This window comes from Octopus bimaculoides, chromosome 5 (assembly GCF_046866305.1).
Source record: "Octopus bimaculoides isolate indiv1 chromosome 5, ASM4686630v1, whole genome shotgun sequence".
Lineage (NCBI taxonomy): Eukaryota > Metazoa > Mollusca > Cephalopoda > Octopoda > Octopodidae > Octopus > Octopus bimaculoides.
This window is the reverse complement of record NC_142932.1, coordinates 96301422-96373510: the sequence shown is the minus strand read 5'-3', so window position 1 is coordinate 96373510 and position 72089 is coordinate 96301422.

The following is a 72089-nucleotide window of genomic DNA, read 5'->3' as shown; positions in this document are numbered from 1 at the left end:
GAGACCAGCCTGGTTTTGGGATATTTCTGCCTCCCTTCTATACCAGACACCTCATCTGCTAGAGATGGCAGTAGCTCACTTCTGCTCACAATATATATAAATTCAAGCAACAGACAGTTGCTGATCTTGCAACAAGGAGAGAGGCAGAAATAGCCTGAAATCAGGCTGATCTGCTAGTCCTGTACTGGAAGGTGGTAGGAGTTCACTCCCCTGCTTGCAATATATATGCAGCTGTGCATTGTTAACCAGCTAGAGGAGATTTCCTCTTAGGGTTAAAAAAATCACAGTAAAGTCTGTTCGAATGGAACAGCCATGTTAAAGTGGCTACGAACATTACTTGCTAGTACAACTACTGCATTCATCTCTTAGAGAGATTTTAAAACTAGCTTTTTTGCTTGTTGCAAGATCAGTGACTGTGTGTCACTTGAATTTATATACAGGATGTGGTGAATAAATTGTCATCTAAATTACACAAAAATCTCGTTTTAATAGATATATTTACCAAAATTACATAAAAATATCTTGAAATACTAAAGAGTAAATTTATTTAATAAAATCACCACTAGCTTCAATCATAGCTTCCAGACGACTTCGGAATCTCCTCCAGCTCATCTGGACGGTCTCCTTGTTTAAGTTGGTGAATGCTGTCATAATCCTTGCCTTCAGTTCATCTTTGGTGTTACAAGGAGTTTTGTTAGTCTCTCACTCAACCGTGCTCCATATATAATAATCAAGGGGATTGCGGTCTGGGGAGTTAGGTGGCCGAACATTAAGGGCGACATGGTCACAGAAATTATCTGACAGTCATGATTGGATTCTCCTGCTGGTGTGGCATGGTGCAGAGACCTGTTGCCAGACATAGTGTCTTCTAGCAACCACCCTCTTAACCCAGAGCAGCACTATCTCCTCCCGGCACTTGATGTAGGCCTCCATGTTGAGTCTGAGGCTGTGTGGGAAGATGAATGGAGGTATAACATCACCATCACTAGTGATCACGCCAAACATCATGATGTTGACTGGATGTTTGAATTTTATCACTCTCAGTACACGTTTTGAGAACATGGCAAATCAATGGTTGTCCTGTGTGTTCACCATCTGATCTTGGCAGAAATTTTTCACGTCTGAGAAAAAACAAAGCATGTTCAGTTGGAGGGGTTGCTTGAGTTTGCTCAAAAGCTTCATAGTGCAGTCCTTGACTTGGGATAAAAATTGGCTCTTTTTCATCAAATCCACTCACAAAGCTTTGATTGGCCCAGGACTATAGTAGAAAACTATGTACCCAAGGTGCCACACAGTGGCACTGAATCCAGAACCATGTGGTTGGGAAGCAAACTTCTTTCCACACAGTCGTGCCTATGAATGAATGTATGAAAAAAATGCAATGTATATATATATATATATATATATATATATGAGTGGTATGCGTAAAAAATTGGTTCCTAGTTTGATTGTACTATGCATAACTTTTTGCAAGTATTTTGTAATGTTATCTCAAGTTCACTAATATTTTATGAGTGGAAGATGACAGAAATTTACAGAAACATGGTTTTATGTGTGTACATTGATCAGAGAATAGAGTTATTGTTGCTCTTCAGATAAAGTTGTTTGTGATATTTTTTCTGTACCAAACTACTGGAAACCCAAAATCAACAATGCTAGTGTTCACTGACTGCAGTATGAAATTAAATATATTGAGTAGAGGGAAATCTAGACCTGGTAGATAAATTTCCGGTGTAAGTAGGATGTTAAAAATGCAGCTAATCCACACTAGGATTGTAGCTGCCAATATGAAAGGCATCCAGCCATAAAATATAAAATAACTTTGACATACACAACATTATTATGTGAGGGCAAAGTATTGAGATATTGCACTGAAGCTGACCAGTCCACTCTATGCTAGCACAGAAAAATAGATGGAGTATGGTTCAATTACAATTTCACTTGCCTCAACAGGTCTTCGCAAGCAGAGTTTAGTGTCCAATGAAGGAGAGGTTGGCATGGGTGCCAGTCATCGGATTCGTTTCGATTTCAATTTCAGATTTCAAATTCCAAATTCCAAATTCATTTGCCTCAACAGGTCTTCGCAAGCAGGGTTTTTAGTGTCCAATGAAGTAAAGATATGGATTAGTGAGCTGGCTACACTTGTGGCAGAGATCACAGATTATGCTCTCACTTGCCTTGCCGGGTCTTCTCACATACTGCATATTTCCAAAGGTCCATATATATATATATATATATATATATATATATATGTATATAATGGGTAATTCAATGAGTAATGCTGCCTTACATTTGGGACATCTGGTATATAACTTATTACAGCTAATATACACTGAAAATATCAATTATTGAGACTGATAAAAACAAGCTCAGTCCTCATTGTAGATTATTTTCTTAAGGAACTGCTTACTCATCAAAATGCTGGAAATCAACCTGAATGAGAAAAAATTTTACTTCATGTGGCTTATTTTCTTGATATCATTAATCAAAAGCCATCTGTCTTTTTCTTATTCTTTTTTCTTGTTTCAGTCATTAGACTGTGGCCATGCTGGGGCACCACCTTGAAGAGTTTTTAGTCACATGAATCAAACCAAGTGGTTTAAAAAAATTCTTTTCTTAAGCCTGATACATACTCTGTCGGTCTCTTTTACTGAAATGCTAAGTTACAGGGATGAAAACAAACCAACACTGATTGTCAAACAGTGGTGGTGGTGGTGGGATGGGGGACAAACACAGACACATAGACATATGTACATATAGATTTATGTATAATGGGCTTCTTGCAGTTTCTATCTACTAAATCCACTCACGAGGCTTTGGTTGGCTGAAGGCTATAGTTGAAGACACCCAAGGTGCCATGCTGTGGGACTGAACCTGGAGCTGTGTGGTTGGGAAGCAAACTTCTTACCACATAACTTTAGCTGATAAGTTCTACTTGTGTTATTTTGACATGCATCAGTTATCACTTTTTGAGCAATATTTGAAGATACTTTTCTTTTCCTTAAACTTTGACCAGTATTGTATTTTTGATAATATGAGAATATGAATATTTTGTTTTGTTTAAATTTGAAATTTGCAAAAAGTTGACTAGTCAGCTTCATTTTGTGGAAACTTGGGAAAATCAAAAAAGCAGTATGTACAGTAAAGTAGTTGAGGGGTGACATGCACCAAATATATGAAATTATTTCCCTTAGCTCATTTTATTTTATGACAGATATATTTGCCAATTAAGAAATAAATAAACTGAGTGCTAACATCAATTCAATATGACTTTTGCTATTGAAAAGCAAATCTAAATAACTAAAATTGCAACACTAATTGAACATATACCATATACACTTAGTTTGGGTTACTGTAAAACAATACCTGGTCGATTGTATAAAGTCTCCTATCACTCTGAAGCACATAAATAATTTATACTTGAGATCATAATCCTATTGAGAAGAAAGGTCATTAGCATTAATGAAAATTATTCTCAGAAGGGACAAGAGAAAGGACGCTTGAAATATCACCTTGACAAAAATTTAGAGGAGATATGCAGGAAAGAATTACAAGATAGATTCTTTAAGCTGAGCCAACCAGCTTAAGGATAATATCCATAATCTTAGTTGGTCACACTTGGAAATCCAGCCAGAAACTTTAATGACAGTTACCTCTGGTAGGACCCTATGGAGGAATGCCTGTGGATCCTTCCCAATGATCTTCCCAAGAATAGTAGACGGAGAAGATGGATGAATAGATGAATATGCAAAATAGGAAGAGACTTACATTTCTCAGTGTTCAGGCAAAAGTTACACTTATGTACAATGAAAGACTTAATTCAATTTAATTCAATGAACAATCCCCTCAAATATCTCAGACACTCTCAGCTCCTTCCTTCAGTTTTGAAAACATCACATTATTTTAAAAATAAATGAAGTGTTCATTCACTCAATTGCTATGTTTTGATCAAAACTGAGAAATGAATAATAGATAGATAGGTATGAAATTCTGTAATTCACATGTAAATTCTTAATAATTGTTGCTCTCAGTTTACTACATGTGTTCAACTCAGTTTGATTCAGTTGGTTGTATACAAAGACAACAAAACAACACTTAAAATTGTTCTGAGTGTCATAAAAGAAAATTTACTGCTAAATTATTGTTCACAATTGGATCATTGACAGCAAGAAGGTCAACTAATCTCCAGCACAGAGTAAAAGTGAAAACGAATATTTGAGCTAATCAACAATCCTCAAAGTTATATCTAGATTAAGTCTCCTAATTCCTCCAATCAATGAATACACAACTGAAGTAACTCATTAGCCTTTTAACTGTTGTCAAATGTAAAAGTATCTCAGAGGATAAATAAAATTGTGAACTCTCTGTGAATCTATATTTTGTCATTTGTGCTATAATATTTAGAGTAAGATGGTGTTACCAGTTCCTGTTTCTTAATTTACCTAGCAACAGAGCATACTACATAAAAACAGAGAAAAAGAGAACAACTTGACTGAGAAGTGCTCACATAACAGGAAAATTCTGTAAGGTTGAATGATACATGCTCAAAATGACTCACCAACCATTAACACTACAAAGTAAAATGTTTATGTGTGATTAAAAAAAGAAAATTTAAATAACTCCATCACTGCCTTTGTCCCTGTTAATGCTGCAGAAATACCAAGATTGCTGTGTACCTATATAGAATTCTTTTACTTTGTTTATACTTACCACTCTGTAAACATTTGAATTACATTCCAATTACTAATTGTATGACGACTCTCTCCATAAATTAATACTATAATTAATTATCTGAGGAAATTGTTTGCACACAACACAGAGAAGGACTACGATTAAAACTGACATCCTGCTATAACCAAGATTCTGTGCCATACCATTCATTACCTCATTTCAATGTAACTGAAATGGAGAAGACAATACTTTCTATTGATTCTCTTTGCAGCACATTGTTTACAAACTTCTTGGTAGCAGTTTATCAATTTACTGCACTTCTATACAAATATTCCTAATTTTGTTTTCTTTACATTTTTTTTACTGACCTATACAAATAGCTTAGAAGTTGAGGTACTGATGAATTCATATTCCACTATTCTTGAGATTTGTTTTTTAAAACATTTTTTATGGAGTGATTCATACCAACAACATATATTCCATAAACTAACTATACTCCTTGTTTATTTTTGCTTGGTAAGGAGAAATTAGTTTTTTTTAATACTGAAATCAATGAATTTATTTATAGTATTTTTTTTTTTACTTAATCTAGAAATTTAAATTAGTTTTTTGTCACATTCAGGCAGTTCTGAGAGAATCCTAAGAACCTATGCCATAGAAGCAGTTAATTAAACACTTGGGGCTAATTCACATACTCAATACACCAGATATACTGTCGTAAACTATCTTGTGTTATTTTAGGGGTAAAACTTCATTTTGTAGAATTTGTAATCTTTCTATAACCATCCTGTCTTTATTGTGAGCTTACAGTTTATAAAACTTCAAACTTGAAACATAAAGCCCTCATTTTAAAATTAGTAAAGAGGTTTTTTTTTTCACTGCTGCATTGAGGAAGTTGAGTAACTATGTGGAAGCTCTTTTATTATTTCATGTTTTTTTGTGTGTTTTTCTTTATGAAATATAATTAATTTAACAAGTTTATACAACTGCATTTGTTCATAACATAATGTGTTCATTTGATCTGCATTATTCTACTTCCATGCTGTGCAGTATATTATGTTCACACATTATGCATGCTGTTTACTTGCAGTTCTTCTCTCTCTGCAGCTGTTCGTGCACCAGACAATTGTTTATCTTATTTATACAGTTAATCAGCACATTTTCCTGCTACTATATTTGAATATGAAGGCAGGCACTGTATTAAATTGAAACCATTTCACTTCACTTATGTTGGTAATGATATTGAGAAAAATATAAATGCTACTGCACATCATTCACTCTTAATAAACATTTCAGTGTTATAATTAATGTATAAGATTAATATGTTTACATAGTATACTTGTTTACTTTCTCTGTATAGGTGATTGCTCTATCATTCTACAACTTTGTTTGCATACCGTAATGATATTTACTATAAAACTCAGAAACTTACTGCGTCTTTATCTCACACTACACTGTTCAATTATTTAGTTCTCTATGGTATTGATGTTTATCAAAGCCTTTCTATGTGTAGTTAATGTGATTAAAATAATAACTATAATGCACATACATCTATACTATAATGGAGAAAGCTGCTTATTAATTAGGTATGTAACAATTACTAAAAGTACTAAAAGAAAGCAATATTAAAAGCTTGACCATCTGGAAATATTTTTTATAAATTCATGTTCTAAGGAATTACCTACAATTTCGATTGCTGAAGTTTACTGAATTTTTTAAAACTCCAAATTCTCGCAAATTTAAATATTTATTGCATTCATTGCGTCCAATTCTTCGTGAATTTAAATATTCATTGCATTCACTGCAGAGTAGATTTTAATGGTTAATAATAAACACTATTAATTCGTTGCAGGCAAGATTCTATGTTTTTATTTGCAATAGTCTCTCATTCTAGCTCGCCTCTATCTTCATTAATGATAATTAAATATTAGCTGTATAACTTTGATACAGGCACAATTTCAAGAATATCATCATTTTCTGAAGTTTGTTAAATGAATATTTTTGAGAAAATGAAAATTCTTCAATATACCGGTATAATTTTTTTTTTTTAAATGAAGAAGTGATTTTGTTGGTATGGCTACTTGGAACGCTATAAGCCTTACAATAATAACTATGTGATGGCTGCTATTTCTAACATGCTAAACAAGATATTTTTAACAAGCTTTCATTTATATATAATATGTGACTGAAAAAGAAAATTTAGCAGCAAAGGCACAACAGTAGAGAGAAAGATGGGTAACTGAATCAGATGAAACCAAGGCAAAGCAACTGTAACAGATGCCTGAATATGCATGGAGACGTAGACATGATTCTGTTTCCGCTACACATACCGACTGGTATCTCGAGAGGAGAATATTCTACTTCAAATTAATGGTGTCAGATCACAAATTGTTGATGCAACACTAGAGAGATCTTTTCTTTGCGATCATGTGGAAGTAGTGGAGTTGACAACCAATCTAAGACTTCTTACAGAAGGTCATTCTGATGAAAGAGAGTTTGCTAATTACCTTCTTGATGTAGCAAATGATAACATTTTTGCTGAACAAAGCCTACCCAATGACCTTTGCCTTGAAAGTGGTACTCTTTCAGATCTGTGAGATTTTGTACATATGCTGACCTCAAAAATAATTTCACAAACCCTGTGTGACTTGCAAATAGAACCATTGTTACTCCAATAAAAGAAGCAGCGCAATTTGTGGGTGATTTTCTGTTGACCAGGATTCCTGGTGAGCTAAAAATATACAGAAGCTTAGATACAGTTGATAATGAAACTCTGTACCCAACTGAGTTCATCAGCAAACTTACACCATCAGGGTCTCCACCACACATTCTCAAACTGAAGAAAAAATGATGCATAATGCTTCTGAGGTATTTATACCCCGGAAACCTCTAATATCTTAAAAAAACCACTTGTCTAATTTATGCGAAAGTTGTTTTATTCCATTTGTATTAACATTTCAAAGGCATCTTAATTCATAGTATTTTCTCATTATGCGCCAATTTGGCTGTGTAACATTGCAAGCAAGAAAGATTGAACTTCACTTTTATTAGTATATATATATATATATATATATATATATATATATATATATACACTAGACTACTAGTGACCCATTGGGTCACAAGGAAAGTCTGAGTTTCTCAGCAATGGAGTTTTGCTTTGTGTTTTTTTTTCTTTTCCAGGTTATTTTGCATGCTTTCAATGAATGTGACATCAAAATCATGCGTAAGCGGCACGTTTCTCCAGAAAAGGAAAGATTTGGCTGCTATTTCTTGCATGCTGTGATACCACTTAACAGGTATTTTGGATCCTTTATCGCAAATAGCAGTTATGTGGTAACAGGGTGTGCTAGAAATAGCAGCCAAATCTTTGGAAGTGAGATACTTTGAATGTACCCACAAAAAACCTATGGAAAAAAATTATTTCACACTGAGGTACGAACAGGTTTTTTATGAAATATTTATGCCAAAAAAAAAAATTTTGTAATGTTATTCACTTGAAAATAATTTTAAAAAGACATTAAAATATTGTCTGTTTAAAGAAGGCTAGAATATAAATACTTATTTACATTATTTACATTTGATGGATATTTGTCCTCATCTTGTTTGTTGTTAACACAACGTTTTGGCTGATATACCCTCCAGCCTTCTTCAGGTGTTTTGGGGAAATTTCGAACCTGGGTTCTCATTCCTAAGGTATTTTCGATGTTATTATTATTATTATTATTATTGTTGTTGTTCTTATTGTTCAGGTCACTGCTTGGAATCGAACTCGGAATCTTGGGGTTAGTAGCCTGTGCTCTTAACCACTACACCATATGGCCATGAGCATTACTTCCCTTCAGAATTAAGTTAATTTCAGAGACTTTTCCCATTATGCACAGTTTTAGGTATTTATACTCTGAAAACCCATAATATCTTCACAACCACTTATCCAATTTATGAGAAATTTGTTTCATTTTGTTCATATTTACATTTCAGTAGGCTTAAGTCATAGTATTTTCCCATTATATGCCAATTTGGCTGGGTAACATTGCAAGCAAGCAAGATTCAATCTAACTTTTAATGTATTATAGATATATTTATACATACATATATACATACACTGGTCATTTGTTGGGCAATTTAAGTTTTAAATTGTCCGCCATAAATGTCTATCTAAATTGATGAAGGGTCCTTTCCCTGTTTACTTGCCCCGTTTTCCATTTCTTTCTCTCGTTGTTTTCGTATTTCATGCTGTTGGCACAGTTGGTGACGTCCTGTACCCATATATGCATATATGTGTATATGTGTATGTGTGTATATATATATATATATATATATATATATATATATAATACTATTTATTATTATTATTCATTTGAACGTGACACATCTATTCCCGAGTAAGTTTATCTTCACTCTACACTCTATACTGTTTTCTTCCTCCACCCTTCTCTAATTCCATCTTTCTTTTCCTCACATGATCATCTTTCTTTTCCTTCCCTTTTCAAAGAAAATATTTCTCCCAGTGTTCACTATTTTCCTTTCATTCTGGTCTAACAACCTTCCATGTTTGTTTTCATTCCTTTTCCTTGTATGTCTCCACTGTCCTGTTTTTGTTCCCAAATTTGACCCTCCATAAATCCTAAATTTTATTTTAGAATCTATGGGAGCAACTGTCTTTGAAGACTCATTTTATCGTTAAATGCTCAAAATGAGGAGTAGATAGACAGCTGACAACTGATGAAAGGTCCTTTCTCTGTGTTTACTTGTCCTGTTTTTCATTCTTTTCTCTCGTTGTTTATGTATCTCATGTTGTTTTCACGGTTGGTGACGTCCTGCACCCATATATACATATATGTGTATATGTGTGTGTGTGTGTATATATATATATATATATATATATTCAATTTTGGGGGATTAATATGTATTTGAATTTTTCTTGTTATATATCAAATTTAAACACAGACATTTTTGTTCTGATGTTTAATCTTATATCTCACATTCTGTACTTGACATATATTTGATTTTACATGATTGATATATATACTAATTCATATTTATAATGTATAATTTATAAATTTAAGTCTTAATATTACAAAGTATAATTTTTATTCTTAATTTTAATTTTTATTCTTAATTTTTTAATCTTAATTTCTAATTCATAATTTTTAATCTTTAACGCTTAATTGTATTGCTTATTTTTAAAGGGATGTAAAATTAGATATATAATATTTTGAAATAGAACCTGAAGAGATGTTGGAATAATTGTAAATCTGATGTGTTATTTCATGATGTGCAAACTGATACCATGAGTTTACTGTCAGATATATTCATTAGGTTATTTTTGTAATATCTGAAATAGAATACCCGCATATCAATTAATCCCCCAAAATTGAAAATTGACTTTTATCAGATACTTTGTATATTTATAGATAACTATATAAATATATGATAAATAAGACCCCAAAGTACGATATGTAGATGCATATAACACTGTAGGGTTACACCTGATTGATTTGGAAATTTGTTATATATATATATATATATATATATATCATCATCATCGTTGTTTAATGTCTACTTTCCATACTGGCATGGGTTGGATGGTTTGACTTAGGGCTAGCAAGCTAGAAGGCTGCACCAGGCTCCAATCTGATCTGGCAAAGTTTCTACAGCTGGATGCCCTTCCTAATACCAACCACTCTGAGAGTGTAGTGGGTGCTTTTTATGTGCCACCAATATGAGGGCCAGTCAGGTGGTACTGGCATTGACCACGTTTGAATGGTGCTTTTTACGTACCACTGGCATGGGAGCCACTTAGCTGGCACTGGCATCAACCACACTCAAATGATGCCTTTTACGTGCCCATATATATTATATATACTATATATTATTATTACTTATATATGCCCATATATACATATGTGTGTGTGTGTGTGTGCATTTATGTATATACAGATATATGATCCAGATAGGCTTTGCAGCCTTTGATTCAAAGGCTTTCCAGATTATTGATTTTTCTGAACCAGGAGTGGTCACCTTGGTCAACACACTCTAAATTAAATATTAAATAATTAAATGAAATATAGTTACCTATACATTAGTATGAAAGATGCAAGTTTAAGGAAGGTATCAGTTAACAAGTCTGATGGGCACAGGAGTTTGAAGTTCCCACTCGTAAATTAGTGCAGATTATGAGAGGTTCCATATCATCAATGTTCATTAAGTCAGTGTTGTGCCTCTATGTCTATCTATCTATCTATCTATCTATCTGCCAGCCTGCCTGTCTGTCTGCCTGTGTGTCTGTATATATATATATGTGCACACACACATGTGCACTCACACACAGATATTGTTATGGTCAATTGTCCTTAATATGAATAATCACAAAACTATACATTAGTTTCAAGTTAATGAGTTGATGGTTAATTAGATTTCCATTGACTTTGAACATATCACTTACAAGTATCAAAACGAATCAATCAACACTGAACCAAACCTACTTTACTGACATTTGTATCTCTGATTCTCTCTTTCTTCCTCTTTATATATATTTATATATATATATATATATATGGAGAGAGAGAGAGATAGAGAGAGAGAGAGAGAAACAGACAGAAAAGGTGAAAGAAAGAGAGATTTCTATCAGCCTCTCAATCTACAAACAAACATGCACATGCACCAAAGTAGAAGAGGAATCTTAGCATGGAGAAAGAGATGTTTATTTTGCATTAGAGACAAAGAGAGAGAGTGACGATCACTTGCAGCGAGCCATTTCAGTTTTGTAGCAATAGCATGGCAGGAACGAAATTGCAGGCAATATAATGGTTGAACAAGCTCTAATAAGGCTAGAGGAAATAACTAATAAATGTGGGGTGAATTGAACAAAGAGGTACAACAGAGGGCCATAGTGAACTCTAAGCAGGGAGATAGATACAAGTTTATCTAGCATTGAGATAGGGAAATTCCCTCACGTTATTTGCTGAAAGAATGGGGACTACACAGTATTTGTAAATTATATATTATGTGGCGTATCTACATTATTTTGAACATTTTTCCCTAATGCCATTCAGGAGAACGTCATAATTAAATTATGTAGGAAGACTGTGTTGGATGAGAATTATAATGAATTACCATAAAAACCCATGTAATTTGTACACCTGTGTAATTTACGCAGGTGATTTTCAGAATAAAAATTGTTAAAAAAAGCTTCTACTCATGTAAAATTCGCACCCAAAAGTTTTCAGAATTGCCGATATAGCCAGGGGAAAAAGGTTTCCAATTTAGTTGTGTTTAGCATAATTTTACTTACTTATGATTAGATTTTATTAAATTTTCATTAAATAAAAATAATTTCTGTTTAACAGGTATCATATTGAAATCTATTAAATTACAAAGTGTTTGTGTTGTTTATAATAAACTTTATTTTACGTTTCTTGCCAACAAGAGATTATATCCGATCTTTAGCATACTTCTGTATGTCTTCTCAAATCACGATCACAGGAAAAGTTGTTGATAATTCTTATCAACAAAAACAAAGCTGATAAATATGCACAAGTGTTGCGAAATAAGTTTAATCTATATATATAAAAATGAGAATGTGTGTCTTTCTGTCTGTCTGTCTGTCTGTCTGTGTGAATCCCTAAAACTCGAGAACTACGCAACCAATTTCATTCAAATTTTACACATGCCTTACTTAGGGTTCCAGTTGTGTTTTAGTCAAAAAAAATTATTAACTTCTTGCAGAGTTCGAGCACACGGCAACATAATATCTCCTCCACTATTTAAGTATTACGTGTCAAAAGTGAAACAAAAACACTCATGTCAAATACTTTCACTTTAAAAATGAAACTATTCCACTAACTGAAACAATCACATTTCGATACTGTAGTGACAGATACTTTCACAAAGAGAGAAAGAGAGAAAGAGAGAGACAGAAAGAGAGAGAGAGAGAGAGATGTATATGTATACATATACATGTATATGTACACCATTTCGATACTGTAATGACAGATACTTTCAGAGATGTACACGTATATGTATATATATATAGATCTATACATACATGTATATGTATACATATGTGTAGATGTATATATATATATAGATGTACATGTAATATGTACACATATATACATATATACATGCATACAGATATCTATACATATATACACCCATCACACACACATACGCATGCACACAAACACACACATTAGTCATTTGTTTTCTTATCCAAAACTACGTCAAAAGTACTGAATGGATCTTTATGAAATTTGGAAATTATATTCTTTGCATAACGGCCATAACTCCCATGAAAATTCATATATTTTTGATGTTGATGAAATTTTAACCCGAACATAACAGATGAGCATTATTTAGAAAATGATGTCACACGTTATCGAGGCTACCATTCTTTCTGGATGTGCAAAAGGGGATGACGTCTTTATTCCAAGAATTCCTCTTACTCCATCAGGAGCAAACATTCCTTTTACATTCAGAAGACTACAATTCCCCCTTCGTGTGACTTTTGCCATGTCCATAAACAAATATCAGGGTCAAACACTGTCTGTAGCTGGTCTTCTCTTGGAAGAGCCCTGCTTCTCACATGGACAACTGTATGTTGGCTGCTCAAGAGTGGGCAGCAACAAAAAACCTATTTGTATATGCTCCACAAGGGAAAACAAGGAACATAGTTTACAATGAGGTGTTATAATCACAACAGCAAGAAAGTATGTACATGATCACCTTCTTTTACGAAACTTCATTGACTTTCATATATTTATATTGATATACATATATATACGTGTGTTTGGGTGCGTGTGTGTATATACATCTCTATATATAAAGATGATGCGTAGTCTAGACGGCGTTTTTAGATTTCATTATTCTCTTTAACACGGGCAACGCCGGGTATTTCTGCTAGTTACCAATAAACATCAGCTTGGATGACACTTTACTCACAAGGCCATTTCCCTGAAGATACCAGGATCCTGACTTTTTCTTACTTATTAAAACCTTCATTTTGCTAAGTTTAAAGACTTCTCAATTCTTCGTTTAACTTCCAAGCCTGGAATTTTCTCTCTATATCCTCTATAGATACAGCTATGAGAACTAGATCATCAGCATACTGGAAGTTCCAATGTACAGCTAGTCTTAAACTCCTCTGTGATGGCTTGTATATAGCTTTTATAGATCTCAAAAATCCCTTCATCTACACCTTGTTTCCTCAAAGACCTCCCATTTACTGAATATAGTACCTTTTTAAATGTGTTCTCCAAGTCAACAAATAGAAGAGAATATGACCAAAAACTGCATGTACTCTATCCCATGCCGTCCCCTTAAAGTAAGGGTAGAGGAACATCATAAAACTGTGATGTGAGGGGATGTTGAAAAATTGGGTATAGCCGATCATGTATGGGAAAACAGAGACTACTTCCCGCTGTGAGATGAAGTTAAAATAATTGACAGAGAACACTGCTGGAAAATATGAAAATTAAAAGAGGCTGTACATATGCTAGGACACAGTAACCTCCTAAGCAGATATGAATGTAATATGGGAACCAGTATTAAGAAAAGATAAAATACTAGGTTTATAAGTGCTAAAATTCATTCTATAGTTGACCACAAGCATATAGCATAGTGCATAAGAGCCCAGGCAGGGACTTGAAAAATAATATCAACAGAAAAATAACATCAGCAGCATGCCTTAAGAATGAGAACTGTTAGACCATTAGTCAAATAAAGGGTTGGGTTTAAAATTCTACCAGAACACCTATAAAGGCTGGAGAGTACATCAGCTGAAACGTGTTAACAACAAACAAGATGAGGATACCTATCCGTCCATTGTAAATAGTGATATGAAGATCAGCAATATGAGTTGTTTTGGATTGCAGTGCAGTGTATTAAAAACAATCAGCAAAGTGTAAACAAAATGATGGCGGCACACTTTCCCTCACTGATGCTGAAAAGTAAACAGTATAGGAATGCTATTTTGAGAGGTTTTTGAATGAGGTTAATCCATCAAAGAGAGACTCAACAAAAGGACCATCTGTTGAAGTTGACAGCTGTATGGTCAAGTGCAATTAAGAATATGAAGACTAGAAAAAATAGACCATGAAAGAGAGTCACTAAAATGCTTAAAATATCTGACAAATTAGGTCACTCATTAGTCACTTATATAGTAAATCAGATAGTATAGGATGGGGTCATACTTAATGAATTGTGTTTGTTGTATCATCATCTACAAAAGTAAAGCAGTCACTCTAGAGAGAAGCAACTAGAGAAATATCAAACTGATAGATACGTTATGAAAGTTATTGAAAAGTTATAGCACAGCTAATTTGATATGATGCATTTCAGATTAATGCTTGCATAGGATACACCAGGGCCATCGCATAACCTTTAGAGGCCCCCTGTAACTTTTTGTTTTGAGGCCCCATCTCTTCGATCAAAATTCATAATCTACGCACCTTTATTATCTGCAAAAATCAGAGTCCCTTACAGCTTGTTGTATTTTAGAATCATCACATAAAACAACTAACAGTATATCTTTTTTCTACTCCTCTGTACACAGTGGTCAAAGGCTACTGTTCTGGGTATAAAGTGACCAGCTTTTCAACAACGTCAAATAACGATGCCAAATATATATACACACAGTGAGAGAGAGAGAGAGAAAAATGAAGAGAGAAAGAGAGAGAGACTAAGGGACGTGTGTATGTTTGGTACACATCTATCTCTTTCTCTCTGTCTCTCTCTCTCTCTTTCTCTCTGTCTCTCTCTCTCTCTTTCTCTCTGTCTGTCTCTCTCCCTCTGAGCTGGCCAAAGCCTTGTGAATGGACTTGGTAGACTGAAACAGATAAAAGCCAGACATATATATGTGTGTGTATGTATGTATGAATGTGTGTACGTATGCTTGTGTGTGTATGTTTGTATAAATATAGAACCCCCACCTTTCATCACCATTGCTTCTTTTTCTTGTCTTTTCTCTTGAAGTTGTTCTTATTTTCATTATTTTGGATTTCTTTTGTCTCCCTAGAGAATTCATTGAAAAGCTTTTTTTCATTTACTTTTTTTATTTCTTTTAAAGTTATTTATGATACACTCTTGTATTTTTTTTTTCCTCTCCTGACTTGAAATTTTCAGTTAACATCTTAACCAAGTTAAATAGATGGCTCATCTGCATAGTTTGATCTTAACATGGGGACCCCCTGCAACCCCTATAGTTGCAGAGGCTTAGCGATGGCCTTGAGATACACTAATACCCTTTTGTTAGGGAGACAACTAGAAAAGAAGTACTTAGCTTGGAGTCAGCCATTGTACTTATCCTTTTGTCAACCTGTAGTTGTCTGACAAATGTTCCATACTTAGTAGTCTGGTCACTAAAAAATCCTGGGATTGACAAATGGTTTGCGGGAGATGTGCAAGTCATATACAAACATACTGTCAGCAAGATGAGTGTTAAGAGGTTCATGAAGGGATTTTGTATGCAGGTCAGTGTACATCTGTACTCAGTCCTCAACCCCTTTCTATTTTATTACAGCCCTCCAAGTCAAAACAGAGGAGTTTAAGACCAATTGCTTTTGTACATCCAGTATGCTTATGACCTAGTTCTCATAGCTAAATTGATCAAAGATTTAGAGAAGAAAGTCTAAACTTGGAAGAAAAAACAAGAATAGAAAGGCCTCAAAGTAAATTAAGTACTAGTTGCATACTGAGGTCGCTCTAATCAACTGGCCCCTTCCCCCAAAATTTTGAGCCTTGTGCCTTAGAGTAGAAAAAAAGAAAAAAAATTTGCTGGAGAATTTATGGAAAAGGAAAAAATGTGGTCAAAAAATGTTGAGTTGGCTTTTCTAAGGCTGAAGCAAGATTAAATTTCTTTACTGTTGCTGAAAGTGTAAAATTAAGAAGGAATGGAAAAGCTTTATCAACTTTGAAGAAAATCATCCGAAAAATCTACCAATAATAGATTGTTTTACAGCTTTTAATATGGCAGGCAAATATTGACTGTCAGTATATTGGAGAAAGCAGTATGATATTGACCAGATGTGAGCCTAACTACCAAACAAAAGCTGAGAAAAATGAAGCTGAAGGTATTTGGGAAACTTTGGATCAAAGTAAATTTCTGAAATTGTTCATCACATAGTGTGTGCACTTTTTTGCTTTTTGTATTTTATAAAATTAAGTTAATATTTTTGATTTAAAAATTTCTTTGTATTAAGCTAAAACATTTCTGTCTTATTTTTAGTATTTCTAGAATGAAAAATATAAAGGTAAATATAATTAATTATAATAATAAAAGTGTTGTCAGCTAAAAAAGTACACTTAAACGAAAAATGTGGGCACAGAGTGCTAAAATATTCTGAAGTATTGAACTTGAAAAAATACAGGACAAGCAGTAATCAAGCAATTACGCCTGGAAATGTACAGGTCAAGAAAAACAAAAAAACTTTTAAAATATTACTGCTGAAGTTAGAATTTAAAAACTAAAATAGTAATAAATGCCCTTTTATATCTTTTTTATTTTTGTATAAAAGTTTAAATTAAAAATACTCAAAAAGCTATTTATGTTCAATTTTAGGTGAAAAGAATAATTGCCTGCAAGTTTACTCATTGAAAACTGAATATTACAAATTTATATTTTAAAAAATCACATGATAGCAATTTAAGCAAAATTGACAATGTATTATAACCCATATGCTTTTATAAAAAAAGTTAGAGAGTCATTTCTACATTTTGCACTCAATTTGTTCATTAACTTTCATTTTTTTAAATATTCTTCTTGCTGTAAATAGAAAATACTTTGTTATCTGATAATGCAAACATTAAAGAAATTAATTCCTTTGTTTCTTTAAAAATATTTAAAACTATTTTTACCTTAATTTTTGAATTTCATATATTCTATATGAGTTTAATTTTAATAAAATATCTGTGGTTTAAAAATTTGGATAATGAGTTTTATTAAGAAAATAAAGTTAAAAAAATAATATAATACTAAAAATAAGAAATGTATTCGCTTAATAAAAAATTTTAAATCAAGAATATTCACTTAAATTTAAAATATTTGCAATAAAAACTAAAAAATATGTAAAACAAAAATGTGCATACACTATTTGATGAACAATTTCAATAATTTATTTATCAACTTTGGCAGCAATATTTAAAGTTCTCAACAATATTTAAAGTTTTTTTCTTCTTATTCTATACTTTCCATGTTCAATACCTGGGAATATTCTAGCACTCTGCACCTGCATTTTTCATTCTAGTATATCTATGTATGTGTATATGTATGTAAGTTTTTGTAAGTTTTTTATATATAGAAGGAAGAGTGCTGGGGATAAAATCAGAACCTGTGACATGTTGGACTTGAGAGAATGAAGAAGAGAAAGCGTTCCATCAACATATATCATGAGAATGCAATCGGACTGGAAGTTACTGATCCAAGGGATCAGAAATGGAGAGAGTGGAGTGCGTAGTCAGGGACTTTCAATTGGAGATTCATGTTAGACATGGTTGAAAGATAAGCTGATGTCAAGGGTGATGCCATTACTTTCACCAAATTTTTTCAAGGTAATAATCCACTGGTAAGTGACATAGGAAAAGATTATTGTTGTGTTATTTCTCATAGATTTAGAATTTTAATGATGTCAGTTAAGCTATAAATCTCATAAGAGAGCTTTACAATAATTCAACTTTTGAAGTTGTTTTTCTCAGACCAGGTGGCATAATCTATTTGATATATAGGTAGAAAGACAATTTAAAAGTTATATATATAAATTTTTATTTTAATTAGTATTCAATTTGATTTCCAAAGGTGTTCTTATTTATAAAAAGTTGCACATGTCAATGCAATTCTGTAGTTAACAGTAGCCATGTTAATGTTTGAAGGCAACGATTTGTGCTCCAGTTGTGTGTGTGTATATGTATATATGTGTGTGTGCATATATATATATATATATATATATATATATATATCATATTTTAACATGTATAAGGAACCTAGGTTAAAAATATATAGGAGTTTCTTATACATGGATAGTATTATAATCCCTTACAAAACTTTTTCTCCAGAGTTTAAGCCCCCAAAATTAGGGGAGGCCCTTATACACGAGCGTTCCTTGTACACGTTAAAATACATTATATACATAATATTTCTCTGTCTGTCTATATATATATATATATATATATATATATATATAAGTGCCAACACATAAAACTCTTGAACTTGAGTCATTCTGTTACTTCTGCTTAAAATTAATAAAAATATACATATACTTATTTTTTGAGTTCTGTTTTTCCTGTTTGCACCAACATACCTATATATATATATATATATATATATATATATATATATATACTTTTTTGAGTCAAAAATGAGAACAGTATATATGGGAAGGAATATATATATATATATATATATATATATATATATATATATATATATATACTTTTATATTGTTGAGTAGTATATTCCTGGTTATGGCATATAACCAGTAAGAAGATTGACAATACATCCATATATATACACATACACACACACACATATATATATAGATAGATTGATAGATAGATGCACATAAACATGCATATACATTTGTTTATATGCATGTTTATGTATGCAGGGTGCATGGGCAATTCATCCATCCATCTATCCACACATGAAACATACATATACACATACATAGATAAACAAGCAGATCCCATCTTCAAAATCTTGTTATTATTTCCCTTGATTATATGTATTTTCTATAAATTGAGATGTATTCCAATGAATTGTTTTATTTAAAATGCCTCTAAGCAATGCAGGCACTTTATGCATGAAAATATCAATTTTTAAGCACTCAATACAGTATCTGTATTTTTAAACACACCATGCCTGTAAGCATCGACACAAACGTGTATAACTTGGTAACATGTAACATGATTTCACTAATTACTTTAGGTATCTGTACAGTCATGAACAGATGCTCTTATCCTTCCCATTTTTGACTCAACAGAAAATCCAAGATGTGACTTCTAAGGGGAAAAAGGTTGCATCAACTCTGAGCTGGTGCTCAGTTCATCTGAGTAGATTGAGCAACTTGAAATAAAGTACTTCACTCAATGACACAAGGTGCCATCTATCAGAAAATTGAACCCACACACTTATGACTGTGAGCTCAAACCAAAATCACTAGGTTATGTACCTTCACCCATAGCTATTACATTTTTGTAGTCCTGTGCACATGTGGGTCAGATGTAGATTGATTCTGCTACTACTATTACTATTCTATCTACCAGAGCAGGATAAACTAGTTTGCAAGGAGATTATATTTCTCAAAATGTATTTGTTGTCATGTGCATTTAATATTAACTTGTGTTTATCAGCTTGTCAAACATGTTATAAAAAGGTTGTAATTTTTGCTAAACAAAGCATTGTTTTAATTCATTGAAGTAATTTTTGCTAAACAAAGCATTGTTTTAATTCATTGAAGTAATTTTTGCTAAACAAAGCATTGTTTTAATTCATTGAAGGGTGCAGCTTCAGTTATGGTTCAAATATGGACCAAGTACTCGACATATAGGTATAATTATTCTTGAGAATCCTGATATATTATATGAGATATTGTATATATATCATCACCAGCATCACCCACTGGATACAAATGGGGTTTAAAATTTTAAAAAGTACTTATACACAAGTGTTGTTTGGATTCATCATCATCATGGTATTATCTCATCTGTTTATACCTGTTTAAAATTTTACCTGATGATGGTGGATTGTATGCTACGAAGTAATCTATGAATACATCAATAAAATTCTACCGACACAGCTGTTACAAATTTTAAACCCAATTTGTGCCCTTTATAGAACCAGCTCTGAGTCAGATCTTACAGTTTCAATTGGATTTGGTACTTACATGGTTGGCCAAAAGTCACCTGACAGTATATCAAACCCATTTAATTCCAAGATTAAAGCAAAAAATAATTTTATGAGACGTCGCTAATAGACAAACGTTGAAAAAAACAGTGATTTTAACTCGCAACATTCAATTATTAAACATTCATAATTGGAATGAATAAACAAAATTAAATATTAAGTATTTGTGGAATTTTGATTTACTGGCACATGACTTTTGGCCAACCCTGTATATATCTAGAGTATCCTCCCTACACATGATGCCCTCATTGTTATTTTACCTCACTGGTGTTCTATGTCATGATGTGCCTAAATTCTAATGAACCCTATAACTTATCTATCTGTCTGCCTGACTATCTATTTGATTATTTTAATGTTTATAAAAGCATGTTTTTCCTAATAGTAATAGGCGGCGAGCTGGCAGAAACGCCAGCGCGCCGGGCGAAATGCTTAGCGGTATTTCATCTGCCGTTATGTTCTGAGTTCAAATTCCGCCAAGTTCGACTTTGCCTTTCATCCTTTTGGGGGTCGATAAATTAAGTACCAGTTACGCACTGGGATCAATGTAATCGACTTAATCCCTTTGTCTGTCCTTGTTTGTCCCCTCTGTGTTTATCCCTTGTGGGCAATAAAGAAATAATAGTTCAAATGTCTTTACTTGCTGACTAGTAAGCACATGGAAATCTCACAGCTCAAGTAAAGATATAATGGAAGATGAAAAAGTTTAATGGTGAGATGAAACAGAGCAAGACACAATGCAAAATGGAATTCCATTTTTGCTTATAATTGTAAAAACAGTAATATCAATTGCACTATTATCACCAATAAACAACAAAACAACTGCAATGCCTGATGTAAAACTAACAGGAACACTGGAAGTAACAAGGTGTATGTATTTTTATTACAATGCCTAGTATGTAGGTGTTAGTGGACAGTTGTATTGGAAGAAAATTGATAATTCATGGTAATGAGATACAAAAAAATAAAAATTCTACATTTATGTCATTTTCTCAGTGACCACTTTTATTCTTTTCACCTTCCCCTCTCTCCTTCATCCCACTTTCTCTCTTCCACCCCTACTTCTCTATCTATTCTGTTCTTTTCTCTCTCCTCTTCTCTGACTAACATTCCTACCTTTATGTCTTCCTATGATTCTATTCCACTGACTAACTTTCTCTATTCTTTTTGACTTCTGACTTGCTTACAGGTCACTTCATCCTCTATTTTGTCTCTTACTTTACTCAAGGGCTAATATCCAGCTAACCCAACTCAAGTTTCTTTTAGTGTTTCTCTTCATACAATTATTTCTAGTTTGTTGTAACAATATGGTGATAAGGCAGAAATGACAAAATGAATATTAGTCAAAATCAGCTCTTCATTATATATTGATAGTTAAAAACCAGTTGTATCAGTTTGGCAGAGCAAAAACAAAGAGAATAGAAAACCAGAGATTATTTCACAATATCCTGTAGGGAGTTTTCTGTGTGGTGATGTAAGTTGATATACTGCAGTGATTAACTAGAGTAGTGTTTATTATTTGCTGACAGTCAGGTTGTCAAAAAAAGAATCAGTGGAAATTATTCTCATGACAGAAGTTTTGGTGATAGTATCTGTTAGAGAAAGCATTTTTCGATTTGCAGTCATGCTTCTTTGCTCATGACTCTGTTAGTTTGTATTGTCTTTATTTGTCTCTCCCTATCAGCTTGCTGCTCACTAACTGCTGATCCAACCAAGTCTGTCTCTATGTTCAACTGCTTGTTGTTTGCTACTGTTTTTGTAAGCTGTAATTAACATCATTCAAAGCCTAACTTGATCAACACTTCTGAATTTCTTAGAATTTTTTCTGACATAAGTAAAAAACTATGATGTGTAGTTGTTGGATGTCATTGGTTAGATTTTTCTTGATGTCATCACATCTGTAACTTGTTTTGACCAAACTTCCAACATTTAAATTTGATCTAACCACAGTTGAGAGAGAAAGGATAATCAACCCCAGCAGTAGGCAGCTACTTTATTTATCTGTCCTCCAAAGAATGAAAGGTAGAATTGATCTCGGTAGAATTCGAACTTGAAGTTGGAACAAATGCCACAAGAAAACCCTCTAATGACATTGCCTTAATACTAAGGATGTTGATCTACATGTTGACGGTTGCCAGTAGTTTATATTTATTTCATGTACATGTTGAACATGTGTTGGGAAGTCTTTACACAGTCCTCTTATAAATTGTTTGCTTGAATTTGCTACTCTCTTGGGTTGTAACAGATCCAAAATTCATTGTTTCCCAGGTCTCAGTCTAGTGCCCAGATTTGGAACAGGCAACCTATAGTTATATGCTTGTGATGAACACCTATGAAGACAAGATATGGAATTGGCTAGGCAGTTTGTCAACAGGTTTCATATTACTGGGAGCCTTGTTCAGCTCCTGCTGGTATGCCTGCTGGCCTGTTCACTTGAAGAGCTGCAGGTCAATGTTTGAAAAAGATGGGCAAAAGGAGAATACACAGTAATAACTCAGTTCTTTATTTAAGAGATGAAGAATTATGTACATTATTTACATTATTTACATTTGGTGGATATTTGTCCTCATCGTGTTTGTTGTTAACGCAACGTTTCGGCTGATATACCCTTCAACCTTCATCAGGTGTCTTGGGGAAATGAGAACTCAGGTTCAAAATTTCCCAAAGACACCTGATGAAGGTTGGAGGGTATATCAGCTGAAACGTTGCGTTAACAACAAACACGATGAGGACAAATATCCGTCAAATGTAAATAATGTAAATAAAGTAATAACTCACTTTATAATGACCCGTTTTACGAGACCTTGAGTTTATGAGTTTTATTTTATAATAAATATAAAGATCTAAATTTTGAATAAAGCGCAAAAATTTCTACTGCCATAACAAATGCTTCTGCATGTTTCCAAGAAATTTATAGAGTGAAAGAAAGCTTCTAAGCAAACAACTTTAAACTTGTTTTTTAAAAAGAAATCTGCAAGTCTGTTTACGAGTGCTTGTGAATCAGTGATCACATCTACAAGTGATGGTGTGCATGAGTCTAGTGTGAGTGAAAGTGATTCAGAAAACGTTTATAATAATGATATTTTTTATTATAAATGATCTTGACATTCCTTTTACTTTACATAAAATATTCTTTACATTCTACTGTTGTTCTATTGCCATTTATTTACAAGTATTATGAATTTTATAGGTAAAATATTTTTCTAGGAACGAATTATGATTTATAACATTGCTGCAATAGGAAATTATTGCTCTGCTTTATGAGTGGTCTCTGGGAACAAATTAACTCTTACATTGAGGCATTACTATATTTCAGAGGAATGTAGCTGTGGTATTTCATGTAAAATGTAAGAGGTGAACAAAGCTCATTGGAAGAAACAGAGAAGAGTGTCTAAGTGGAGGAAGTGTACTGTCAGCTATTTCAGAGGAGCAGAGACCATTGTAGCAATTAAAAAAGTAAATAAAGGGAGCTATATGTATGTCAGCTGCTGGCAGTTGTCATATAGTTTAAGTGCAGTCAAGGATATCTGTGTGTGTGCTAACAGTCCTCAGTTCTATACACAAAGGCAATATTCCAATGTAGATTACTCCCAAGCTTTCTCACAGATAAGAAACTGATCAGGGTTGAATGAATTATTTTATGCTCCAAGAGAGAAATCTTAGTTTTTGTAATGAAGTTTTGGCAATATTATGTACGTTGCCATAAGTGATTATATATTGTGGGGTCAAATATTTGAAGTGGCTTTGAAGGCTTTAATTGCATATTATTCATGACTAAAGCGGGTAGGGTTCCTTTGGTATGTGTAGTCATTGTCTTGAACTGTTAAAAAAAGACTAGGTTGGTTGTTATGTTCTTATTTTAGAATCTTCTCAAGGACATTGTTCATGAAAGCAAATCTATTGTATAGTGTTTAGCATATACATGGATGATGTTTATGCATGAAGGGCAGCATCATTTCAATATGTGTATGTCGTCAGAAGGGAGGTGAGTAAGTAATTAATGTACAAAAAGGAATGTGTGGGATACATCACCAAACCTTTAGAACATCAGAATTAATAGAGTATGGATTGGAAACATCTATCAGAATACACTGCATTGGTGTAGTCTGATAAGAAATTTCAAATTCAAGAAATGATTGACAGATATAAGTTATAGTTGGGCAAGTTTATATAGGTTTTAATGCCAAAGACTGTTAAAGGCTTTGATGATATCAAGTACAATGGCATTGTTTCTATCAAAATTCGCAAGGACAAATGGTTACTGACAAATGACATATGAGAGAAATCCTTAGTCAAACCATTGTCTCTATTTCTCCTTATTGCTTTGTTTGAAGGCATATCATTCTCCCTGTCAGGAACACTAGTTTCCAGTTACAATTCCAAAGAAGTGCTTTTATGCCTTTCAAAACTTTTTTTAAAAAAATTTTGTCTTTGTGTAGGATAGTTTTTCTTGTATCAGTGAATTAATTTGTTTCCCTTTGTTGTTTTGCACCAGATTTAATCCTGATCAAGCAGATTTATGATACTCCAGCTGTGACTGTCACTCATTAAAAATTTTTTTGAAACAAAATATTTCTTGAACTACATAATCTAATGTGCTGCCCTATTTTTAAAACTGCAGAATATTATTTGAAGGGGATTTGGCTGCTCTTTCTAGCTTGTAAAGGTTCCCTTGTTAGTTCAATTTAATCTCTTTTTCTAAATTTTCTAAGTTTCCATATATTAGTTCACCTGGACATTCTTTCATTTTTATGATCAGTTGGGATTATTAAAATCTCATGATGGTATTTTAATTCTTTTTGTAACAATGTTAATGAAATAACATAGCTATTTGAACACCAAATGTACATTTATTGCATCAAATTTTGTCTAGTGTTGTTCATGTAGATAAACTAAGTATTTTAGGGAAAGGTATTTTTGTTTTTTATGTTTTCTTAAAACTGTCATGGGTTCATATTATTTTCAGTGCCAAGGGGGTCATCATTTCCAGCTGATTAAACTACAAAACAAAGAAATATTTTTTTTATTTTAACTATTTGTCTTTTTCCCTCACCTGTTATAACTATTTGTCTTTCCTCCATGTCATCAACATCATCACTATCCTCTGAACCAATTCAATGAATAAACACTAATGTCACCTCCGCAATTTTCATTAGCATACAAGAAGTGTGCCCTGAACCTTCCTTGAAAATATACATATGGAAATAGCAGAACAGCAGAATTACAGAAAGACTAACAACAGCACTACCTATAGTAGTTAGCAACTGCACTCCTATACACGCTTTATATACTGTTTTATATCTGAATAAATTGCAAATTATTCTCAACTGCTGATGTTATAAATATGTTTGTTTAGGGGAAAGAAAGAAAAAAGAAGGAATAGCAAAAAATAAATAAATAACCATATGGACCAAAGAAATACAGAAACACTAGTCAAACATACTATCTGTTCTATGTCGAATTACATTTAATTAATCATAATTATTTAGTCACTTCTCTGTTCATATATAATAACAGAGAAAACATTTGTGTCTAAAAATTAGAATAGAGTAAATTTAGTAACATCCCAAGCTCCTTTATTATGGGCATATACCACTGTCAGCTGAAGGAAACATTTATTTTTTAATGAAAGCTTGCTTTTTTTTGTGAATAGTAAGAGTAGTAGTATTGTCCAGTTTTGAATACTACATTTCCTGCACACCACCACCACCACCACTGCCTCTTGTTATCCTCCACTGACTCCTTTGAGAGTCTAAATTTATTCACTGGAGGCTTATTGACAAAACTGTTTTCTTTTGCTCTACTTAATTCAATCCCTGACCCTAACATTGCTCCCTTGTTGCCAACAAAAAAATTGTCATTCCTTTCATAAAACAGTATTCCTCCCTAATACAATGTTCCAGGTGGGCTTTATAAATTATTTCTATATCATCTACTAACAGGAATACACTGTCTTAAAGTTAGTGTACTTGGCAACAAGTTTGATTTTACTGTATATGATTATTAATAAGCATGTTTGCGTGTGTGCATGCATATGTGTGAAGGAGAGAAAGAAGGAGAGAGAGAGAGAGAGAGAGAGAGAGAGAGAGAGAGAGAGTGTGTGTGTGTGTGTAAGTATAGTAATAAAAAGGAAAAAAATATTTCCAGGCATGACTGTGGTAAGAAGTTTGTTGGTTCTGGGTTCAGTTCCATTGTGTGATACTGTGGGCAAGTGTCTAAGTCAACAATACAATACTTGCCAACGGATTGCAAGACGTCTCACTACACACAAGTTTTAAGGTGGTTCTTTAATTCTTAGGAAATCTGTTGTGAAGGAATACTATTGCAAAACAAAATTTCAAACCATAAGGAGTTTATTCTTTTAAAAGAAATTTTTTATTAATTCAAAAGTTAAGCTAAAATTAAACTACATTATAATCCTAAGGAGTTAACAACTATAAAGATAGAAACAAACAAAAAAGAAAAAAATCAGGACTGTTATGACTTGATTTAACCTAATCATCTCATGTAAGACTATGAGGGTTTTGTAAACTTAATCGTGCCAACTAAAAGCTTCTTTTAAGATTTCTTTTATGACTTTCTGGAGAGTGCAATTAATTTTAAGCCTTGACTTAGAATCATGTTACAACTCAAGTCTGATTAATGACAGAAGGTTGTTTTACTACAGATTAAAATTAAATGCAAATTGTTGATGAAGATTAAATATCATCCTTGATTTGTGCAAAGCAATACTGAACAATCTGAAACAAGCTAAACATGCACAAGAAATGGGCATTTTACTTTATACATAAGTGCACAAGTGCACATGCATGCAAACATACACACACACATATATATGATTGTTCTGTCTGTGTATGTATATCATCATCATCATCATCATCATCGTTTAACGTCCGCTTTCCATGCTAGCATGAGTTGGACGACTTGACTGAGGACTGGTGAAACCGGATGGCAACACCAGGCTCCAATCTAAACACACACACACACACATATATATATCCACATACACAAACACACACACACATATATATATGTCTATCTCTGTCTATCTCTCTCCCTCTCTTGTTCTTCATCCTTTCTGTTTTTCTCTCCCACCCTTTCCCTATTCTTCTCTCCCTTTCACCGTTCCCTCTCTCTCTCTCACTATCCTCCTTGACTCTCTCGTCGCTGACGTGTGACGAAAAGGCATCTCTCTTTCTGTCTACTTCCTTCCTAAAGAAAAGATGTGCCTTTTCCTGTCTCCTCATGGCTTGTCTACCTAGCGTTCATAATAATTTTTCTATCGACTTGGTTCAACAGCCCTCACTGGTTGTTTTTACTGTCTTGTTCTCACTGTACTGTTCTTGTTAACACTTTCACCCCCCGCAAAAAATTCCAAATTTTATCTAATTTGCTTTGTGGGAAGGACTGTTCCACCAAAGTCGCGTATTGTCCTTCCCTTCGAAATGCGGAGTAGATGGAACAGGGACAACTGACGAAGGGGCATACTCTTTATGTTGCATGTCTCGTTTCTCTGTTTGTTTTTTCGTTCGAAAAAAGTTCGTTTTTTATGTTTTCGTTTTTATGTTTTCATTTCTCATTGTGTTTAACGTTTTTTTGCTGTCCTGTACCCATATATGCATGTATGTATGCATATAGATGTAGGTATGTACATATATGTATGGATATATGCATATATATATTATTTATATTATATATATATATATGTTAGGTGTGGTCTACAGATATTGAATATTGAGGAAAAAGCTCACTAGAATTTTGGAAAAAAATCTTTTTATTTCTTCATTATTATTAGTGCTTTCATTCATTTCTCGAACTTGTCAAATAGAAGTTCAAGAAACGAATGAAAGCGCTAATAATAATGAAGAAATAAAAAGATTTTTTTCCAAAATTTTGGCGACCTTTTTTCTCAATATATATATGTGTGTGTGAGTGTATGTGTGTGTATGTATATACATATGTATATACATACATACATACATACATATATATATATATATGTATATATATATATATATATATATATATATATATATATATATATATATATATATATATATATATATCATCATCATCGTTTAACATCCGCTTTCCATGCTAGCATGGGTTGGACGATTTGACTGAGGACTGGTGAAACCGGATGGCAACACCAGGCTCCAGTCTAATTTGGCAGAGTTTCTACAGCTGGATGCCCTTCCTAACGCCAACCACTCAGAGAGTGTAGTGGGTGCTTTTACGTGTCACCCGCATGAAAACGGCCACGCTCGAAATGGTGTCTTTTATGTGCCACCCACACAAGCCAGTCCAGGGGCACTGGTAACGATCTAGCTCGAAAATCCTACGGGAGCCAGTCAGGCGGTACTGGCAACGGCCACGCTCAAAATGGTGCATCTCATGTGCCAACCCGCACAAGAACCAGTCCAGGGGCACTGGCAACGATCTTACTTGGCTTGCCGGGTCTTCTCACGCACAGCACATTTCCAAAGGTCTCGGTCAGTAGTCATCGCCTCGGTGAGGCCCAATGTACGAAGGTCTTGCCTCACCACCTCAGCCCAGGTCTTCCTGGGCCTACCTCTTCCACGGGTTCCCTCAACTGTTAGGGTGTGGCACTTTTTCACGCAGCTATCCTCATCCATTCTCACCACATGTCCATACCAGCGCAATCGTCTCTCTTGCACACCACAACTGATGCTTCTAATGTTCAGCTTTTCTCTCAAGATACTTACACTCTGACGGGTATTCACATTGACATTATACATCCAACGGAGCATACTGGCTTCATTCCTTGCGAGCTTACGTATGTCCTCAGCAGTTACAGCCCATGTTTCACTGCCATGTAGCATGGCTGTTCGTACGCATGCGTCATATATATATATATATATATATATATATATATATATATATATGTATATATATATATATATATACAGGGGTTGGACAAAATAATGGAAACACCTTAAAATTTTAAACAAATTAATTTTAATATGGGGTAGGACTGCCTTTGGCAATAATTACAGTTTGAATCCTGTGAGGTATGGATTTGTACAAAGTTTGAATTGTTTCCAAAGGAATTTTTGTCCATTCTTCAGTTAAAATAGTCCCCAGTTTTTGTAGTGATGATGGTGGAGGATATCAACTCCTTACTTGTTTTTCTAAAATGCACCACAAATGTTCAGTAATATTGAGATCTGGGTACTGTGGTGGCCATATAAAATGTTCAACTTCACTAGAATGTTCCTCATGCCATTCAGTAACAACTTTAGCTGTGTGAATTGGTGCATTATCATCCTTAAAGATCGCATTTCCCTCCGGAAACAGTTCCACAACCATAGGATGAATTTGATCAGATAAAATGCTTAAATAGTGTTGACTATTAATTGTGCCATGAAGGGAAACCATTGGGCTGGCGGATTTCCAAGATATAGCCCCCCCCCCCCCGACCATTACAGATCCTCCTCCATGTTTAACAGCTGGAAGAAGGCAGTCTGGGTCAAATGCTTCTTTTGGCTGTCTCCACACGTACACTCAGTCGGTGGTCAGAAATAAGGTAAAGGATGACTCGTCCGAGAAAATAACATTCTTCCACTGCTCTAGGGACCAATTCTGTAGCTTTTTACTCCACTGTGAATGTTTTGCAATGTTTGTTTTTGAAAGTAGAGGTTTTCTGATTGCAGCCCTCCCATGAAACCTGGCTTTGTGCAGCTTCTGGCAAACAATTTTTGTGGAAACTGGGTTCTCAAGGTGGTCATTAAGCTCTGCAGTAATTTTGGGAGCTGTACTTTTGTGATCCTTTCTAACAATTCGCATAAGAGTCCAACGGTCCCTATTTGAAAGTTTTGGTTTTCTTCTGGAGCTTTGTTTTGATGAGTAGGTTTTTCCCTCTTTCTCAAAGGCTGTCATTACTTTTAAGACAGTACTTCTTGATGCACCAAACATTTTGGCTGTTTCTGTTATGCTAGCACCTGCCATACAAGCACCAACAATTTGACTTCTTTGAAAATCCAATAGATCTGTCGTTTTAATGAATTTTATTTACCTTTTTCTGATGATATCTGAAAAGAAACAACAATTTTAGCAGAACATATTAAGCAACACTAATAATAAATCAAAAAATATAAAAATAAACAAGCTTTTGACGGTTGTATAGATATTTCAAAATTATGATGCGATGATGTTAGGTGTTCCCATTATTTTGTCCAACCCCTGTATATATATACACACACACACACACACACACATGTTTGTCATCATCAGCATCACATTTAACATCCATTTTCCATGCTGGCATGGATAGAATAGTTTAACAGGAAACGGGTGAGCTGCAGGACTATATTGAGCTCCAATGTTATCTTTGACATGGTCTCTATGGTTGGATGTCTTCCTAATGCCAACTACTTTACAACTGTGCTTTTTTGTGCCTGTGACACAAGTGAGGGTGCCATGTAACTTGCAAGATAGAAAAGAAGAAAGGAAAAGGCTTCCACTACTGAAAGGATGTATTTGGGAGGTGAATGTGAAGATGGGTGGTTGCCAGCTATTGAAAGGCTAAATTAAGATAGTGACAAGCATAGATATGTTTCTATAGAGGAGATACATAGCTGAAGGAGATAAAAGGAAGATAGTGATGGAGTGCAACCAAGAAAGTAAGCATAAGATAAGGCACAAACAGTGGGTCACAGGCAAGAAGGAGAGAGTGGTCTCTTTCATAAGAGTGTGAAGGTGGGGAGTAAATAGCTGAAGGTAGAGGTTAATGTGAGTGATGAACTAGGAGTGGGTTCAAATGGGAAATACCAGTATGTAGAGGGGTAAGGTAGAAGAAATAGGAGTGGCTCAGGAAGGAGATAGAATTGAAAGTAATGAGATGATGTGCAGTAGAGGAAGATAGAAGGATACATAAGGGGCTATAGTAGGTGGGTCATGATGGAAGATATAGGAAGGCACAGAAAATGATAGCAGATAAGAGAGGGAGTTTAGAATGGAGTACAGGAGAGAGAGAGAGAGCAGTGTGGCTGAAGGCACAGAAATGAGGTGATTGGTTGAAATAGTGTGGACAGAAATGGAAGTAGTTCCAGTGGGTGAGATAGTAGTGAATATCAACACAACATTGATGGATAAATATTGGGTTGTGCATAGATATTGTAGCTTTTTTTTAACAAATTTTATTCAACAAAAACAGTAACAATATTTAACAAAAACATCTTTAAATGATGGTCTGACCATCTGCCAAGCAAATGGGAAGCAGTAATTGAAGTAGATGGTGAATATGCTCTGGAATAATCATTTAAAGATGTTTTTGTTACATGCTATTGTTTTTATTGAATAAAATTTGTTGGAAAAAAACCGCACTAATTATGCACCAACACAATACTTTATTTGTAAATTTTCTACGCTACCTTAGGTTTCATACTTTGTAATTATCAATGTTCAAATACTCCACTTAAAAGTACTGGTAGCATCACTTTCATTGGGATTTGAATCTAAAATGGAGATGGTGTTACCAGCATTTTTCTTCTATGTCAAGGCAGTCACTGAAGCTGATGTGTACATAAGGATATATGTACCAAATTTTATAAAAAATATATTGATTTTTCTAATAAACATTTTTGTTTCCCTTACATTAAAATTTAGTTCACAAATTGCTGACACACCCTGTATGTATATATATATATATATATATATATATATATATATATATATATATATACAGGGTTGGCCAAAGGTCACTGACAATAAATCAAAACCATTTAATTCCAAGATTTATTATGTTTAACAACTGAATGAATTTAATAAAAGCATCTAAATATGAAACATCATGAAAATTGTTGAAACTGAAGTCCTTCTTGAGTAACACATTTTTCCATTTGAGCCAATACAGAATTACAGATAGTGTTTATGGAATTTTGATTTATTGTCAGGTGACTTTTGGCCAACCCTGTGTGTATGTATATATATATATATATATATATATATATATATATATATATATATATATATATATATATATATATATGTATGTATACTTTATTTAAAAGCAGCAGCAATATAACAAAAGGATGTATTTGGGAGGTGAATATATTTTTTCCACCTTGTTGCACATTTTATGTGCTTACTCCGGTATATATATATATATATATATAAACTCTCTCTTTTCACTGAGCATCAAGCTAATACATTTCTTGCGCACATCCTCTTGTTGTTCACTAATTTTACTCATTTATTTGAATTGATTGTTTATTCAAATGTACCCCAAGGCAATCAATCCACCAACTCCTTAATGACAACAACAACAGCAACAATAGTATGAACAAGATAAGCAACCCTCTCTGAAATACAAAAAAAAAGCAATCAAATGAGATTGTATAGTTCTCTAGCATCTAGTGTTGAGTGAAATGGCTCTGATTTCAGGTCAATGGTTTGAAATTAAACAGCAATAACAACACAATTAACAAGATCACTACAACCACTATCAACACCAATGATACTCCAACCATTACCATTACAATACCAAAACCAATGAAATATTACTACCAATATTTGAATAGTCAACCAGTTACAAAAATAGTATCAGCATAATAGCAATGCCTGTAGCTACATATGTTGTATATCAACACAACATTGTGTGTGTATGCATTTTTGTGAGAGAGTTGAGCGTAGAAATTTTATTAATCAAGTCAGAGGTGCAAGTGGGGGGGGGGGGGCTGGGGGTGCTCATGAAACTGGTGACCCTTTAACAAACTGTAATCATACAATACTTCCTCCCACGTGATTCTTTCACTTTTTCACTTTCTCATTTCCGTTCTTACACCCAGACAACAGTTTTTGATTTCACAAAACAGTTCTTTGCTGTTGCTACTTTTTTTATACGTATTTGTTGTGGATGATTATTGATTGCTACTACTATAATTACATAATATAAATAAATTATAGGATTAATCTATAATTCAAGATGCTGGAAAAAGCCACCAAATGGAACTGAAGTAAGTAGTTTGAAAAAGAACCATAAAAAGATTACACTGTATATCAAACTTGATGTTTTAAAAAGGCTTCATGTGAGAGAAAAAGATGAACTACTTTGCCAAAATATTAAGTCTAGCATTGTCTACAATAAGAACAATACATGTCAATAGAGATAAATTAAAGTCAAGTGCTGAAGAAGTTATTTCATTAACTGCTTAGACATTATTTTTTAATTGATCTAATGTGATGCTTAATATGGGATGGCTCTTAGGATTATGAATTGAGTATTAAACTCAAAGCATTGTGCTGATGAGCATAATGGTTATTAAAAAAAAAGCCAAAAGTTTGTACAACAATTTGGCAAAAAAAGAACATGAAACTTCTAATTGAAAACTTTTCCTGGCTGGTAAAGGCTGGTTTGAAAGGCTTAAGAATAGATTGAATGTGCACAATATAAAAATAATGGGTGAAGCTGCCTGTGCTGATACAAAGATTGCTACTAATTATCTTGAACAACTTAAAAATTTTGCTGGAGGGAGCTACACACCTAAGTAAATATACAATACTCATGAAACTCCATTTTTTTAGAACCCATGCCCGCTAGAAATTTTATTTCGTGTGAAGAAAATTCAAAACTGGGATGTAAAGCTTCAAAACATTCTCTGACACTTCTCGAAGGAAATGATGCTGTTGATATGAAATTAAAACTCTCTAGTTGCATATCACTCTGAAAATCCAAATGCTTTTGAGGGCTGCACAAAGTTTAATTTGCCTCTGAATCTGAGGTCCAAATAAGAAGGCATGAATGACTTAGAGCTTTTTCTAAGAGTGGTTTACAGATACTTATAGTCTGGTTGTAGAACGGTACAGTACCAGACATAATATTTCCAACAAAACATTGATCCTTTTAGACAATGCACCAAACCAGTCACTTAAGTTCATTGAACTTTCTGATAATGTAAGAATACAATATATATCCAAGAATACAACTTCTTTGCTTCAGCTAATTGATCTAGAAGTAACAACTAACTTCAGAGTGTATTATCTGAGAACTTTCAAACAACTTCTAAAAGCAATTGACAAGGATGCAGTAGATAACACAGCTGAATCATGGGATGAAGTATAAACTTCAATTTTGAATGGTCCTTGGAAAAATTATATCGCCTGGCGATATCCATGATTTTACAAGTTTCCTACAACAGAATGTCTACATCGAATTCAGTAAGATATTGTGACACTTGCAAATGATATAGGATTTAAAGAAGTCGTAGAGGATGATGTGATCAAGTTACTAGTGTTCCATAGAAACAGATTATCTAAGGGGTCACTGATGCTGTTAGAGAAAGATGAGAATACAGATAAGAATATGGAAATGCCACCAACTCTATTAAACTGCCTGCAAGGAATTTTGCTAAAGGGTCTTATGATGTAGGGTTTAAAGAAGTCATAGAGAATCGTGTGGTCAAGTTACTAATGTTCTATGGAAACATATTATCTAAGGAGATACTGATGCTGTTAGAATAAAGAGAAAGATGAGAATACAGATGAGAATATATAAATTCCACCAAATCCATTAAATTGACTGCAAGGAATTTTACTAACAGGTTTGCACTTATAGTAGAAGGTCTACAAGTTTTTGCTGATTACAATTCTAATCATGAATGTAATATAAAAATTACAAGATGAGTTGACAATGAGTTCAGTTCCTATGCTGGGCTATGCAAAAGGATGATGCTACATAAGTATCAGACAATTTTGGATTAACTCTTTGCCCCTCATACAGATGTTGATGAGGAAATATAAGATAGAAGATAGTATCTCTCACCTTTTTAGTAACTCTCATTCCATCACTACCATCCATCATACAGAAGTTAACATCTTTTGTGATAAAAATGTACCCTATTATGATATTACAATTTTTATTTATTCCCCAATGTATATATCTTCAAATGTTTTTTATGTATACATATTGAAATGAATATACTTTAAAATTGTTATTTTCATGCATAAAAGTGGTTGTGTTGTTTGTTTTTCTGTCATTATTTTTCTTGCAAATATTTGTCAGAATATATTATCACTTTATAACATGAAAATCAAAGGGAAAATTAATTTTACATTATGGGATTTTGTGTTACATCATGTTATTCAAGAACACATTACACCTGCAGTGCAGAGGATTCCTCTGTGTATGTGTGTGTGTGTGTGTGTGTGTGTGTGTGTGTGTTCACACACACAAGTGCTGTTGCCATGCAAAAGTATCCAACACACACTGTCAAATGGATGGCATTAGGAAGGGTACCCAACCATAGAAATCTTGTTAAAGCTGACAGTGGAGTATGATGCAGTCCTTGGGTCTATGAGATCCTGTCAAACAAATCAAAATGTGCCAGCATTGAACATGGAAGTCAAATGATGATGATGATGATGATATACATATGTATGTGAGTATATGTATGTTGTGTGTGTATGTGTTTATGTATGTGTACATATATATTTATATGAATGTGTATACTATGTATGAGTATGCATGTGGTTGCACATGTTTTGTATGGCTGTTTTTTTGTGTATGTGTATACTTTCTTCTTGCCTTTTATTAAATCTTTATTTATTTTCATATATTTATTTATCTATTCATTTACTGAACTACTTAATGGGGAAACTATTTGAGAAAGTTTACAGTCTTCATGTGAACCTCCAATTTTACTTGTTTCTCAAACAATCTAATGATAATTATTATAAGTCAGTCTACAAAATAACTAACTCTAAGATCTTGAAGCATTTTGATTAGTGCTATGCATGAAATACTTGGTCCTTGAGTCACTTTGTAACTTCTGCCCATTAAATATAGGAAAACATATTTATACTCATGTTTTCCATCCTATCACTAGGATGTTGTGTGTGTATGTGTTTATGTATGTGTACATATATATTTATATGAATGTGTATACTATGTATATATACATGGAATGTGTATACTAAACATGTGTGTGTGTGTGTGTGTGTGTGTGTATACATATATATACTATATAAATGAGAATGTATATGAGTATGTCCTGGAAAGGCTATGAAACGATGCATCCTCATGAGAAACAGATTTGATTTTTGAAATCTGCTTCCCAACAAGATTTTTGATTATAATTAATCAAAAAATATAATTTGCTATGAGAAATAACTCAACTTTTAGATTGACAAATCTACCACTCTCTATCACTCTCCATCAGGCTCTCTCAAATTTACACCTTCCCTTCTCTCCATATATTTACCACACTCTCTCTCTGTGTATATGTATATTTCTCATACATGTTGTTCCGGACTATCTCAACATGACATGTAATTGCTTTCATTTTGTGAGAGACTGCTATCACACAGAAAATGCTAGCTTCCAAATCCTGTTTTCTGATTGGGTGAAAATGATCAAACCTCAAACTTTAAACCTCTTTCTAAAATTTTTCTGAAATAAATGGATCCCAAAATTGAACTCAGTGTGAGAAGGTAAAACAATATACTGAATTTGAAAATTTTCACTTCATTTTAAAATTTCAAAATCTGTGACAGCAACAGAAAAGATCTCTCATTTATGCTTTTCTCATTGTAAACCTCCCCTCTCTCTATATATATTTATCACACTCTCTCTCACTCTTCTCTGTATACATATGTCACTCACCCTGAGTTTGTGTATGTGTGTGTGTGTGAGTATGTGTATGCATGTGTGTAAGGAATTTCATTAGGGCAATAGAGTTGAAAGACCATCACAAAACATCAGCAGTGAGCTAAGAAAATTTTTTACATCTATGACAGCAAATGGAAAAACAAAAAAAAAAACGTTTATTGATACATTATAAATTGCCCCAAATAATGCAGAAAACTGTCCTGACGAAGGGGCCTATCCATTGGAGAATGCATTATCTGACATGAAGTTTAAAAAATTGAAATAATGACATACTCTTGAGAAAATTGCCTGGTAACAATGGGATAATCGGCTAGTATGTATACACACACACACACACATATACATTTATATATATATATATATATATATATATATATATATATATATATACTTTATTTAAAAGCAGCAGAAATATAACAAAAGACTGTTACTCTGAGTTTCACATTCCCATTCATCGGACAGTATATATATATATATATATATATATATATATTTATATATATACACAAACTATGGAACCTGGTGCGACCCCTGACCTTACCAGTTCCTGTCAAGCCGTTCAACCCATGACAGCATGAAAAACAGACAATAAATGTTGATGATGGTGATGATGATGATGATGATGATGATGATGATGACATTTGAACCTGCAGCTTCTCCACACAAATCTTAAGGGTTAATTTGTAAATGAAATAAAAACCTACTTCACAAGAAACTATTTCTTTCTTGAGTCAATGACCAGATTTTATTCTAAAGTAAATAATAAAAACAAGTTCCTGTTTGAGTTTTTGTTATTTTTTGAAATATTTTAGATCTTGTTACATGACATTAAATGCAATTATTGTGTCTGTTGCAAGTTCATTTTTACCATTTTATAGAATTCTATATACTACCAGATAGCTAGAATTCCCTGGAACTCACTCTCCATCATGAGATAAAAATGTATGCATAATGATAAACATGTGCGTGTGTGTGTGTGTGTGTGAATGCATGTGTGTGAATGCATGTGTGTATGCATGTGTACACACGGATGTGTGCATGTGTGTGGTGAAGGTTTTCTATAATGCAGAAATGATGTAAAAGAAGTAGCTAAGGTTAAGCCTGGAGTATGAAGGAGATTTTCCAAAGATAAGATAATACACAAATTAGTCATGTTACACAATGATTTACGACAGAATCTTTACATGTCTCCATGAGTCTGTCTTGTTTTGAAAACTGATCTTAAGTTGCCAATGCTTTCTATCCCCCTTGCAAACCTCTGTGGTCTGTTGAGTTAAAACTTACCTCCATTTTCAGTAGTTTAAGCAGATAGAAAACATATATTTCTCCCTTGAATAGAATCTCAGTTTCTAGCTGCTCTAGCCTGGAGGATTTTTAACAAACAACCACTGTTAGCCAATTAATCATTTGTCAACTTTACAGTTTAGCCACTGTTTAACATGGTAAATTATACCACACTCTAGTACCTACTTATAGGACTGGGCTGTTAGGAATTCAGTCTCTTCATAATTTTCACTGTACTATAATAGGGTACTAGACAACTAATCTCTGAACTGGTTGTCCAGTACCCTATTGATATGACCATCCATACCTAATGCTTTAGTGAAAGGCAGTAGCAGCTGCAAATCTCATTTACTCCTCTTCTATGGTCTCCCATTGATGAATATTCCTCACTACAAAATGATATGAAGAATAAATAAGCATTTTATGTTTTGATTGATGGATAATTATGTGTCATCACTTATATAACTAACACAAATGATCAAACAGCTGTAAAAAAAAATGGAATAGACATCTATTTGTTCACCTCATTTATCTGATCATTACATACATACATACATACATACATAATACATACATACATATATATATATATATATATATATATATATATATATATATATATATATATATGGCTCGAAACAGTTTTATTCAAATTTGTTGGTACTCCGAGTTTTGAGCATGATGCTAGTTTTCAGCCATTTTGAATTTGAATGAAAGAAGTTGATTGTTATTACCGTAAAGTGGGTTGCAATTGGTCGAGGAAGGTCACATAGTGTCATGGTTTGATGTTGTTGGCATATCGGTATATTAGCAACAACAGTTAGTTGGAAAATACTGCATGGTGAACAGGAAATCAACTGCATGGTCGACAGGAAATCGACTACATGGCGGACAGGAAATCGGTTGGGTTGTTGGAGGGTTAGTAGGAAGGGGCAGTATGTACAAGTATATAGTTGTATATGTGGGTGTATCGACGCGCTCATATGATTTTGTGTGCAAGTCTGTATTGATGCAAGCATGTGCATCTGTACATGAGCGTGCATGTACCCCCACACACATGAACAGACATGCATGCACACACACACATACACACACATAGATACACATGTATACTCACACGTGCATGCATGAGCATACATGCACATATATATATAGTGTACTGTTCTGTAATGGTAAGATCAATATGTATATATATATATATATATATATACACAGACATACATATATATGTATGTGTGTGTATGTATATATATATATATATATATATATATATATATATATAGAGAGAGAGAGAGAGAGAGAGAGAGAGCAATAAGAAAATGGGGGGGGATCAATAGGTGGTATTCATCAACTTTTAGACATTATATTATGTCAATTTATTTATTTACTAAAAGGACAATTATAACAATATACATACATGTATAACATATTATGCTTTACATATATAATATATAAAATATAAAAATATCAGTAATTATTAAAATACATAACATAGAGCAATAGAAATTGGGATAATATCTTACAGCTGTTTCAGCCATGAGGCAATAATACCTCATTCTACTTTTATCCCTCCAGTGGACTGAAGTAATTAGCAGATGAAATTGAGGTACTTGGGTGTTTCTCTAGGCTTCGTCAGAGATTTTAGAAAGCACATAAGGATAAGTTATAGATATAAATACACACATATATACATACTTTTACATATACATACTTATACATAAATATACATTAATACATATACCTACACTTAAATGTACATGCATATGTGTATGTATATGCATACAAATGAATCAGTTATTATTATTACTATTAGATGCATTATATTATTCATATTAGATAAAATATAAACAGAGGTATGAGAAAGTTATTATAAGAGAAGTAATATTGAAATTTATGAAATCAATATATCTTAAGATTATTTTAGTTATGTAAGAATGAAACTGTATATACATGAGGAATACACATATATACACACACACACACACACACACACACACACACACACACATACATATATATATATATATATATATATATATATATTTCCATACAAACATACTCATAGGTACATACGTATTAGGTGTATTTAGAAGGGAGGATTAATGCAGCAGTTCGTATCATTATAATTATATAATATAATTATAACAATAATACACAAACATATACCTATTCATATAAACATGTAATATGTTTATTTCTACGGGGGCCAATCAGCGGCCCTGGCAATGATCACGCTTGGATGGTGCTCTTAGCACTCCACTAGCACCGATGCCAGTCATGCGGTGCTGTCATCGAATTTGATTTTTGATTTCACTTGCCTCAACAAGTCTTCTCAAGCAGAGTTGTCATATAACAATTGGTCCATTAAAACCCAATCATAAAGAATATGTGCAAATAAACAAGCATGACCTAAAATGCTAAAGTTGTGTAATAAACCTCTAGTCTTCAGGATAATCTACTTTTACTGAATGTCTACTGAGGAAATACAATATTAATGGCAGAAAATATAAGGATAAAAATCTCTTTGACCATTGACAAAGCAAATCTACAATTATTAAGTCAAATATTGGTTTCTTTTAACTATGCACAAGGTGAAATAGGTATGATCTGGAGAATTTGTTTCCCAGTATATATACTTACTTATTTTATCAGCCCAAAGAGATGATAAAAAAGAAACAAAACAAGGGAAAAATTAATACCCTTTGGATTTGAACTTATAAATATAGAACGACATACAAGGAGTTTAGTTTGGTTCTGTAACCACTGTCCTATCTCCTAACTTGTGTGGAATATTCCTTTCAAAAACTCAAGAATTGACAAGGTTCCTAAATAGAATTAGTCCAGCATTGAAGCTTTATATAAGATATGTACACATGTACATATGTGCAAGGAAACATACATATGAACACAGCTTGAATATCATTTTCACCTTAAATTAATTATATAGTTGTACACAGATGTAATTTGATTTACCTGAAATATTTCATTCCTGTGTTCAACAAAAAGTTCTTGTAAATAGAATTGACTGATAATCTAGATACTTGTAGATAAATACCTATTATTCATAGCATAAAATATTAACTACTTGGTTGTAGAAGTCAGTTTCCATCAAAACATTCAAGAGTTTATGTATATGTATCAAAAGGAGTGTGGAATATGTGCTGATTCTTCTCTCAAATGATTACAACTGCTGAGTACTTGTAATCATTTGTGTAAAACTTAGAAGAGAGATGGAGGGATAGATTTAGGAAGATGAGATGTGAAGAATAGTTGATGATGCAAATTAGGTGCAGGGGAAGGATCCAGCATGTAGGATCAAGCATGTACAAGCATAAACATAATGCTTTTAGGACTTGAACTTTTGCTATTATGTACAGGTCCTTTTGAGCACAGTGAATCACCAATCAATTTAGCTCCATGTCATCTCTTCCATGAAGCTCAACATCTTGATGTCAGCCTTCAATATTTTAGCCCATGTCCCTTTTGGTCTCTCACTTCCATGAGTTTCATCAACTTTAAGTGATTGGCACTTCTTTACACAGCTGTCCTCATCCATGACCAAACCGTCACATGAACAAAACCAGTGCTGTCTTCTCTCTTGTGCACTACATTGATTCCTCTTAAGCTTAATTTTTCTCACAACACATTTGTACTTTGTCATACATGTGCACTGACATAACACACCCAATGGAACACACTAGCTTCATTCTTTTTTAGTTTTCATATGTCCTCTGCATTCAGAACCCCTGTCTCAGTACCATGTAGCTTTGCTGCTCATACACAAACATCATACTTTTCACTGTGTCTTTAGTATTCATTGCTCCCACACACCTGCTTTTTCTTTTAACCTTCTTGTGACTCTACTGTACCTCTTCTGTGTCCATAGCTTGCACTGTATATACTGTGTAGAATTCCTGCCAATATCTTACATACATATTGAGTAAGGCCATTTACCTGATGGGCAGAAAGCCCTATCTGTTTTCCTGCATAGCAGAACTGTGGTCTCACACACACACACACACACACACACACACTATGTGCACACATGATGGGCTTCTTTCAATTTACATCTATCAAATCTTCTGACAAAGCTTTTGTTGGCCCTGGGATATAGAAGAAGATGCTGCACAGTGGGACTGAACCACATATTTACAACCATCAAGACAAAGATACACACAAACACATTCCCCCACACACACACACACATATATATATATAGGTAGAGAGAGAAAGATATATATATATATATATATATATATATATATATACACATACATACATACACACACACATACACACGCACACATACACACACACACACACACATACACAAGTGTTTAAGTCAGTCAAGGAGTATAGTAGAAAATACTTGCCCAAGGTGCTATGCAGTGGGACTGAATCTGACATCACACAATGGGAAGCAAACTTCTTAACCTCTCAGCTACCCCTGTGCCTATTTTTTTGATACTTAGATTGCAGTTCTAGAAAGTGGCTGCTCTAGTGAGAGCAACACTATCATGGATTCAGATTTAAGACGACCATTTTGTTATGCTCTAGGGTACGTCTCACAACTCTACCTATTGCAGTTTGTTAGTTGACAAGTTCCACCTTAAAGTAGTAAGGATACCAAGCTGAAAAAAAGTAATTAATTCAACAAAATGTTACTGTTCAAATTTACTAAAGGCATTCCACATATGTTAGCATGGAGAAAACGATAAAAGGTAGCAAAAAGAAAATAAAAATTTGTTGTAACATTTATTAGTCAGCCTTCATCATGTTTCTAACAATTAAACATATAGGCTCACTCCACTTGTCTCATATTGATATATCTGTGACCTCACTAAATATAAATCCTGAACACAGCCTTGCTTCCAAAATGAATTCTAATGACATAGACTAAGTAAATGTAAGTTTTATTTTTGTTATGCTAATGTAGTGAAGCTATAGTACATGAAATATAGAAAAAATTATGTAGTGATTAGGTTGTGCGAAGTGAGCTAAAGAAATTAAGATGTTTTGTTAAAGAAATAAAGAACCTTCTGAAATAAGTAACAAAGTTATTGATATAATTTTAAGCAGAAAGACCTAGGAAATAAATGAACTGTTTTATCGATAAGACTGGCAAACTAGAACTCTTAACACTATAAAAATTCCTAAATTTATTTTACTGAAATTTTGCAGTTATATTTCCCACTTTATTTCAGATTTTGTAAAATATTTTTACCCAGAAGTCATAGTTGTATCAAGATTCAATAAAGAGAAGCAGGGAGAAAAGCTTGATAAAAATCTAAAGTAAAAAAACAATAACAGTAAAAGGAAAATCAAGTAATTTTATTCTTAAAACTATTAATTGGTACAGTTCTTGGCTTTCCCTAATATTATCTGGATTTGACTCTGCTTAAATAATTAGAAAAAGAAAAATGTTTGAAGAACAGCTGGTTTACTAATAGTAGTAGTAGAACAACAATAGTAATCAGTTCTTCCTAAGCAGGAAAAATATGTCTAATTGAAACCTGTTTTTCACTTGTTTCTATTTCTATTGGTGCATAGCAAATTTTTACTTATCCTTTCTCTCATCTACTTATTAAAAAGAATACCTGTTATCTTGTTTATTACTATAACACTCTTTAAACATGCATATTATGAACCGAGTTGTTGGATTGTAGAAAGTACATTCCATACTTGTTTTAAGCTGAAGTTTATCTTTATATATATATATATATATATATATATATATATATATATATATATATATATATGTGTGTGTGTGTGTGTGTGTGTGTGTGTGTGTGTGTGTGTGTGTGTGTGTGTGTGTGTGTGTGTGTGTGTGTGTGTGTAGTGATTCAGAAGTTTATCTTATAAACAGTGTTTCAATATCAATTTCTGACAGAAAGAGTTTGAAGTTGTTTAATAAGAAATTTTAAAAGGCAAGTTAAAGAAGTAAGAAGTATGCATGACAAAAAGCAAGAAAACAGGCATAACAAAATTAATAGTTTAGTGCAAAGGTAGAACTGAAGCTAATGTATTCATTAAAAGTTTCTCCTTCTACTTCAGTATGATAGGATAACAATCATACCATTTAAAAAAGATTATGGATATTAATATCTTTCTCTAGATATTTGCTAATTTTCATTTAATATAATAAGATTTTGAATTCATCATCATTATCATCATCATTTGATGTCCATTTTCCATGCTGGCAATTTATCTTCACATTTACTTAATCAACATATAATTTGAAGTCTATTACTTATTTTGGTTCAGTAAATTATTTTCATTGTAGACTGGTGTTATATACATTCAGAAGATAAATTATGTTAACAAAATAAAATAATAAGTCTATTAACCAGAGGTGTTCATAAAGTGATTGTGCTTAGCTCTAGGCTTTGAAGCACAAAGCAGGAGAAAGACAAGTCTTTTCTATAGTATATCAGTCTACTGCAGGTAACATTTTCTCTAAGATCTTAAGCACATTCCATAAAGTCTGGTAAGCTGAAGTACTGAGGATTAAGAATATAAAAACCCAATTGAACACCCATATTAAATGTGAATTTATAACTTTAAGGGGTTTTCTTAATTGAATATCTTATACATTTACTTGTCTTGCTTCAAAAACTATGTTTATTTTTTTAAGTAGTTTCATAATTTCATTAGGAATAAATTATAGCCATTGAGCTAAATTATAGCTTGTTTGAAATATAAAGCTATAATCTAAAGAATTAAATGTTTTGGAGTATTAGCTGAACAAGCAAAAATAATGAAGAAAACTTAGGAGAATGAACAAGGAGTATAGTTTCTGTTCTGTTGTTTTAGCAAAAATAAATAACAGAGATTTATTTCTTACTACTTTCTAATGTAGGCATTTATTTGATAGCAATAAAAATTAAGACAAAAAAAAATTTTAATGTTTATTTGTTAAATGTCATGCTATTTCTTATCAAATTATGTAACAACACAATAGTTCATCACCATCACCGTTGTCATCATCATTATCATCCCCGCTGCCACCACCACCACCACCTTATTCCTTCTCCTCCTCTCCCTCCTTCTTGAATGTCTATGAATTATTTAATTTGACGTAAGAATATATTATCCTTGCTATAAAATAATTTTGGAATCATAACTCAGAGAGAGAGAGAGAGAGAGAGAGGAGGAGGAGGAGGGAAAGCATTTTGGTCTAACAATGGAAAGATTGCAAGTTTGACTTATCTGGGTTTCATTTAGTGTCATTATCATCAGAACCAAGTATGCCAAGAATACTTTCTCAGATTCTATATATCTTAGTAAAGTTGGAATCGTTCATTTAATGGAGTAGACTAGACAATAAGTGTACAAGAAAAATCACATAACACACTATATAGCAAATTAATTTTATACAACAATTCATTTCTTCTTTTACTGGCTCCAGACATTTACTACAGCCATAGTGGGACACTACTTTCAAGGCTTTTAGATGATCATATGAACTCTAGTACTTATTTCAGTCTGGTACATATTTTACCAATCTCAATATATTGAATGGTTAAGTTTTAAAGAGATGCAACTTGATGCACCATTTTACACCATTTTTGCACAAATGCAGGAACAGATGAATTAACATAGGAACTTCTAAACACTTAGCTTACTTGACCTGCAAAAATAGCAGCCAAATCAGAAAAGATCACATAAAATAATATTACTGTTCCTGACCCGGCAAGCCAAGTGAGACCTAAATCCAAGGCCTCTGCCAGGGGTGTAGCCAGCCCACTTATGCGTACCGTTCCTTCATTGGACACTAAACTCCGCTTGCGAAGACCTGTTGAGGCAAGTGAAATCGAAATCGAACTAAATTCGACGACTGGCACCCATGCCAACGTCGTCTCCTTCATTGGACATGAAACTCAACTTGCGAAGACCTGTTGGGGCAAGCGAAAGTGAAATCGTGATGGCACTTGTGCCCAGCGTCACCTTCTGGCACTTGTGCCGGTGGCACATGTAAAGACATTCGAGCGAGATCATTGCCAGTGCCGCTGGACTGGCTCCTGTGCAGGTGGCACGTAAAATACACCATTTTGAGCATGGCCATTGCCAGTATTGCCTGACTGGCCTTCGTGCCGGTGGCACGTAAAAGCACCCATTACACTCTTTGAGTGGTTGGCGTTAGGAAGGGCATCCAGCTGTAGAAACTCTGCCAAATCAGATTGGAGCCTGGTGTAGCCATCTGGTTTCACCAGTCCTCAGTGAAATCGTCCAACCCATGCTAGCATGGAAAGCAGACGTTAAACGATGATGATGATGATGATGATGACCTCTGTCACAAAGTGAGTTTGAGCCCAGAAGTATTTTATTGCAAAGATAACTTCTTAATTTTATTCTACAATAGTTATAAATTTCTTGAAAGAACATAGAGGCCTGACAACCAAAGGATCCCTAAATAAAACCCAACTAGATTGAAACCATGACTATTCATTCATCAAGCCTCTCTTGGGATAACTATCCAAAATTATTTAAAGCAAGTTTAATTTATATGGAAGTAAATACTCAGTCTCTATCAAGATAAAACTAATACAGAATTTCTTCACTCTCCATGTTAGTGAAAAGGTAAAATAGCTTAGTGATTAAAATATTGGACCTTGATCATCAACATCATCATCATCATTATCTTCATTTAATGTCCACTTTCCATGCTAACATGGGTCGGACATTATTTACATTATCTATATTTGACAGATATTTGTCGTCATCATGTTTGTTGTTAACACAACATTTTGGCTGATATACCCTCCAGCCTTCATCAGGTGTCTTGGGGAAATTTCAAACCTGGGTTCTCATTCTTAAGGTATTTTTCAATGTTGTTGTTGTTGTTATTGTTATTATTATTGTTGTTGCTGCTGCCACCAAAGTAAAATAAAATAAAGATAAAATGGCTACAAACATAGGGTAGAGAGAGTTGTCAAATGAAACATTTATAGTGCCAGTGCAGTTGATACTGTAAAGTAGTTAGTGTTAGGAAGGATGTAGATTATGCTGAAGATTTAGCCTTACTCTCTGACACAATATCAAATTCCACTCATTTACTTCATAGTCTAGAATTAGCTGCACATGATGTTGGACTGCTTGTTAATCCTAGCAAAACTAAACTCATTGCTCACAATCAAAAAGGATCCATCACCAACATCAGCCGAGATCCCATCAATCAAGTTGATGATTTCACATACCTTGGTTCTGAGATAACCTCAACTGAAAAATACTTAAAAACTCAGATGGTCAAAGCATGGTTTGTTCTAAACAAACTGGATGTTGTCTGGAAATCAACCCTGCCTGATAACCTTAGGAAGAATTTTTTCCATGCAACCGTAGAGTTAATTCTTTTATATGGAGCAACAGCCTGGACACTTACCAAAAAAACTGGAATCCAAGCTAGATGGAATTTCCCCTCGAATGTTAAGGGCAGTCTTAACCATATCTTGAAGAACTCATCCAATGAAGAAACAGCTGCATGGAGATCTACCTGTTCTCAACATTATAAGAGAAAGGTGCTTGTGCTTTGTTGGACATTGCTGGCGATCTAAACAAGAGCTGGCAAGTGATTTACTGCTATGGATGCCAAAGCATGGCTGTATCCAAGCTGGTTGTCTGAACACAATGTATGCAGATTGACTCACCAGAGACACTGGATGCCTATCAGAAGACCTCCCTCAACTAATGCAGAACTGAGTTGGATGGCATGTGGAGGTTAAAAATGTTGAGCAAGCTCAACTAGATGATGATGTTAAAAAGATGTAATTATCATAAATAATATTTTTATAGTTCTATGAAGAAAAGGTAAACCTAAGCAAATTGAACTGAATCATAAAAATTGCCATTTATTTATATTGCTAATGTCCATAAGGAAGGTATTACTATCAAATATTATTTCTTCTTTCTTATAAACAAGAAGCCTTGAATATATGTTTGTTGATGGAGACTATGTGTATGTTCTTGATGGTTTTGATTTCTTTTGATTCTTTTTTACTTTTACTCAATTTATGTCATTCAGAAAAAAGAAATCATGAACTTAATTTTTCTATTTGTTTTTCATTAATCATTATGATTTTTGTGAATAGGCGCAGGAGTGGCTGTGTGGTAAGTAGCTTGCTTACAAACCACATGGTTCCGGGTTCAGTCCCACTGTGTGGCACCTTGGGCAAGTGTCTTCTACTATAGCCTCAGGCCGACCAAAGCCTTGTGAGTGGATTTGGTAGATGGAAACTGAAAGAAGCCTGTTGTATATATGCTAGCATGGAAAGCGGACGTTAAACGATGATGATGATGATGATGATATATATGTATGTATGTTTGTGTGTCTGTGTTTGTCCCCCCCCCACCGCTTGACAACCGATGCTGGTGTGTTTACGTCCCCGTAACTTAGTGGTTCGGCAAAAAAGAGATTGATAGAATAAGTACTAGGCTTACAAAGAATAAGTCCTGGGGGCGATTATCTCGACTAAAGGCGGTGCTCCAGCATGGCCGCAGTCAAATGACTGAAACAAGTAAAAGAGTAAAAGAGTAAAGAGAGAGAGAGTCAAAAGAATATTTTTATATACCTGCAAAGGATGATTAAAACTACCATGTAAACTCTATCTTTTACAATGTTTTGTCAAACTCTCTTGCATCTCTTGCTTTATTTCTTTTTTTTTTATCAGCTGAATCCAGAAGCTGATACCATGAATCATTTGATATAACTGATTATTGTTTTAAATAATATGTCAAATAGATGTATCATTAACTTGCTGGTTTACTCTATACATAAAATAATACTGAGACAGTTATTTTAAGTTAGTGCAGATACATTGCTTTAATAGAGAAAAGCACAAATGTCAATATGGAATCCTTTCCTCTTACAATTTGCCCAAAATTAAATAAGTTCGGTATCAATATGCTCTTAAGATATTTTCATTTTACACTTCAATATGACACTTAGAAATGATCCAACAGTCATTAGTGTGTAATTGATTAATGATTGCCAAGTAAATATTATGAATTTATTGCTTTTCAGCACATAGCTAACTAAGTTTGTAAAGAATGTCGAACACTCATAGCCAAGCTGAGGCACTACCTTCAAGGATAGAAATAATTATATCAACTCTAGTACTCAGCCTTCAAAGAGACGAAAGCTTATGTTGACTTGGGTGGAATTTATAGGCAGAACATAAGCAAATGCCACAAAGTATTTTGCTCAGTGCTCTACTGATTTTGCCATATTTGGCCATATGTATAATACATTAGAAGTGAAGTTTAATTTTGCTTGCTTGCAATGTTACACAGCCAAACTGGCACATAATGAGAAAATACTTTGAAAGTAAAATGCCCCTGAAATATGAATACGAACGAAATAAAACAAGTTTTGCATAAATCAGACCAGTAGTTATTGAGATATTTGAGGTTTGGGGGGTATAAATACCCAAAACACTGCATAGTTGGAAAATACTCCAAAAATAACTTAACTCCGAAAGAGAAGAAATTCTAACCTTTCCATTAGACATACTATGAAGGGCAAAATATTTTAAAGTGAAAATGACTTTAAAATAGTTTTTTTTTTTTCCATAGGTTTCTTTCAAGTGCATTCAACGTATCTCACCTCCAAAGATTTGGCTGCTATTTCTAGCAAGCCCTGCCACCACGTAACAGCTATTTGCGATAAAGGACCCACCCGAAATACCTGTTACGTGGTAGCAGGGCGTGCAAGAAATAGCAGTCAAATCTTCCCTTTTCTGGGGAAACGAGCCGTTTATGCGTGATTTTGATATTACATTCGTTGAAAGCATGCGAAATAACATGGAAAAGAAAAAATAAAACACGAAACAAAACTCCGTTCCTGGGAAACTCAGACTTCACCGGTGACCCAACGGGTTAAGGGTAGTCTAACTACATTATTTACTGTGGAAGGGTGAAGAAAACAGTTAACTCTGATGAGAACAAAGAAAGACGAAATTGAATATTGTAAAATATATTACCATTTATTGTATTATTAATTTGACTACCCAATGTTGATGATAAATCTAATTTCAAATGTGCTGTGAACTTAAAATTATATTTGAACACAGAAACTGGAAAATTCATATATTCATGTAATGTCTATCAGAATCAAGGCAGCAACTTTACGGTGTAGGAGTGGCTGTGTGGTAAGTAACTTTCTTACCAACCACATGGTTCTGGGTTCAGTTCCACTACGTGGCACTTTGGGCAAGTGTTAAGTAGAGGTAAAAGTTCAAAGGAGTAAATAACGTAACTAATAAAAATCTATTTTTACTATAATTTTGATTACATTCAATGCTTAGGGAATATGAACAGTCGATCATATTGACTTCAGTACTCGAGAGTTAATTTCTTTTTATTAACCCCGCAAAGATGACAAGCAAAGTAGACTTCAATGGGACGTGATCTCATTTCACATTTATTTCAGATCCCCAAAGCCCAAAAAAGCTAGTGTCTTGTTTATAAATGACCATGAAAATAACATTCCCGGTATATTATTTGATTCTGTGTAATTCATCAGGTCATATATCAATCTTACGTTTTCCCAATGTACCTATTAGATATGAAACCTGTTTGAACAGTTCTAATCAACTTTGGAAGGATAATTTAAAACCTCTCAGCAATAACAGATGAAAGTAGTTTGTAAGCATTTGTTGTTGGCACTCCGTCGCTTACGATGTCGAGGGTTCCAGTTGATCCGATCGACGGAACAGCCTGCTCGTGAAATTAACGTGCAAGTGGCTGAGCACTCCACAGACACGTGTACCCTTAACGTAGTTCTCGGGGATATTCAGCGTGACACTGTGACAAGGCTGACCCTTTGAATTACAGGTACAACAGAAACAAGAAGAAAGAATGAGAGAAAGTTGTGGTGAAAGAGTACAGCAGGGTTCACCACCATCCCCTGCCGGAGCCTCGTGCAGCTTTAGGTGTTTTCGCTCAATAAACACTCACAACGCCTGGTCTGGGAATCGAAACCGCGAGTCCGCTGCTCTAACCACTGGGCCATTGCGCCTCCACTTGTAAGCAGTATTGAGAAGTGAAATAGGTCACCAGTTCTTCAAAAAAAAAAAACAAAACAAAAAACGCTTGGGCTTATTACCTGGAATACAGGTAATAATACCTTGCTTCTTTGTCACTGACAGATAACCCTTAGCAAAGCTATTGTTGAATGATCTCAACAAAAACGGAGATAAATCCTTCCAAAAGAATTTATAAAAATCATAGGTGAACCCATCCGAATCTGGACTTTTATTGTTCTTTGTCTTTTTCAAACATTTCAAAAGTTCATCATGAGTTATTGGGCCTTGCAATGAGTTAGAATCTTCTTTACTAAGCCTATATAATAAGTCCCCTTCAGAAAAAAGTTCAAGATCACAATCTTTTAACACATGCTCCTTAGAAGAATACAATCTTTCGTAAAATGTTGCTTCAAGAACAATATCCTTTGTATTTTCAATAGTAGATCCATTATCTAACTCTAATTGGGCTATGCCTCTATTTACAAAATTCTTATTTTCTAGATTGCAAAAATAACACCTAACCTTCACCCCTTTATCTATCCATTTGGCCTTCGAGCGAATTATAATACCTTCCAATTTGGATGCAGAAATTTTGTAAGATTACAGTAGAAAATCTCTAGCTCAACGTAGGGTATCACCGTGGAAGATATATCTCTTCTTATTTTGACATAACATTTTCTCTGAACATTGTCGTTACACGTATAACGAATTTTAACACAAAAAGAGAAATGAAACGTTTCGGTTTCTTGATTTAAACGGTTTGATGTATTTTCAAATATTTTCAAACAGAATTGTAAGCAACTTATAACTGTTTTTCAAAAGCTAGAAACCTTGAGCGGCCTACTTTAGCCATTACAAATTGAATTACACAATTCAAGGAGAAAAATACTCATTTAACACACAGCAGCGAGAAAGAAAGAGATAAAGATCCTAAACACTGTTTATGGAATATGTCAGTTTTAAATTTAGAACTAAGCAGATTTAGAGGCAGTAACCTAGATTAAGATGTTTTCATTTTATATATTGTCAGCACAAGGTCAGTAATGAAATTTAGTAGCGATGTATAATTGACAAACAAGGAAAACTATTGACAAGAGAAAAAAATATTGCAGCAGTTTTCAAGATTATTTTTTATTAGTAAATAAAGAATAATATATCTGAAGACATTTATATTAACAAAGATCGGGAAAGAAAAGAACAGAAGATTAACATTTCTGAGTAACCGGGAAAGGGTGAGAGAGAGAGAGAGAGAGAGAGAGAGAGAGAGAAAGAGAGAGAAAGAGAGAGAGCGAGTGGGGGGGGGGGAGCCAGAGAGACGGAGTGTATTGGGAGGCCAGAGAGAGAGAGAGAGAGAGAGAGAGAGAGAGAGAGAGAGGCGGAAAAGCCAGGTAATGGAAGAGAAGGGAAGGGAAGAACTAGTTCCATGAAGACACTGAATGTAGGAACTAGAAATAGTGAGAGACATGTGGAAGTTAATTTAATATTTAATAATAATAATATATATTTAAATGTTAGTACGTGACAAAAAAGCTCTGGCTTTTCTGGAATGGTTCAATAGAATGAATGAGGTAACAGTCGGGGCAGATTTTAAAAAGGGAATCTAGAAAAAAAGTCTGGTGAAAAAAAGTGAGCTGGAAAAGGCATTCACACAGACAAAGAGGTTCAAGATAGTGACTTTAATGACGGAGAGGAAGGGAATGTATAAGAAGCAATATTAATACTAAGAGTGAAAAAAACAGAAAGGGTAGTGAAAGATGTGAGTGAAAAATGAGAAAGCTATACGAAACGAGATATGGACAGTATAAAAACAAAGATTTAGAAGAGCTTAATGTAAAGTGAATGTTGTCATTATGAGAAAGACATGATAAAGATGTGTGAAAGGAAGAATAGTGGAAAGGAAATTAGTGAGAGAAAATGAACAAACACAGCCCAGTAGAACGAGAGAGAGAGAGAGATAAGCTAATGGGAAAAAATGGTAAGAGAGGTGTATATGGAGAGAGAACAAATATTTATTTGAAGAAATACAGATAAAAAAAAAACGGCAGCTAACACAGTGTATTTGTCATATATGTGTGCATATATGTATAAATAATGTGTGCGTGTGTGTGTATGTATGTATATATATGTATGTATGTATGTATGTATGTATGTATGTATGTATGTATGTATGTATGTATGTATGTATGTATGTATGTGTATATGTGAATACATACATACAGGGAGAGGGAGGCAAAGATTAGTAAAAGGACACAAAGATGACAGAGAGAAATAAGGAAGAGAAGAAAAAAACTGAGTAAGAGAAGGAAAAGGATCATAAGGAAGAGAGAGAGAGAGAGTGCGTGTGTGTGTATAAAGAGTGAGGTGACAAGAAATAGATTATTAATAACAGAAATTTAAGAAAGCAAGCTGAAGAAAGAAAAATCTGATCCAGATTGACCAGTCATATATAAATATATCTGAAGCTACGTCGAGAAACCCAGGATAACCCCATAAACGCCTGCCCCACTATAATACACACACACACACTTATATTTATATATATGTATACACATATATGTAAATATGTGTGTGTGCGTGCGTGTGTGTGTATATATATATATATATATATATATATATATGTTGAGAGAGAGAATAGTACTGTGCCCATTTTTTGATATATGTGTGTATATATTTTTATATATATTCATATATAAGTGGTCAATCTGATTATATATATATATATGAGTATATATGCGTATCTATACATATAATATGAGTGTACGTTGTATATTTATATTACGTATATGTATATGTACAAGTGTGATTATGCATATATTGCACGAAAGGAAAACAATAGATGCAGAATAGAATGGAAAGAATGAGAGAGAGAGAGAGAGAGAGAGAGAGAGAGAGATAGAGAGAGAGCGAGCGGAGTAAAAAGACAAAGGGATGCGAGCCAATAAGAGAAAAATGTCAGAGAAAGAGGGATAACCAAAGAGAAGAAGTATTGAAAGATATAAGGAGATATGTAAATAGAGAAATTGAGGGAAAGAGAGAAAAATGGGAAGCTATGGAAGATATGAAGTGAGGGTGAATATTCAGAGGTGGAGAAGGTGAAGAATGAGAGGTACTTGAGGCATTCTAGAGAAACAATAAAAGTAGGAAATCTGTCTTCGAACACAATGACCAGAAAACAATAAAATGTTATAGGTTAAGATAATAAATCTTTTCCCATAACATTACCCTTGTCTGCTATTTTATATATATATAGACACATCTCTGTCTATATCTATCTATCTATCTATCTATCTATCTATCATGTGTATGTATGTATGTATATATATACATATATATATATATATATATATATATATATATATATATATATATATATATATATATATATATAATGTATTCACGATATTTGTTATTTTCGAAAAATCACACATTTATTGACCATTATATATACGTGGTGTTTGTGTATACACACATTTACACGCATGTATATTTCGCGTTACCGCTTCTTTTCAAACGGCGGTAACGTGAAACTCAGAGTAATAGAATATAACACTCTTTATGCTTGTACAGATATATATATATATGAGTGTAATATGTGTGCGTATATGTACGTACACACACACGCATACACATACATGAATAGATTTTATATAAATATGTATTTACATAGGCATAATGTATATAGCTAATATGTAAATGTAGATTGATTATGATTGTATAAATTAAATTTAATGAGTATAGATTCGCTTTAATTTTAAAACATTCTAAAATTGTATAGAAAACAGGAAAGGAAAGGGTTGATAAATTGACAATGAATCGCTAATAACGGCACGTATCATGTCATGTGACCAAAGTATTTACCTCATTTAAATAAAATATGATGGCCAACATGGTATCACGTGGCTGCAGCACACTATGTCGCCGTGTTTCTTTGTTAACAATTAGGTGCTAGTACTACCTCCACTACCACCACTCAAAACAGATGTTTACGACCATGCCATCTGGCTTAACCAGTTTTATTTTCTCTCATATCCCAATCGTTATAAGACTTTGCAAGTATAATAAATTGCACAAGGAGACAGCACACGCAATACACTCGTTGTTTTAATGGTTGTTACATTATATTATTTTACATAGACTTTCGGGTTTCGATTGAAAATCTCAACGATTTCGGTACCTTCCAACTAATTTTCCCTCCAGCAGTGTCAAGCAGCAGGGAATGTCCAAGTTCTTTTATCCCATATGTCATCGTTGCAGGCTTTTTCAGCGGTCTTGGAGAATAACGTGCCGTTTTATCCTCCGTAAATTTAAGTTTTCCTTTCAGTTTCGCGAACAAATGAATAATATCTATGATAATGTTATTAAAAAAAGAATTTTAAACAAATGAAGGAAATATTCATATGCGTAATTTATAAAAAAAAAAGAAAAGGCGAATCTATTTTTAACATGCCGCTTTCACTTTTGTCGGACTGGTATCAGTTTGTTTTGCGTACGCGGAAGAATTCCTTCGTACTCCGTGTTCCTACCACCTTCAACTGCAATGAATATTTATTATTTTTGTGTTGATATTTTTACGTTGTTCAAATTTGTTGTAGTTTAAGATGAGTGTGTATGATTGCATCAAATCGTTTAGAATTTTTATTTATTATATTGAAGTAGAAGGGTGTGGTTATTAGAGAGATTTGGTTGCGCCTTGTAATCAACCTAGTAGCTACATAGAGGCTCCACCATAAAACAAAAAAAAAATGAACAACGCAAAAATATCCTGAATTGTATATCAAAATATCCCCTATGTCAATACGCACGGCGTCTAAATATTTCTGCTGTCACCTTATACAACTTGACAAAGTGAAAGTGGCACTTTATAGTAAACAGTTCGCTAACCAAAGTATTTATATTTTTATATGAACCAGCAAATTTATGGAATAAATAATTACAGAACACAGTGTCCACAAATACAGTAAGTGTGGAAGCTAATAGATTCCTCCCGCCCACTTTACCAAACCAGGGGTTGTTGCAACCGTCCAACGCTTTTTTAATCATTGCAATATGTTTCTTACAGTTGCATATTCGAAATTTTTGTTCTTATTTTCAGATTATTTGTCGACTCTTGCAATCAGTAGCACATGTTCTCTAGTTTCCTATGGTGATAAACAATTCTATATAGACTTGTAAATCATATTGATGCTTTTCGGGGTTTTTAGATATCAATATAAAATTTTATCCCTTCTTTTTGTCAGGTGATTGAAAACAGCGTCGTGGATAGTAAACGAGTAGCAAACAAAAAAATCACAAAATCTCTAGCCGTTGCATTTGATTGTGTCGTTTATTATCACCTTTCTCTCTTTAGTGGCTTATAATTCCATTCGCATTTAGGATGCCTTATAGAAATATGAGTCGGATTTCGGATTAGGTATCCTATATTTCATAGGAAACGAAAAAGTTATGTACCATGCTGCAGTATGTTATTATTTCGTGCTACACACTGTGAGAAAGGCCGTACGCAGTTGTATTCCATGGCTCCGCAATTATTTTAGCAACATGCTGTCTTTAGTCACTATTTTGTTGCGGAGGTTGGCTTTTGCTCTTGGTTTCGCTGTTACGCACGCATGTAAAGTATGTAATTCTTTAAAAGCTGGTGTTTACTGGATCCCTTAAGAAACCAAGTCTGGCGATATACGCTACATTATCTTTCCAGTGCTTTCACGATCACAACCACTGCATTGAATACGGCTTTAACAAAGCTGCATCTGCTGAAGACCTACTTCATCTCACTTATCAGTGGGCCCTCGCTTTGCGAGAACTTTTGTTGAAGATTGAGTTGTTGCTTTCACCTTAGCGAAGCATTCAACTACGACAGCTGTAGGCTCTATCCACCTCTCGTCTCGGCTCGGTAGCTTCCTGTCAGATCGCACCATAGCAGCTACACCGACGGAGCTCTCCCTGACTTACATTCTCTCTATGTTGTGCCTCTCTGCTCGATTTTGTCTCATCCCACTCTTTCTCCTATATTTCAACGAACTAATTGCCCATGCAGCCACGAGCGTCCATCCTATGTAGATGATTCCACCCTTTACTCCACCCTAACCTTCCACACTGAAGCATTATCGATAGGCGATATAGACAACTCAGGCCAAGTCTGCAAATGCCATGAAGAAGTCTCGAAGACATCCGCTAATGGATCATGCCAAACTTGGCTCATTCAACATCACAAGACGTAACTACTGTAGACTCCAAGAAAATGTTATTTACACACTTCCCTTTGAATTATGAACAACACGTGACAAGAACCACTGGGGTCGCTACAAGTGTCAGGCCTCATCATCACTGGCGAACGTACATACTCATCATAGTAGAGACTGTATTTTTTCAGGGCCTACGTCAAATATCATCAACGACTAACCATCTATGAAGCTCTGGTTACTACTAATATACATATGTAGTGGATCTTGCATGCATGAACTGGATTTGATCGACTATAGCTAAATTTAGCAATAGTCACCTCCGGAAATGTGGAGATAATTCATCAGCTTGTGCATGAGGATCGTTGGATTACAATCAACGACGTTTTGAAGCGTTTGAGGGAGGACATTCGCCGAAAGCGACCGGATGTGTGGAGCGCAAAAAATTGGATTCTTCACGCCGACAATGCACCCTGTCACCGAGCTCTCCTCACTCGTGAGTTTCTCACTAAAAGCAACATTGTATCGCTTCAGCACCCGCCCTATTCGCCAGATTTAGCACTTGCGGACTTCCATCTCTTCCCCAAAATGAAAATGCAGCTCAAAGATCGCCGTTTTAACACCGTCGTTGAGATCAAGAGCAAATCGCAAAAGGGCCTCGACTCGCTTACGGGAAACGACTTCCAGGCCGGATTCCAAAAGTGGCAGGAACGCTGGGACCGGTGTATTGTTGTGCAAGGGGACTATTTAGTAGATGATGTGAAAACTTAGGTAAATATATATTGTTTTTTTTTTATAAAACATAACTAGTCCTGGAACTTTTTGATACCACCTCGTATATATATATAATATATATATATATATATATATATATATATATATATATATATATATACATATGTAGAAAGTTGAAAAGTAACACGAGTTGATATGTGTAAGTAAAATAGGACAATCCCCCAGCTTGTCTTCAAGCAGAGCTCTTTGATGCTGCCCCGTACTACAACAGGGCTCTGGTTGCCAGCGGGTTCAAGGATAGAAATTAGTTACATGCCAGACCCTAGCTCCACCTCACCCTAAGAGACATGGCCACCGGAAAGTGCTGTGGTTCACAGCGCCATTTTCTTTAAACGTTAAGACCAGAGTAGGCAAGATCTCCTTTAGTTTAGTTGATAGACACTTCCTCCGTACTAATAGATTCAACAAAGATATTTAATAGACATACTCTGAGATTATTCTTTAGCTGTGCACCTAGTGTAAAAAAAGATTTTAGTAGGTAGGCCTACACTTGAAGCAGAGGCAGGATGCTCATGCAGGGGTAACACATCCACTGAACAGCCACTGCAACACGGAGACAGTTGTGTACGAGTCAGAGGTAAAGCCTCATGACCAATGGGCAACCGAGCGTATGTGGGGGCAACGGAAGGCCCCCTCAGAACCCGTTTTAACAACCACAAGTCCTCATTCAACATCCCAGAGATACGCAACGCCACAACGCTAGCCAAGCACGTTTGGTCTTTAAAAGAAAGCGCCACCGAGTACAGCATAAAGTGGAAGATCCTGGAGAAATGCAAACCGTACTTCAATAGCAGCAGAAAATGCAGCTTATGCCTGGATGAGAAGAGAGCAATTTTAAAGGCTACCCAACGAATGGATGTTTGACTGAATAGCAGAAGTGAGGTGTTTAATCCTTGCTCACATGAAAAGAAGTACATCCTTTCGTACCTGCGCGCCCCAACATAACTGCAATCACAGGTCTCCGGCCTCGACCTTCCACTAATGCCCTCAGGCCCAGCAAAGAGTTTGACCAAAGCACACACCAATGCACGCACCACTATAAGGCGGACACTCGACAAAATAGACTGTCTCTCACCACCCCAACTTCTACCCCTTCACATACATTGTAACCCCCCCACACACACATTACACACCGCACGTTAACTTAAAACACCCAATTTCTTTATCCTTTAAAGAAAGAAACTGGACCAGCGAACATAGCTATATATATATGTATATATATATATATGGGAGAATATACAAATAATAACAACAGACGAGGACAGGTGGTGTAAATAACAAAAGGATATATTAGTATGACGCTCGGGAATACGGAAAGTCTTTGACGTTTCGAGCTACGCTCTTCAACAGAAAGAATACGGAGACAAGGAGAAAAACACGGAGAAAAAAAATTGAATAGTGTTCAGTCAACGGTCTATATATATATATATATATATATATATATATATCTACACTCCCAGAAAAAAATTTATGCACATCTCATCCCCACAGGAGCACCAGACTTAATAATGCACACTTTCCCCACAAACACTTTAAGATAACTCTTACCGGCCTCACAGCATACCCAACCAAGGGATATAATTCCAGACCCATTTTCGTTTCACCACCTTTTTCACAGCAACCGCTGACCGGTTGTGTTAATCCACTTCCGACAATAGAGAAGAGTCACCATATTCTCTTCCATATAGGCTAACTCTGATGAGCATAAGGTTATATACTCGGATTATTACATAAGACTCCATCGTATTCCTCGCGTGAAACCTATTGGAAAAATCAGCCGTGATGGATATATAATACCATATATTTCGGATTATATATATATACACATGAGTTTGTCTAAGAGCCCATAAGTCAGGGAGAAGATATACTCGTATATCTGTCCGTAGCAAAGGGAGATAATCACCTTGGGTTTTATCCTCAAAAACGGGGCTTTTCACCCTCTATATTTTAAAGCGCTGTCATCTTCGGTTACCAAAGCACCACGAAAGTGGCCTTGGCTATTTGTTTCCGGCTGCGGTGCCGCCATGCGAATTCCAAAAGGCCAACAGTAATTTTCTAAAATGCAGGCATGGTCCGAAAATCTCTGTCCTGGAGTTCAGGATTCTCCCTGACACGAGCGAGTCCTTAAGGATCCTCGTGCGTTCGGCAATGCATAACTTTTCGTTATGTTGGGGCTTGGGTTCTCGAGTATTTTTCATGCGATTGAGTATGGAATCTCTTCGTCTCCTAATTGCCAGATATGGTTGACTAGCGATGTCCCGCATCTCCTTTCCGGGACTCATCAAGAGAACAGATGATTGGAAATACGCTGTTTGAGAGAGTTCCCAGTGCACCCTACGTACTTCTGTGTGCTTTGGTGACCGCAAGATGGCAGCGCGGCCGAAGATCGATGAACAATGGCAAAGGGAGATAATCACGTACGGTTTTTACCCTTAAAAACGAGGCTTTTCCCCCGCCATATTTTAAAGAGGTCTCAGGCCAGCAGTGTTTGGGGTCTGAAGATACGCCGTAAGGCTAAACCTCCTTGGCACAAGGCCCGAAATTTTGGGGGAGGAGGCCAGTCGATTAGATCAACCCCAGTACGCAACTGCTACTTAATTAATCGCCCCTGAAAGGATGAAAGGCAAACTCGACCTCGGTGGAATTTGAACTCAGAGCGTGGAGACAGACGAAATACCGCTATGCATTTCGCCTGGCGTGCTATTACTATATATATATATATAGTAATGAAGTCTTTAGGATGCCTCTTTGTTTAGAAGACCATGAAATCTTTAGCCTCTGTTGTGTCACTAATGTGTTTGCATTTATGTATGTGGTGTTCTCTGTTGTCCTTTCATTGTATTGATTCCAAGTTGTTGATGGTTTTTCCTTGGGTATGGTCTGTATATAGGGCTAGTATTTACCACGATGGAGGTATAGATGGTTGAACTTCATGAGCATATATGAGATTTTATTGCATTTTTTCAGGGAATGTATAAGTCAAAAATTACATTGTGGTTCATATTATGCGATGCCAGATATTTAAATTGATTTTCACTAAGTGTTAATTGTTGATTTAATGGGTAGCCATATTCCACAAGGTCAATTGTCTCAAGCGCACAGTTGGAGATACTGAATTTCATTTTCCATGTATGAAAGCTGGAAAAGCAGCTGGTCCATCAGGGATAGTGGCTGAAGTGTTGAAAATATCGAGCAAAGTAGGTCACACACTAGTCACCCACACAGCCACTCAAATAGTACAGTGAGATTCATATGTAATGACAGTGTAGATTGTCATTATCAACTGTAACAAAGCAAACATAATGCTCTGAAGCAATTTTTTTTTCAAGGTGGAACGCACATCTCGCCGGTTGGGTATGGGTTACTTTTGAATAGAGCCTAAGTAAGTAAACATAAAACTTACCATAAAATATATAATATAAAACTTACGATAAAGTTTGAAAAGTTCTTTTGAATGCACACACACACACACACACACACACACACACACACACACACACACACACGTTGATTATTTTTGGTCGTTATGTGTATAACTTGCCTGAAGATCCTGCGCACCCACAGGCGAAACTTAGAGTAGCAAGAGACTGACTCGACCAAAATAAAATATATTATTAATATCTCCTATGTTATTAAGTACTCTTTCCCCCCGACAGTTAACACTAACCGAATATATATATATATATATATATATATATACATATATATATATATATATATATATATATATATATATATATATATATATATATATATATATATATATATGTTATACACTTGCTTTGTCCGGTCATTTTGGGGTGCGTACTCTTTCTTTATATATTTTCTTTTTCAAAAATCGTATGGAGCATTAAGAGTGAAAAGGTTAAGAAACATTGCCTTAAAGAGAGGGACAACTTCACAAGCATAAAATTAATAAACTAGATTATGAAAGTTATTGAGAGTTAGTTTTAGCATAACTGATTATGAAGAGAATCAGACTAGATGAGGTACAGTGCGAGTTCTCTGTTCCTGGCAAGACAAGCTCTTGGTGAGAAGTATGACTAAACCACTCTCGAGCATTCGTTGACATGGAGAGGGCCTTTACAAGGATTCGACAAGGAACTACTTTGTGGTCTTGTGGCCGCGAAGAAAACGATGCTGATGAATGGGTTGTAAGTTGTAAGTCGTGCATGCCATGTACAGAAGAGTAGCAACTAAGGTGAAAGTTGATAATTAGTTCAGTGACGAATTTAACGTGCAACTGGATGTCAATCAGGGCTCAGTTATCAGCCTTTTATTCATTATAGTTCTTGTTGGTTGTTCACAGGAATACCTGTATAGCCTAGATTCATAGTTAAATCTATGGAAGATTTAGAGAGGAAATCCTAAACGTAGAAGCAAAGTCTAGAATTGAGAAGCTTCAACCTAAACTAATTACAGACTAACATTTTAATTTGTATGATAGAAAGCAGGACACGATTGCCATCACGGTTGTGACTGTACTTGATGTACCAAAGTAGCATTGGTAAAAATTCCATATGGCATTTCCCTATGGACGCACAAGAGGTATAAGGAGTCACAGGTAATCTGGCAGTGAAGGTAGATTTCATACATAGTAGGTGCACAAGAGTAGCCAACAGCAAAGGTGCACGTGAAATAGATTCCTTTTGCATGTTCGAAAACTTCCCTAAAAGTAGCTGATCGCTGTTGTTACCTAGGTGACGTAATTAGTTACAAAAGTGTGTGTTCTAAAAACATGGCCGCCAGAGTAAGATCAGAATGCAAAACCTCAGGGAACAATTACTTCTACCAGTAAGAAAGTGCTTCTCTCTCAGAGTAAAAGGAAGATTGTATGCTGCTTATATACGAAGTGCGATGCTGCGTGATAGTGATACGTGGGCCTTGAATACAGAAAATTTGTGAAGTCTAGATAGAAATGAAACGAGCATACTCCACTAAATATATAATGGTAGTATACAAAAACAATGGAGTACAAATGAAACTGGCAATAAAAGGAATTTTATGTAGCATGCAACGATGAAGTCTACACTGGTACAAGCATGTGGTGCTTATGTTTTCAATTGTATAAAGAAGTGTCATACATTTCAAGTGGATGGAATTTGTGCAAAAGGGAGACAAGGAAGCATTGGGAGAAAATGATAAAAACGGATCTCAAGAGGCTGAACTTCACGAAGGAGATGACGAAAGACTGCATTAAGTCGCGAAATATTGCGTTAAAGAAGACCCATCCAAGCCATATGATAAATGAACTTTAAAAAATTATTATACGTAATTATAATCATAACCTTAGAGGTTGGGACGCTTAATTATTACATCTGGGCCTCTCTCGCCCAATATGTTCTTGTTAAATTTTCGTGCTTCCAATCATCTTGGTGGTCATTCGCGAAATTCTTACATCTGGTTATTTTAAAATCTTACAGTAACGGTAAGACTATTCGCTGATATAGCCTAAGAATATTGCTTCATGTCTGGAGCTCAGATTGACTCCCACTATAGTTCATATTTAATTTTAATTAACAATTCGGTCATGTTAGTTCAACTTTTAGTAGGAATAGCCATTTTACTACAGCAAGTGTGCTTGCACCTACTTTGCCATTAAGTTTTCATGCAGCAAGCGTCCAAGGTTATTCTTCTCTGTGCATCATTTTAATATATTACGCAACTCGGTTTCACGAAAGACCTACACCTCCCTAATTGTTATATGATCTGGCAGAACCGGTTAAATTATGTTTCGCTGATGGGTATAAGAGTACCGAAACATGTCTGGAGTAGTAACCTTATGGTTATAAACCAGACTCACTCTCTGCTGCATTCCATATTTAATTTAGTTTAATTAATTAGATTTCGTGGTTCTCTCTGTTTTTACTGACAAGAAATAGGCATGTAGATAATGATTGCTCTCATTTGTATGGATATAATTTCACTTAAAATTTCTTGCTTTAATGCGCCAAGTATGCTAGAGCATAACAGTTCTTTGCGGTTAAATGCGAATTGACAATGTAGCGAGTCAAAAATACTTTTTAGCTATAGTTTGTTTCAGAACTTTCTCAGTTCTAAACAATGAAATTTGGCATCAAATTCCGCCAAGGTCGACTTTGTCTTTCATCCTTATGGGGTCGATAAATTAAGAATCATTTGCGTACTAGGGTCGCTCTAATCGACTGCCCCCCCCCCCCTACCCCAAAATTTCGGGCCTTGTATCTAGAGTAGAAAAGAATACAGAGCACACTGTATAATATAGTTTTAGATACATTTTTCTGAAAACACAGCATGGGTAAATCTGGAAGTTGGATCAGGGCTAAACAATAGCAAAAATTCAATGCTATGTTAGATTTTCTTTCGTTCATACGAAAACTTGACGATTACTATAACTTTTACAAAGACTATGGTAAAGAGCAAACTCATTCTCTCATGCTGAATTTTGCTTTGAGTCAAGAGTGTGTTTATTAATGTAGGCACAATATATTCCGTTAAAATGTATATGATCAAGAAGCTAGTGTCTTCGTATTACATAATAAAGAAAAAAGTAATCGATAATGTAAGTTAATCAATGAGACCTGCATTGTACATTGTCTGTGACTTTTCCTTACAGTTACAAAATTTCGACTGATATTTATTTATTTATTTTCAGTATGTGAGAAATAGTTAACCTTTGTTTATTTCGAAAAATAATTATCTCCCTTCCTGAAGCACACTGACATCTCTGCGTTCTTTTTTAGAATCAAGGGTTCGAGTAATCCTTACTAAGACATAGATCTAAGCCAGTGGTTCTCAACTATTTTTGCCTGCGGACCCCTTTGATTCCTATTTAACTCTACCGGACTTCCATAACCATTTGATGTTTTAAAAATTCCATTATATTTTTATAATATTATTAGGAACTGTATAAAAAAAATTAATATTTTGTGTATTGTAAAACCAATTTATTGCATATAAATTTTAACAACAAAATCTTATATGGATCCCCAAGGGCCATATGAACACCAGTTGAGAACCACTGAGCTAAACTGTCATAGATAATTTAATTTCTTTCACAGGAGATATTTAACTCGTCACTACAAGCCAATGAATCACACTTAAAATGCTGTGGTCCATTTTCTGACCAGGATACAAATTCCCGACTTATTGGCAGCTCTCTGTTTCAGAACCGTTACTGTAAAATGAATAAGCAGCGATAAAATGATTCTCCTCTTCAACATCCTGTATCTTTAACCCGTTAGTGTTTAAACCGACCATATCTGGCCCAAATATTCTTACTGTCACAAGTTCAAACTGGCCAGATCTGGCGTCTCACACCCGCCCTACAATGTCATTTTAAAAACAATCACTTCAATGAAATATCAAGGCTACTAATTAATTCATGATTAATTGAAAGCAATATGAATAAATAAGCATTACATTTGACTGAGTAATCGGAATGCTAGTGTTGACGCGACCTTGCTGTCGCTAAGTTTAACTTAAACCTAAAGATTACCAACATTATATTAGTATTACACATATACTAATAAAATGGGTGGATAAGAAAAAAATGCATGCATCTCCGTGATACGGAGGAGTTGTGTTCATAATCTTGTCCGTAACGTGAAGTTCCGTAACGCGAAATGTACGTGCCCTTTAACTTTCAAGTTTGTGAAGACAGACTTCGCGTTGCGAGGCAAAAATTTTTCAAGAACGAAACGCAGGGATGCTTATAATAATATAGAAAAGGGGAAATATAAGACCACATAGCGCATACTAGAATACATAGTGCATATTATCTCCTTTACAATTGCATCCGGAGAAACAGGGACACATTTTCTTTTTATATTAGGAAAAACGAAACTGAAATAAAATTTAAAAAATAGAAAAGAGGTGTTCTTGGGTTTATTGTGAATAAAAAGTGTAATCCAGCTTCCTACTTTATTCACCTGCATAATGTTTTGTATAGCCAGTTATAAACATTTAATTTTTCTAATAGTTTTCAAAAATTAACAGACCAATAATTAATGAACTTATGTTATTAATACACACCTTCATATTCAGAATTTCTCTAAACAACATGAATTATACCGCCAAAGGAAATTGTTAAAATGTTTTGTTAATACGTACATGTATGCATGCATGTATGTATCGTAATATATGTATGTATTTATGCATATATTACCATCTTTTACATTTTGATTTTAAACCCTAAGGCCAAACTTTGTCTTTAGCCCTTCCGAGATCGATAAAAGTTCCAGTGAAATACTGGAGTGCATTTAATAATCCGGCAAAGCATCCTAGAGGTGAACTGAATTGTTATTTTGGTTTTTGACTCTCCAATTTTTTACATTACACAATCAAAGGATTCAGCCAAAATATTTTTGATTGAAGGAGAAATCTGAAATATGGAAGAAAACAAATCTAAAACAAAAGCGGAATGCGGTATTTACTGAGGGAAACTAAAAGTCAAATTTTCTATCTTGTAGTGACTGTTTATACTTTAATTTGAATTACCTGCTTCTTCTACAAATTGTGACATCAACGCTTTGACTCTACATTTCGTAATAAAATTATCTTTATTTATAAAGGCACATCAAGTAATGGTATGCATTTATATATGTACAAGGTGATCTCTTATGATATGAGCTATTTTGATTTCCACGAAAATTCACCAATTATAGACATTTTGAGGTCAAAAAGAGACACAGTAGGGAGATAGAATCAGTGAGAGAAAGAGAATGAGAATACGAGAGATAAAGAGGTGAATAATGAGGCGGTCAAACAAAAAAAAAAAAAAGGAAAGAGTGAACACATTGATAGAAATAAATGAAAAGAATAAATGAAGAATTAATTAGAACAAAAGTAATTGGCTCAAAAATTAAAAGCATTTCTGAACTGTATCACCACTTAACATTTATAGGACCTATTAATATATTTACACGAAACACTTTAATTTACAGTATTCAAACGTTAGTAATATCAACCATGAGTGAGAGTAAAGTTACACTAAGTCAGTTTAATCAGGTGGGGGTAGAGTTAAGGAATTATTTTAATTCCCAAATAATCCTATAGTTACTCGTTTTCATATTTATTATTTTTAGTGGTGTGACAGTGGTCGATTTATGTGTGTGCGTATGTGCGTGTGTATGTATGCATGTTATAGCAATATATTTTATATATTACGCATAGATGAACCTATACACCTCTCTCTCTCTCTCTCTCTCTCTCTATCTATATATATATATATATATATATATATATATATATATATATATATATATATATATATTGTTGTACTTCGGGACGGTCATTTTATTTATTATTATTTTTCTTTCCAAATAAACACACGCACTATATATTTTTCTCTTCACTCGTTTATTACTGTTATTTCATTATTTTAACTCCTGTCCATTGTCCAGAAATCTTTCGTCACACATCATTGACCTCTTCAGCGACACTTTTCGTTTCCGTGTGTTCTTGCGCCATTCTCTCCATTCTCGAGAAGTGGAGCAAGAACACACACGGAAACGAAGTGACGCTGAAGAGGTCAATGACGTGTGACGAAAGATTTCCGGACAATGGACAGGCGTTAAAATAATGAAATAATAGTGATAAACGGGTGAATGAAAAAAAATAGTGTGTGTTTATTAGGCAAAAAAAATAATAAATAAAATGATCATCCTGAAGTACAACAATATCTGTTTCAACACACGATTTCACATCAGGAATCTTGCAAAAGGAATTGATAAACACACGCACGCACGCACGCATACACACACACACATGCCATTTATAAAAAATATAAACCTGAAAGGAGAAGCAGACTCTAAGATGTAGAGCAATATATATTAAAAATGGGGTAGGCCGGTTTATGGGATAAGCTTAGGTTTCCTGTCCATAAAGGGTTTAGCATTATTGCGTATTATCATATGGTTCTATGGTTCTAAATTCGCTAAAATCAAAAAAAGAACTATTCTCTTATTTTTTTACTCTTTCTCAAAGTATATTTTCTCTTTTTAAAAATATTTATGTAGGTTATATTTTATATGTAAAATTCTATTGCCTTGAATTTTAACTCAATAAATACATGACCTCTTAAAAATGGAATTATGGAATCAGATCAAGGAAACACCCACCCAAAATGAAGGACCTTGAATTTTTTGAAGCAGACCTACTGGGCATCATTCCCAAGCTGAAATTCCATAAGTCCTCTTCCTCCTTCCAACACAAGCTTCGGGCTGACATTAGATTGTTAAAAAACTGAGATAGGTCCCTAATCTTCTCTGATAAGACGGAAAACTTATATAGGATAGACACCCAAGATTACAATAGACTACTAGAAAATAATATCACACAAAATTATAGGCGTGCTTCCCCACACACATATATAATGACATCGACTGTGAAACCAAAAAATTAGCTAATGAACTAGAGATGGCGGATAAGGTAGAGATCCTAGCTGAAAGAAACGCCTTCATTACCATAAACCAATCTTGGCCTCAAACCCTAAATGCCACCTGATCAATCCAGCCAAATCTGAGATCAGTCTGTCGAGCAAGCACATATTGAGAAATATCAATAATGACAAGGAGGGCCATTGACCTTTCTCTGTGGTGCAATACCAATGAAGTGACTGCATGGTTTAACACCAACAAGAGAAGAGGCAGAGCAAGGTTCACCCAGTTTGATATAGTTGACTTTTACACGTCTATATTAAAAGGACTACTGGCCAGGGCACTTTCTTTCACTAGGGGCTTCACTAACATTAGCAACAGAGATATAGAAGTCATTATGAATGCCAGAAAGACAGTACTGTTCAACAAAGGTTCAGCATGGGTCAAGCAATTCAACATCACAGGCTCCTTTGATGTAGCAATGGGAGCCTACAAAAGCAATGATGTAGGCAACCTCATCGTGTTATATATCCTCGATACTCTTAGGAAAAAATTTCCCTCTGTCCTCATTGGCCTCTACAGAGATGACACCTTGGCCATCTCTAAGGGGTACAAGTGGTCATACACTAGATAGACTTAGAAAAGATCTAAGCCGCATGCTTGCCTCCATGGGACTCAAAATCACCAAAGAGACCAACCTCACAACTGCAGACTTCTTAGACATGCTTGACTTGGGTTCCGGTACATACAAGCCCTGCCACAAGTCAAACAAGAGGCTAACATACATCAGCACAGCCTCCTGCCATCCAGCCATTGTGTTCAAAAACCTGGTAAAGGGTGTTAGCAAGAGAATCATGAATGTTTCCTCCAACCAAGAAATTTTTGATGCTGTGACCCTGTAATATAATGAGGCCCTAGCTATCAGCGGATTAAGGGACCACATCTCCTACATGCCAGAACCCAACAACCACAGAAGGAAGTGCCACAGAAATACCATTTAGTTTTCCCCCGCTTTCTCTCTTAATAGACAAATGCTCGTGGGTAGAGTATTCCTTAAATTAATTGATAAGCATTTCTCTAGCTCCCATAGGTATGGGCCCATTTTCAACAGGCATATGTGAGAGTCTCATTTAGCTGTGCCCCGCAATATTATGAGCATCCTAGTTAGCATCCCTAAGCTACAGGAAGAGGCAGGGTGTTCATGCAGGGACTGCAACAGATGCCTGGTGGGAGGACACTGCGAAAACAAAGTGGTCGTCTATGAAACCGAAGTACTAGCAAACCCTGGTAATAACACCAGTAGAAGCAGTAGGAACCATAGACATGAGAAGAGAACCAGCAACAGCGCCACCATTGCCACTGTTAACAACAGTAGCTGGGAAAAGGTTTATGACAATCGATTCACAGAAAACTGAGAAATCCTAAATTTCACTCCTAAGCTATTAGCATGGTTCTGGATGTGTGTGTATATATACAGATACACACACACATATATATATATATAGGCGCAGGCGTGGCTGCATAGGCACAGGCTGTGTGGTAAGAAGCTTGATTCCCAACCACATGGTTCCAGGTTCAGTCCTGCTGCGTGGTACCTTGGGTGGGTGTCTTCTACTATAGCCTTGGGCTGACCAAAGCCTTGTGAGTGGATTTAGCAGGCAGAAACTGAAAGAAGTCTGTTGTATATATGTGTGTGTGTGTGTGTGTATATATTTGTGTGTATATGTATATGTTTTATGCCTGTGTTTGTCCCCTACCATCGCTTGACAACTGATGTTGGTGTGTTTATGTCCCCGTAACATAGCAATTTGGCAAAAGAGAGCGATAGAATAAGTACAAGGCTTACAAAGAATAAGTCCAGGGGTTAATTCATTCGACTAAAGGTGGTGCTCCAGCATGGTCGCAGTCAAATGACTAAAAACAGTAAAAGAATAAAAGAATACATATATATGAATCATTATCATCGGATAGGATCCAATAGGTTAGAAGACTATGTCTTTCTCTAATGTGTTAGTTTTTTTTTTATGGCTGTATGTCCTTGCTATAGCCAGCTACTTCATAGCATGTACCAGCATTACGAAGGTTCATAAAGCATCATTAGAGACAGACTCAATGAACCTGACAATCATATGCTGTCAAATTATATATATATATAGACTGTCAAATTTATATATATATATATTAATCGATATTAATTAATATATGATTTTTTGCCATTTTTTAATAATAATAATAATATACATATATATATATATATATATATATATATATATATATATATATAATTATGTGTATTTCTTCTATCTTAATGAATAAAAATTCTTCTGATAGAATAAATGGGTTAATAGAAACCAATGTAGCAAAGAACACAAAATAACTGGTTTAGTTCCTGTTTTTAAGGCAGGAACTCCTTGAAATTTTGGGTATTTGAGTATATTTAAGAATTTAAGGATTGGAGAAAACGCATGTTATAATTGCATACTTTATTCCTACATATGTTTCAAAGGATTACGTATATTTCAAAACATTACGTTTAAGATGATTCCGATGCTTTCCCTGATGAGAAGGTTACAATTTTAATATCAAAGATCCCTATGGATCACACAGGTTGTAATCCTTTGAAACATATGTAGGAATAAAGTATGCAATTATAACATGTGTTTTCTCCAATCCTTAAATTCTTATATATATATATATATATATATATATATATACACACACACATAAGGTCTGAGCAAACGTATCATGACTGAGTAAAAGTATGCAGAGGGAATCCACTTGGCCTAGAGAGATCTTCAACTCTGTCATACATGCAAACTAAGTTATAATGTTCTCTCTCACTTCTGTTATTTATAGCAGTGCTTGCAAGTAAGGTGTGTAGAATGTGATCATCCCAAAAAGAAGATTGGGTTTCAGGTTTGCAGGATCTCATTGATTGTGTAGAGGATGATGTTTGAAAACTGTCATAATAGGTGACATATCATAGGTATGACCCTGAAACTAAGGCTTGAAAGGAAAAAAATTTCAAGACATCAAGGAAATCCAAGAGAATGGGACAAGGCAGCAGTGCGCTATCCCAAAACAGGAGTTAGAGGAATGCTTCCAACGAGGGAAATGATGGTGGATAAAATATGGGGCATCAGAAGGGAACTTCTTTCAAGAAAATTAAATGCTGAATTGACATGTGTTGTAATTTGCTTTGTATAGCAACAGGCCCAATACTTATTGAATCAGACCTTGTATATATCTGACATGTGG